General features: G+C 47.6%; 4 protein-coding genes and 1 non-coding gene across 8 annotated transcripts in view; 3 read left to right on the forward strand and 2 right to left on the reverse strand.

Moving 5' to 3' along the window:
- The window catches only part of LOC135822538 (adenylyl cyclase-associated protein 1-like), a 4793-nt gene extending 2765 nt beyond the window's left edge, over nucleotides 1-2028 (forward strand). Inside the window, exons 6-10 of the mRNA XM_065335329.1 lie at nucleotides 1-102; nucleotides 359-482; nucleotides 806-888; nucleotides 1155-1301; nucleotides 1634-2028. The exon at nucleotides 1-102 is cut by the window's left edge and continues 65 nt beyond it. Of these exons, the coding sequence (XP_065191401.1) occupies nucleotides 1-102; nucleotides 359-482; nucleotides 806-888; nucleotides 1155-1301; nucleotides 1634-1717 (540 nt within the window). The 3' untranslated portion in view covers nucleotides 1718-2028. The remainder of the gene's footprint in view (nucleotides 103-358; nucleotides 483-805; nucleotides 889-1154; nucleotides 1302-1633) is intronic.
- A 1286-nt stretch (nucleotides 2029-3314) lies between these two features.
- On the reverse strand, nucleotides 3315-21552 carry LOC135822539 (ankyrin repeat and SAM domain-containing protein 1A-like). 2 transcript variants are annotated; one of them, XM_065335331.1, is made up of 16 exons: nucleotides 21250-21552; nucleotides 17514-17632; nucleotides 17274-17328; nucleotides 16629-16735; nucleotides 14558-14622; nucleotides 13868-14042; nucleotides 13319-13441; nucleotides 12411-12608; nucleotides 12033-12144; nucleotides 10453-10544; nucleotides 9285-9356; nucleotides 8624-8710; nucleotides 6149-6289; nucleotides 5642-5686; nucleotides 4778-5270; nucleotides 3315-3692 (listed from the first exon to the last, which is right to left on the reverse strand). In XM_065335331.1, exons 2-15 carry the CDS (start codon nucleotides 17580-17582, stop codon nucleotides 4809-4811), a joined length of 1803 nt encoding a protein of 600 aa, XP_065191403.1. In that variant the 5' UTR covers nucleotides 17583-17632; nucleotides 21250-21552; the 3' UTR covers nucleotides 3315-3692; nucleotides 4778-4808. The 2 variants fall into 2 exon arrangements, with proteins under 2 accessions (XP_065191403.1, XP_065191402.1); XM_065335330.1 differs by having other exon boundaries at nucleotides 4766-5270; nucleotides 21250-21548.
- On the forward strand, nucleotides 7608-7689 carry Trnas-aga (transfer RNA serine (anticodon AGA)). Its single transcript has one exon. It is a non-coding gene; the product is annotated as a tRNA-Ser (tRNA).
- A 3097-nt stretch (nucleotides 21553-24649) lies between the features above and the next one.
- LOC135822540 (zinc finger C2HC domain-containing protein 1A-like) lies at nucleotides 24650-35376 on the reverse strand. 2 transcript variants are annotated; one of them, XM_065335332.1, is made up of 10 exons: nucleotides 34896-35374; nucleotides 33476-33561; nucleotides 32558-32710; nucleotides 32215-32265; nucleotides 29652-29933; nucleotides 29046-29138; nucleotides 28402-28713; nucleotides 27233-27368; nucleotides 25854-26139; nucleotides 24650-25247 (listed from the first exon to the last, which is right to left on the reverse strand). In XM_065335332.1, exons 1-10 carry the CDS (start codon nucleotides 34897-34899, stop codon nucleotides 25109-25111), a joined length of 1542 nt encoding a protein of 513 aa, XP_065191404.1. In that variant the 5' UTR covers nucleotides 34900-35374; the 3' UTR covers nucleotides 24650-25108. The 2 variants fall into 2 exon arrangements, with proteins under 2 accessions (XP_065191404.1, XP_065191405.1); XM_065335333.1 differs by lacking the exon at nucleotides 32215-32265 and having other exon boundaries at nucleotides 34896-35376.
- Nucleotides 35377-58450: 23074 nt separating this feature from the next.
- The window catches only part of LOC135822541 (uncharacterized), a 62367-nt gene continuing 60598 nt past the window's right edge, over nucleotides 58451-60219 (forward strand). For both annotated transcript variants that reach the window (XM_065335334.1, XM_065335335.1), the window contains exon 1: nucleotides 58451-58955. The gene's annotated coding sequence lies outside the window, so the exon portion shown is untranslated. The remainder of the gene's footprint in view (nucleotides 58956-60219) is intronic.

The following is a 60219-nucleotide window of genomic DNA, read 5'->3' on the forward strand; positions in this document are numbered from 1 at the left end:
GTCAAGGCCAAGGAGACCACTGCCTCATCCACCCCCAAGGCCACCACCGCCGCTGTCAAGAAGCCACCAGTGTTCGCCCTCCAGGGCAACAAGTGGTGTGTGGTACGTGGCTGCTTGTGCTCTTGTGCCTGTTCTACCACGCATTGATCGCTTTGAATTGATCAGCTGCTGAGGCCAAGTCCGCAGTGGGAAGTACTGTGCATTGAAACTGGGCATGTTGTGTGTGACTTTTCTTCTGTGAAATGTACGCCTGCTGAATACTGCATGCGTTTTAATATGCCAGCACGGACCTCCTGTTCTCCCTCAAACTAATGTTCTGCAATCTTCTTCTTGTTTGTGCACGCATCTCACTTGATAGGAGTTCCAGGACAACAACCGTGAGATCGTCATTGAGGAGACCAGCCCTCGCCAGGTGATCTACATCTACAAGTGCACCAACAGCACCATCCAGGTCAAGGGCAAGGTCAACAACATCACTCTTGGTAAGCTACCACACTGGGTCAACAATGCTATTTACTTACAACATGTTTAAAACCCCGGGAGTCAAGATACATGTAGGTGTTGGTGGGGTATTCGCATTATTCCATTGTCACCTCATTGACCCCATCACCACCCTCAAGATATTGAATGAGACATCTATGAAATTCCATTGGCAGAAAGTACTGCTGATTTTACTACTACGCTTGCATGTTCTGTGAATGACATTGAATGCTAAAGTGTCTTTCATTTGGCAGTGAGTTCACATTCACAACTTCATGTGTTTTGTGTGCTGGGCGATGTTCTCCTCTGGCTGTTCCATGAATAGATAGTTGCAAGAAGACCGCTGTCGTCTTCGGTGATGTGATTGCCGGCCTCGACATCATCAACTGCCAGTCTGTCCAGGCTCAGGTAAAGTGGTCGTGCTATATACTATGAAACAATATCTGCTCGCGACTGGCATGTGTACTAACCCACGCAGTTGTTTAACGCTTTTTAGCGTCCTGCGACTGTGTATGCACACGCATTGTCTTTAGTCCAATATCCGGACTTTTGTTTGAGAGTGCGGCTTCAAAAGCCCTTTCTAGATGGCAGGAATCAAACACAAATCAAAAAGTCGTTAGTGGACATGTGTGCTAACCCTGTCTTGCTCTCTTTGTTCATTTCTTTCTTGACAGGTTACTGGATCTTCTCCATTGGTGAACATTGACAAGACCGACGGTGCCCACGTCTACCTCAGCAAGGCCAGCATTGAATCCGAAATCGTCACAGCTAAGTGCAGCGAGATCAACATCTCTGTGCCCAAGGCAGAGGAGGGCGAATACGTAAGGGCATCATGACATTTTCACCTCATCTAAGGGTCAATGTGGTCGCCAATCAGGTTTTTTTTGTTTTCAACTGAAAAGCATTCGTTCGGGTTGGGTGCAAATCGTTCTACCTGCAGAAAGGGTGGGGCTGAAAAATACTAAAACTTTTTTCCTTTGCGCATCACCTGAATTTTCCTCTGTCAAAAAACCCAGAACCTAAGTGAACACGTAACATCAAACGCTCAGAGTGCAAGTTTCTTCCAATTTCTGTTGTGTACTTTCTTGCTTATGTTCTAGCGGATGATGATTAACCCACAGTTATGTTTGTGTATTTTGTCTTGCCTGTACAGACGGAATGTGCCCTTCCCGAGCAGTTCAAGAACAAGTGGAACGGCAAGTGCTTCGTCACGGAGCCCACCGAGATTGCTGCATAGATGTCCACTATGCTGCTGCGCATCCTCTCCCAATCATGCTGTTGTACAGAATTGCGTTGTCGCTGGCCCCGCTGTCTTATCGCTCAGAGTTCAATGCTTGTTTAGTAATATTCTAGAGATTTATTCATATCCATGCGCATTCGTTTTGCTTCCCCTTGTTGCTATCTGGCACGTATTGTCAGCATGCGTCCTCCTCACTCCCATTCTGTCGTTCACAGGCTGTGCCCTGAGCGGTAATTGAGGTGTTTTGCTGTTGTGTCTCTTTGTCTGTCGCAATAAGTCGTGTTGAGATATCTACTTTTTATCTGTAACGGGCTGCGTTCTCTTGTGTGCTTGGCTGTCTGTGGTTGCATATGTGCATGTAAGGATTGCTGTGTAATATTATTGATGATGGCTAGACTTGTAGGTTGTTACATGCAGCCACTGAACCTAGAAGCTTGGCTGTCTGTGGTTGCATATGTGCATGTAAGGATTGCTGTGTAATATTATTGATGATGGCTAGACTTGTAGGTTGTTACATGCAGCCACTGAACCTAGAAGCTTGGGGTGCTTCGAATAATGGTTCCATAAGAAACCTGTGCAAGGACTCTTAGGAGTTAGGAAGATGTGATTGTGTGACACCAAGAGTGCATAGATGTGATTGTGTGACACCAAGAGTGCATCAACTAGAGTGTGCAGCTCCACCGGGAAAATCATCCCACCGCAGAGAGTTTTTTCCCGGTATTCGTATCACTTCCAGGCTGTGCAAGTCCATACCAGGGACGTTTCCAAGAACAAGCCCTGCAATTGTAGAAACAATAGTCACTGTCCCCGGGGAAAATTGCGATTCCGCGGCCGCGTTTTTTGCGATTTTTTAAAAGACCGCGTTTTTTTAACTTTTCTGTTGCACTACACGTACACAAAGTGCACTGTTCGGTCGGCAACGTCTCATCCGGTGGCGGCTTTGTATTCAAATATGACGAGCGCTTACACCAGAGACTTGTAACCGATTGATTTCACTACATACTCACTGAAAATTGCCTCATATCAACTGCAAACTTGCCGCCGCGAGATGATATCAATAATATTCACCGCATATTTACCGCAAATTCACCGCATATTATGCCGCGTTTTTTGCGATTTTTTCCGCGATTTTCCCCGGGGACAGAATAGAGACCTTTTGCCTTCCGAATTTCGGTATGTGGAGGCAGGAGTCGAACTTTCGCAAGTACTAGAGAGGTTCCGCACTACGTAAAGTTGAGCAACTTTACGTTAGTGGGCGGGAAAAACCCGTGAATTCGCGAGTTTGCACTCCACTTACGGAAAGTTGTCTACGGAGAGTACGTAGATAGGGCTCTGATAACGTAGCTGGTCCGTAAGTGGATTGGGGTACAAATTTATGACTCTCTCCCCAAGCCGATCTGGTCGTACACGTTGCCAAGGGCAGCTACGTGATTTGAAAACTCCGTATGGCGGAACCCAGATGCGCATGCAGTTTCCGTAAGACTTTCCGTAGATCGACTACGTTTTTTACTAACGTAATTACGTTATGCGGAACCTCTCTATTATCATGACTGTATCACCCCAAATTGCAAGTCACAGATGCTGGACACATTGATTGTAGGTTCTGGGACGGGCCAGGAACATCAGATCAGAGCATGAACACATGGAACACAACACTGCAGCAGAAAAACAGCAACGGGTGACAGGAAGGAAACGTAAAAATTAAACAGCCTCCGTGCGTACTCAAGGGAATTGAAAATTTTAAAAAAATTGACGAAATCACAGGAAGATTGCAGAACAGCATGTATGTTATCAGTCGCATCTAGTGCTGTTGCGTACCTTCTAGCTGCATGGCAATCGCAAGTCAAAATGTTGTGTGGTATTGACTATTGAGTACCACTGTGAGCTGGTTGCCACGGTGGGTGGTGATAGACTAGTACCGGTGACCTTCAGCGTATTACTTCACGTTCAGCCAATTGCCGTTCCGTAGAATCTGCAGGGAATACAGAATCGTGGTGCACACAGGATACGGTGAGCATCCCACACACAGGACAGACTGCTAGGGACAACACTGATCTGTGGTGCATGCACATGTCCCATGCATTCGCTGTGCACGCCCGGCTGCTTGCACAAGCATGGCATGAACGCATCGTAATTCGGCTACATGTAGCACCATAGGCACACATCGGACATAGACGGCAGTGTAGACAGACATGGTCTTCCCGTGAACATACATGCCTAGCACCAAGAGTGTGCGACTCGACGATCCCCCAGCCCACGGCGGAATTTTCGTTATGACATCAGTCTTTGGCGGCTGTTTGGCTCACTGATGCCATTATGCGTAGCCAGAGATCAAAGTACAACTAATTTGTACATTACAGCTACGGTAGTCGAAGCAGAACAACGGACGATAGATCGATGTGTATTGAACCTGATGAACTCTCATGATATCTACAAAACAAGCGCGGGAAAGCATACGCACTTCATCATACTTCTGCCAAAGAATGACGTAAGGCCAAGTAAAAACAACTGATTGTTTATCGTCTGCGCCCGCCCCGATTTTCGCCCTCCCAGCCAAATTATTTTATTTTTTAATTCCGGTAAATGTACTGTATGTACTGCGATCTGTGCCTATACGGCCTCTAATGAGCGTGACTGAAGATCTTGGAAGGCGAAGTCCGCAGATTGAATCATACATGTAGGTGATATAGGCTTGAAAAGTGAAAGATATTATCAGCTGCCTGATTCTCTTTGTTGTCCTACGTTGGTTGTTTCACTTTTCCCTATTGGCATCCTCAAAATTATCTTGCAAGATGTTATTCGTGGCTGACGATTCATCTGCATCACATGGATTTATCTCACTCTGTGCAAAATGGCTTCAAAATAAGAAAATTGAAGAAAGAGGCATGTCTAGGGGTTGCAAACACCTACCATACAGCCATACATGTAAAATGAAGAAATAAAATATAATACCTCCCGTCCGCCCCGATTTCTCAGGAAAATCTGACGATAAACAATCAATATATTTTACATGGCCTAATAAAAAATTCTCTTGCCAGCACATACCTGGCTGCTTACACAGAGCGAGCGGAGGAGGTTCAACACTGCATCATGACCGTGGTCCATTGCTGGCAGTAGAGCCAGGGGTTACCCAGTGTGTCTCCTCTTCGCCTTCCTTCTCGGACTCCTTCAGTGATACCTCGTGTTTGATCGAAGACCTGGCTGGCACCATATGAGGGCTATCAATAAGTCTTACGGGCCCGTCAGTGCTACTGGTTTTTGCCTTGTCGGGGCTGACTTGCTTACGTAGTCGCTTCGGTATTACTTTGGAGTAGGCAGGCGATTCTTTTTCCGCCCCGCGTGATCCTACAGATGCTGCTGCTGGTGTTGCGGCTGCTGCATGTGGTGGCGGTGCGGGCGCTGTGTGTGATGCTGCTACCGGCTGTGCAGTGGAACCGGCGGCCAAGTCAAGCGAGTCGCCATGCTTGCTGCCTCGCCGTTGCTCTAGGTCCTCTTCGAAAGCGGCCATCTTCTGAATGGCTTTCGTCTTCTTGTGATGCTGGTATGCGATCTATTGTTACAGATGCAGGAGAGAGAGAGAGAGAGAGAGAGAGAGAGAGAGAGAGAGTGAGAGAGAGAGAGAGAGAGAGAGAGTGAGAGAGAGAGAGAAAGAGAGAGAGAGAGAGAGAGAGAGAGAGAGAGAGAGAGAGAGAGAGGTGATGATGAAAAAGAAGGGACATTTTCTGTAGAATGGTGATGGACCCAATTGCAATACCATCACTGGAAAGAAATTCAAAGCATACCCCCCTCCCCCAAACACACACACACACACTCCAAAGGCATTCCGTCCCCATAACACTCACTTTTACGAGCAAAGGCCGGGTATACTGAGGAACAAATAGAAACAAGGTCACATTGTGCAAGAAATGTGCAACACCCTACCTCGAATGCCTGTCCCAGCGTCATGACAATTTCATTGGCTATTTTCTAAAGGCAAAGAGCAGAAAATTCAGGATACAGACAAGAAATACTGGTGAACAAGCTACACGAACCCGTGGACAAAGTCAAGAGCAGCACATTTTCTGCAACACCGGGGATCAGGTCTGATGTGTGCGGAAGACTGCAGGGTCCCTGGCACCGTTTTGTGTAAACCTATACAATACCTGTAACAGATATCCTTGGTTGTAGTAGGACAGCTATCTCTCCAACCTATGACAGTATTTACATGTCCGGTTTTCACCCATCAATGTTGCGTGAAAAGGGCTTGCCACCGCAGTATCGAGCCTGCCTCCGGTACAAGTGCGGTGATTTCGAGCAACTACACACACAAAGAGTGAAATACCTGGCTATGCCAAATAAAAGGCTGATCCTGTGTTTCGCAGGCCAATATTGCACGGCATTCATGCACATGTACACATACGGCACATGCCATGGAAGTTAGAACCATACCTTCGTCTCAGCACGCAGCACGTGGCAGAAGCAGAGCTTCTTCTGCAACGGGTCGCGCGTCACGTAGCCGAAAACGGTGGGGTCTTTGACATCTTGGGCAATGTACAGCACCGTCTTTAGCTCATCTTTCTGAATGACGCTCTACAGCATGAAACACCACACCATGCACAACACTATACAGTGAAACAGCTGTCTAAGACAACCGCTCAAGGGACCTTCAAAACGTGGTCTCTGCTCCCAGGTGGTCTCCTCATCCAGGGTCATTTGACTGGAAAAAGCATCTCTTGGTCCTAGTTTCGGTGGTCTTTCAGGACAGGTGGTCGCCTTATCCGAGTCATCGGTCTCATTGACAGGTTTTACTGTATACACTGTACTAGGGCTTGAATATACCCTTTACACTACAGGCTATCTACTGAGCTTAGCAGGTTTTAGTAGTAGTAGTAGTAGAATTTATTATTTTACTAGGGAACTCCCAACAGGCGTTGCCTTTTTACTGGGAACCCTAGGAATGACTTGGTGCTTGTGACAAATGCAGAAAGGGGCTTAGCTTGACGACATCCAGGTGGAAGCATGTTCCATCTGTCTGCTGCCAAAAATGAAATAGCATTCAGGCCGTAACGAGACGTAGCTCTGGGTAGGTTCAGAGCAGCTGAAGCTTGACCGCGGGTAGCAGCATTTGTGCGGCATGATGCAGAGCGGGGGGTAAATATCGTGCTTAAAAGAGGACGGGTGCAACGAGATAGACACCTAAAAACAAACACAAACAGCTTCAAGTTTACACGGCGAGAGAAAGTATACAGGTTATATTTGGTGAGAATGAAATCGATAGAAGTATACTGATCATGGCCAAACACTCGCCTTAGGCACCTATTGCTGGTTGACTCAAGTTTGTCTCTGAGTTTAGCAGACAAGCAGTGAACATAACATGTGCTGGCATAGTCCAAGGTACTCTGGACAATTGTCAGGTAAAACATGCGGCGGCCGGTCATGGAGACATCGCGGCGCCCGTGGCGGAATGAGGCAACCTTGCACTGTGCCTTTGCGCACACACGCTCAACCTGCTGCTCGAAGCTGAGCGACGAGTCCAATAGGAGGCCAAGGTACAGAACATGGCTGGACTCGGGGATTACGGTGCCTTTGCAGGTGATGCTGGGGATCACGTCCAGTTGCGTGATCCCCAGCATCACCTGCAAAGGCAGGTTACACCAGCACCGGCTTTCTTCCACAAAAAATCAGGCCAAAACTGCCCCCGGGGCCCCATATCTTGAGCATTTATTTCCATACCAACAGCTGTAAACTGAATATGGCCTTTTATCACCAAGATGGGGAGGGGCTAACCAAGGCAAAGTACAACACACACACACAACTCACTGTCCCTCTCCATGGCATGGGCATGGGCATGGGCATGGGCATGGTTTCTTGTCGAAACATGTAATAAGGTGGGTTGCACCACATCTGAGCAGTGGTGGCCGAGTGGTTAAGGCGATTGACTAGAAATCAATTGGGCTCTGCCCGCACAGGTTCGAATCCTGTTCACTGCGGCATGGTTCTTTTTTTCTCTTACTCTCTCCTGATAGCAATGAAGCAGAGTTAGCAGACCCAGTTTTTCTCCAAAAATCCCATAAACTCTAGCTCAAATCCCCACTCCCACTGCATGATTGTACTGTAGCGGACATGGAAATCCAGTCGATTGACTGGGGCCGGCGCCCTCAGCGCGTACAGAACGCTGCGTGCATGCAGTGCACATTTTGATCCGATGGGAACAGCGCGCTGCAGCACATAAAATGCATGTGTGTAGATCTACCGCTTCAGCCACGGCTGCATGGCCAGCACCCTGGGGCCGCTAGACGTGCGACCGGATTTCCATGTCCACAACAGTAGGAGGGAGGTTGTACTGGTAAAGGACCATAATTCACCGTCTTACTGCATCAGTATACCGTATTTCCCGGATTGTAAGTCGCACCTTTTTCATGGGCGTAGGAACCGGTCCGGCAGGCCCGGCGGTCGCCGGACCAATAATTTTCGAATTTTTTTCTTTTTTCTTTTTTTACATTTCAACCTTGTTGATGGCTTGTCGACTCTTGTACCGGTACCATGTTTTACATCGACAATGCGGTGTATCATCAGCATTCATATTCTTAGTTCTCATATTATTCTGTAGCATTAAAATATGGCCTTTTAGGCCCAATTTTCAAAACAAATCCCGGGGGAGGACCCCGGACCCCCTCTCACAATTTTGCCGCACCAATATTAAACTGCTTCCTACGCCCCTGTTTTTTACACTAAACTTCAAGGGCAAAGAAGGGGGTGCGACTTACAATCGAGTGTGACTTCTTACTTATGTGAATGCATTGAGACGATTTGGTTCGGACGTGAGAATGGGCTGTGACTTATAAGCAAGTGCGACTTATATTCAGAGAAATACTGTAACACACACACAGAGTTGGAAGGTGAGAGGTGATCCCAGGCACTCACCTGGCTTTTGGAGTCCACAAATTTGATGATGGAACCATGTATCCACAGGGATATCTTCGGAATCTTCTGCATTTTCATTGCCATCATCTACAGGAGACCGTGACAGTGGAAGCATAAAAGAAAAAATACAAGGGGAAGAAGTCACACGAGCTCCGACAACGTAACCCTGTGACAGTGGCTACCACTGTGCCTGAGGCCATCCTCGTTATTACTTCAACAGTGGACCACTACCGTAATCAGTTAAACTGCATGTGGTATATACTAGTAGGGGGCAATTGGGAAGAAGCTAGAATTATTATTATTATTATCTTCACTAGTTTGAGGGAAAGATAATTATTATTATTACTTGCATGTACGCATTGAATGAAGCTAGAATGAAATAAGAAAATTGAAGATATCAATTCGGCGGAGCATACATATATGTGATTATCAACATGTCCACCGTCTAAGAAACAGCATGCACTCGCTTTCCAGGCCACCTGATAGGTGAATGATGTCCAAGGCACTTACACTGCATCACTCGGGTTCACACTTGTCATTTTTTTACTTATTCCAAAATCTCCCAACGCATACGAGTGAACAATGCAAAACCGTAGATAATAAAAATGGTAGCTCGACTGGCAGCAACAAGTCCCTTCTTTGCATATAGGCGAGTACTGACCTGCATTTTATGGCATGCCTCTTCCGTTGTCTTCGGTCCTTCAAACTTCTTGACTAATTCTGTGCCCAGATACTGCAAAGAACAATACCACAGCATCCACAACATCCAGCATCCTCAAAATAAAAGCATATCACAAATACACATCAGCCACCCAAAACCTTCAGCGCGCCCTACGCCTACATTTACTGAACCTAAAACGGCTTCAACAACATGTTCTTAAAGGGGAAGTTAAGGCAAAAATTAAAATTTCACCAGTTGTAGTCTTCGGGGTGCTGAGTCGAATGGTCTTGGTCCGAGAAAGCTGAGACGCTCCCTTCCTACTTGAATCCCAATCGAACTCGCGCACTTCCACCGAAACTGGGTGACTGCGCCCTACTAGATGGGGATTTGTATGCAAAATGTCACTAAAAGTGCCATTTCGTTCTTATAAAAGCACGGATGACCGCAATTGGCCCATATGTTGTAGTCTTTTGGACGCTGAGTCGATTGGTTTTGGTCCGAAAAGGCTGCGATGCAGCGTTCCTCCTTTATTCCCAATCGAACATGGTTGAACAAGCGGTCACGTGCTCCTGCGTACACCAGTCACCTGGTCACCGTGCCTGCAGGGTACAACTTACTAGCCTGTTTGACCTTTTTTGGGTGCAGTCCTGTCACTCGAGTTGAACTCGAGTTGAACCTTGGTGTGAAAGTTGTCGCCTGCTGGCGTGGTGACCAGGTGATTTTGGCACCCAGGAGCACGTGACCGCTTGTTCAACCATGTTCGATTGGGAATAAAGGAGGAACGCTGCATCGCAGCCTTTTCGGACCAAAACCAATCGACTCAGCGTCCAAAAGACTACAACATATGGGCCAATCGCGGTCATCCGTGCTTTTATAAGAACGAAATGGCGCTTTTAGTGACATTTTGCATACAAATCCCCATCTAGTAGGGCGCAGTCACCCAGTTTCGGTGGAAGTGCGCGAGTTCGATTGGGATTCAAGTAGTAAGGGAGCGTCTCAGCTTTCTCGGACCAAGACCATTCGACTCAGCACCCCGAAGACTACAACTGGTGAAATTTTAATTTTTGCCTTAACTTCCCCTTTAACAACTGCGAAGCCAAGAAAACTTTGAAAAGTACATGAAATGGCAAACTGGCAGTCTGTCCGCACGTCACCGACACTGACTTACCTGTACGTCATAGTGAAGATTGCCTTTCGCCACCTCGGTAACCTGATGTTTCCAACTATCTCCCATCTTCTTCAGGTGAGTGCTCTCGATACCTGCATCGGTGCATTCCACAGCGGAGTACATCCAAGACAGAAGAGTTGCCTGATGAATGATCTATTTCCACTGTACAGTCAACCTTGCGAATAATGAATAGCCGTCGATAGTGCATGAGATAAGTTTCGTTATTCGTGAGGTTAATAGTATGCAGTAGTATGCATGACCAATGAAAATGCCACGGTTCTCCGCATCCGTAGCAACACCACCACCCTCTAGGATCAAGGCGCAGATGCAGCTCCTAAAGTGGTGGGAGGTGAGGAGATCAGACCCACCAAAGTGGTCAAAGACTGAACATCCCATTCACTGTATCCATGCTTCCCTCGCATGGATGCATGGCCACTTGGTCCGAAAATTGTGTCATTATTCGCGAGTTGTTTTTGACTGTACTGACTCTAGTGTTTACTGTGGTGTTGTTGATGATTGATTTAGATAGTCTTACCCAACCAGGCTCCATACCCAACCAGCCCCCCTTACCCAACCAGGGGTCCTAAGGCCCCGGTCACACCGAAACAAGCCACTTTGGGCTTGTGATCGCTGGCGCTCAGCTGGCTTGCGTGGTCCCTGTGACGCGGTCACACCAGACCTTGAGTGCAAAGCTTGAATGGCTTGTTTTTCTTACCCGCCAAATTTTGAATATCTCGAAACACACCAATGTTTGCAAGAAACCGGAAAGCAGAACGTTCGCGATCTAAAACTGTACTTGTTCTAGTGTACAGTTTTGATGAAGAAGCAAAGGAAGCCCGGATTCTGAATTGCGAAGTCGTGCTCTTTTTATTTGTTCGGTGTGCATGGACGCGATGGTTCGGGTGGTGTTTCCCGATGTCGAGCTTTCTGCCCCGCCGGTTGCCGTTCTTCAACTCAGTTGCAATCCACTCTCTTCTTCGTACCCGGCTTTCTTCATGAATTCGGTCGTGAGTGTGGTGCCTTGTCTTGGCCTCAAACCACAGCTCCAACAATCTACGCAGCAGTCTAGAGGCACAGCGGCAGAAATCCATGGTCGTCGGACAAAATCCAAATCAAACTGAATACAGTGTAGTTGGATAGACAGACTCACGATCAAAACCAAAGGCACAGGGATAGCACGGTTCCACGGACACAAGAAAGAACATCAATATCAGTTCATCATGTCAAATAGCTACATGGTGTGCTCCAAGCGCACTCAAATTATTTTTTGAATTTCGGCTTGTTTCAGCCGCTTGTACAAGCTGTGGCTGAAACAAGCCGAAAAAACGGCTGAGAGTCAGCCACGGCTGAAAGTCGCTTGTAGGACATTTTTCAGCCATTTCCATGGTAATAGTGACGTAAACAAGCGCTTTTTTCGGCTGAACGGCTGAATCGAGCTCGGTGTGACCGCGGCCTTAGTAGACTCCATACCCAACCAGCCCCCCCCCCCCCCCCTTACCCAACCAGGGGTCCTTACCCAACCAGGCCCTTACCCAACCAGCCCCCCCCCCCCCTCCCCCTTACCCAACCAGGTTCCTTACCCATCTTCTGCAGTATCTTGATATTATGCTCCTGTGCATGACGTGGAGATCGAAGGTTCAGAGGGTCCAGGTCACGATCTGTCTGCGGCCGAGAGCTGTCAAAATTCGGATCCTGGTGTAGGAATTGAAACGTTTAAAAAAAAGTACACAGACAACAAGAAGTGCATTGCAGATCGTATTAATCACAGCACGATGCGGTATTATCGTCAACTCCAGGCTAAGATCTAGGATAGCACATCTATTGCAGAACACAGCCGGTGCGCATGGCTTACATATCGGCTCTCCAAAACGGGGCTGCAGATAAGCCTACCACATGCATGCATGCACGAACATTCACCCTCCCCCCCCCCCCCCCCCCCGTGCCACAAACACACTCACGTTTGGATTTGCACCACCCCTGGACTCGTTTGTGTCAACTTTGATATGAGGCACGTCCGCCTTCTCAATCGGCTTCCGTTTCATGCTTGCCTGCACGGTACTGAAGTCACGGCGAACGTTGGTCTCCGGCATTGTCGGGGCTGAGCTCTCCTTCGACAGCTGAATCAGCCGACTCATACTCAACCGCCGCATTCTCAACTGCGGCACATACACACACATACGTACGTACGTACGTGCATGTACACATACATGATACACACGTGCACACACACGCACACATGCATGCATGCACACACACATACACACATACATGTACACACACACACACACATCAACGCGTGCACGCAAGCACAAAGTTAACAATATGGTAGGCTACATATCTACAAGGACTGGTTATAGCAGGTTACCTATCCACATGGACTGGTTATGGCAGGATGCCTATCCACATGGACTGGTTACGGCAGGTTACCTATCCACATGGACTGGTTATGGCAGGCTCCACATGAACTGGTGACAGCAGCCTGCCTATCCACATGGACTGGTTATGGCAGGCTGCCTATCTATATGGGCTGATTATGGCAGGATGCCTATCTATATGGGCTGATTATGGCAGATTACCTTTCCAAATGGACTGGTTATGGCAGGTTTTCTATCCACATGGACTGGTTATGGAGGGCTACCTATCCTGATGGACTGGTTATGGCAGGTTTTCTATCCATATGGACTGGTTAAAGCAGGCTACCTATCCACATGGACTGGTTACGGCGGGCTACCTATTCACATGGACTGGTTATAGCAGGCTACCTATTCACATGGACTGGTTATTGAGTGCTTCCAACCCACATGGACTGGTTATGGCAGGCTCTAAGCCATAACCAAACCACTAGAATATCTCCCAGGCTACTTACAGCTAGCTCAATATCGGACATTTCAGGTAGCTTGACATCTCCATGCAGCATTGGATTTAGCATGTGTAGCTCACGTATAGCCGCTGTCAGCCGTCGACGATGCCCGAGCTTTGCCATGCCCATCTGCAGAACAGAGGACACCAGTAGACTAGCTGCATTAGTCACTGAGAGATTACACTACTGCCGAGTGCCGAAGAGCGACCAGGCTAGCATCATGCACAGCATACCAATGTGTACACGGTGACTCAACTACGCCGCATAGACTGTAATACATGAAAATAGGAACGGTCTAGGCTAGGAGGCTGGAACTGGTTGTCCCCGCTGAATGCACACTGCTCTGATTGAAGACATCCCTGGATAGCGACACACAAGTGTTTACTAGTATTTTGTCTCACTCTACAGACACATTGATGACGTTAACCATGCACTCCAATGGTCATGACCTGCTGGAGCACATGATCAGCATTCGGTTCATGCATAACATTCTTCAGTCGGCAAGCGGCCGTCTGGCAGGCCTGCAGAACAATCAGAACTAACACATTGACTTACGCCGAACAGCTCGTTGTCCCAGAGGGAGCAGACTTTCTTCACAGTCATATAGTCGTTCTGTGCAAACAGTTCCAGGTACTCCTCCAACCCTAGGTCCTGCAGTAGCTCTGGCACGGTGTCTGGCTCGCAGATGGCCGACCGGTCCGGCAGAAGACTGGCCACTGCTACCAATGTGCTGGAAAAGAGTAAACAGAAAGGTGTGGAGTATGCTTGCACTGCGTATAATCATAATGAATAAGGATAATGTAGCACAGGTGAATTACAGGGATACCTTCAGCTACCATAGGGGTTGAAGCAAAAGCTTTCTTTGGCATTCCTGAAACTCTCTGGTGGCCACCTTGCTCAGTTTGCCAGCGCAACCTATTGTGCCGCCATGTCATGTAATGTGAATCTCAGCTGTCACTAGAGGAGCAGAGTGCAGGCAGCTGCACACTCTTCATGAGTTTCGGATTTATGTACTCTTGGTATTTCTCATAACCACTCTGCCAGCAGGGGTGCCAGACGTGTCAGTAGACAGCAGACACATTCTATCTGCTCAAAGTTAAATGGTATACATGTGCACACACACACACACACACACACATACGTACGTACACACACACACACACACACACACACACACACACACACACACACACACACACACACACACACACACACACACACAAACACACACACACGCACACCAACCTGCAGTCGTCCTGGGAGCGAATCCCTGATCTCCTGAGATCTGTTTCGGTCATAATATCTTCACTCTGTTCCAGCACACATACACACAGTAGCCAGAGTAAGCATACAGGCAGGAATAATCTGACTACACTGCACACTCACAGTGAGTTGCTTACTAGTACACGTGCCATCAAGAGTCCACAATCCCCCAGAGTGCGCAACTGGGATGGGGTTGTGGGACGGCGTAATCCGTGATGTACGTCATTTTTTTGGGTCGGACTTGCGTCATTCCGTCGACGCGGCCCACCACGGAAACACTTCCCCTGCTCATGATGTCACACTATGACGTGCAGCACGGATTTCGCCGTCCCAGATCTGATCAGTGAAGTTGCGCAATCTGGGGGTTATGGACTCTTGGTGACACTCTGAGCAACAGCAATAGAGCTTCAGAGCCTTCAGTCTCCCTTCACTGTACCTGCACAGCCTTCAGTCTCCCTTCACTGTACCTGCACAGCCTTCAGTCTCCCTTCACTGTACCTGCACAGCCTTCAGTCTCCCTTCACTGTACCTGCACAGCCTTCAGTCTCCCTTCACTGTACCTGCACAGCCTTCAGTCTCCCTTCACTGTACCTGGACACAGCCTTCAGTCTCCCTTCACTGTACCTGCACAGCCTTCAGTCTCCCTTCACTGTACCTGCACAGCCTTCAGTCTCCCTTCACTGTACCTACACAGCCTTCAGTCTCCCTTCACTGTACCTGGACACAGCCTTCAGTCTCCCTTCACTGTACCTGCACAGCCTTCAGTCTCCCTTCACTGTACCTGCACAGCCTTCAGTCTCCCTTCACTGTACCTGCACAGCCTTCAGTCTCCCTTCACTGTACCTGCACAGCCTTCAGTCTCCCTTCACTGTACCTACACAGCCTTCAGTCTCCCTTCACTGTACCTGCACAGCCTTCAGTCTCCCTTCACTATACCTGCACAGCCTTCAGTCTCCTTTCACTGTACCTGCACAGCCTTCAGTCTCCTTTCACTGTACCTGCACAGCCTTCTGTCTCCCTTCACTGTACCGGCACAGCCTTCAGTCTCCCTTCACTGTACCTGGACACAGCCTTCAGTCTCCCTTCACTGTACCTGCACAGCCTTCAGTCTCCCTTCACTGTACCTGGACACAGCCTTCAGTCTCCCTTCACTGTACCTGCACAGCCTTCAGTCTCCCTTCACTGTACCTGCACAGCCTTCAGTCTCCCTTCACTGTACCTGCACAGCCTTCAGTCTCCCTTCACTGTACCTGCACAGCCTTCAGTCCCCCTTCACTGTACCCTGCACAGCCTTCAGTCTCCCTTCACTGTACCTGCACAGCCTTCAGTCTCCCTTCACTGTACCTGCACAGCCTTCAGTCTCCCTTCACTGTACCTGGACACAGCCTTCAGTCTCCCTTCACTGTACCTGCACAGCCTTCAGTCTCCCTTCACTGTACCTGCACAGCCTTCAGTCTCCCTTCACTGTACCTGCACACACTGCACAGTAAAACCTGCCCTGACCGGCGGACGCCCTTGGTGCAGCGGCAACTGTCCTGGCATCACAGGATTCCGCTTGATCCAGGTACCGTAGTAACGCACGTATAGGCGCATGCGCCTGTATTCGGATATACGCGCACTCTCACTTATAAGCGCATGCTCTTATAGGCGAAGCACTACCAAAATTATCGCTTTGACACAATCACGGATAAAAGTCTGCAAACAGCATACAGGAACCATGAAACTGACACTACAAGACCTAGTCAAACACAAAGACTCTGGCAAACGAACTCTGATCGCGCATGCACGTTTAGGTGAAATATTTCATTTTTGAAAATTGGATTCGTAGCATACTTCACTTATAAGCGCATGTGCTTATATGGGCGTTATTACGGTATGCCCCTTCAATCCACAGCACTTTGGTGCATGAAAATTAGTCCGGTCAATACAGGATTCCGCGTGGTACAGGCCATCAGGCGAACACGCAGTTGCTTCTGAACAATATACAAGACTCCTCCAGTATCCCGGCATAGCCTATGATTGCGATGATCCCTGTATGTATCTCAGTACCTACCAGGAACTTGAGATCATCAAAGCCACTCTTTATGAGCAGATCCTTGTAGCACTCCATCTGATACTGGGTCAGCCATGCGGTGTATGGGTCGGCGGCTTCAGCATCCCCTGGAAATGAACATGCAGCACATATGTACACATGATGTCAATTCAACATGGTGTCACTGCTACCACCACTATGATCCCAGATCAGGCAAATCAGGCAAATCAGGTTCCTATTGAACCCAGACAATATTACACTCGTGAAGCAGGATACTAAGACAGATAATTTATAATAAGCTGCAGTACGTGCCTTCCCGGTGACGAGCCCAGAAGAGAGAGAGAGAGAGAGAGAGAGAGAGAGAGAGAGAGAGAGAGAGAGAGAGAGAGAGAGAGAGAGAGAGAGAGAGAGAGAGAGAGAGAGAGAGAGAGAGAGAGAGAGAAGAGAGAGAGGGATAGCGATAGAGATAGATAGATCCTGAGATAGATGGAGAGAGAGAGAGAGAGCAGTGAAAGTGAAAGAAAGAGAGTGAGAGAGAGGGCCATGAACGCACACATGCACACACATACAAAGGCAACTGTCTGCCTGAAGTGCATACTATAATATTGGCATATGCATGGTACATTCAACATGCAACAAGAAACATGAAGAACCTTATCCGCTTACCTGTAGCCACATACTCCGGCACACCAGAAACTAAGTCCTGGAGAAGATTGTCAATCTGTCACAGCACACAAAGTCACAAAATACACACATACATGGGAACACATGAATATGCACCCACTCATGCAGTGTCATATGAAGTCCAGACGAAATCTCTCAAATGAGCAAGGCCAGTTCAACAGGTGTTCACATTCAGTGGAGATCACTAGCAATGAAGCTGTACACGTTTTAAACCGGCCATACCTCTCCCCATTCCTCACTAAGTTGAACCTCAGTTTGGGACCGTTCCCGTCCACCGTTCGGCGGATCCATTACCACCAACCGTTGACGCTAAGGTCTAACGGCCCAGCTGTTCCAACCACCTGCACAAGAATTGCAGAAATCAAACAGCTACATTAGGCACGTGTCCGAAAAAATAGTTTGAAGTAAAAATTTGTTGCACAGCAGAAATACAAGTTTAACACCATTTGGCACCACTCTCCAAACTTCCAAAGTTGCAAACACATGCCTGGATGCATACGGACGCACACGCACACACACACACCTTTGACCTTTGACGCCCATCGCCGGAGGCGATGATAGCAATGCTACGGCAGAAGCCATAGCAACTTGTGCTGGGATTACACCATTCAACAGCTTGCAAGGCTGAAGAATTGACCGTCACTATTCAGCCTGGTCTACACCATACAGCTATTTGGAGTGACATTTTCTGGCCAGTGAATCCCTATCTTTGGTCTTCTTTTTTTCTTTTTCTTTTTTTCCCGCACACACATCACACCACATACTCCGGCATGCACTGGCTGTTGGTAACCACCCAGGAGAATGAAAGAAAAGTCAGGAAGAGTCACACACACACACACACACACACACACACACACACACATTGTCTACGGCTCTTTCTCTCCTTCTCTGTCTGGGCCAAGCTTGCACTTCATCAACCACTAGTTTAACCTTCACCCTGCCGCGTGACTGCACATACAGTAAAACCTGTGTTTGCCGGACCCTGGATCAAGCGCATCCCTGGACCAAGCGCATCCCTGGATCAAGCGCATCCCTGGATCAAGCGCATCCCTGGATCAAGCGCATCCCTGGATCAAGCGCATCCCTGGATCAAGCGCATCCCTGGATCAAGCGCATCCCTGGATCAAGCGCATCCCTGGACCAAGCGCATCCCTGGACCAAGCGCATCCCTGGACCAAGCGCATCCCTGGACCAAGCGCATCCCTGGACCAAGCGCATCCCTGGACCAAGCGCATCCCTGGACCAAGCGCATCCCTGGATCAAGCGCATCCCTGGATCAAGCGCATCCCTGGATCAAGCGCATCCCTGGATCAAGCGCATCCCTGGATCAAGCGCATCCCTGGATCAAGCGCATCCCTGGATCAAGCGCATCCCTGGATCAAGCGCATCCCTGGATCAAGCGCATCCCTGGATCAAGCGCATCCCTGGATCAAGCGCATCCCTGGATCAAGCGCATCCCTGGATCAAGCGCATCCCTGGATCAAGCGCATCCCTGGATCAAGCGCATCCCTGGATCAAGCGCATCCCTGGATCAAGCGCATCCCTGGATCAAGCGCATCCCTGGATCAAGCGCATCCCTGGATCAAGCGCATCCCTGGATCAAGCGCATCCCTGGATCAAGCGCAATCCCTGGATCCAGCGCATCCCTGGATCCAGCGCATCCCTGGATCCAGCGCAATCCTGTCATGTCAGGATAGTTTCCGCTGCACCAAGGCCGTCCAGTTCGGGCAGGTTTTACTGTATACCCTTAAAGCCTAGTTCACATTCGACGGGGCAAGACGTCTGACGGCGTCCAATGTGAACACCAGGAACGGGAACGCAACCGTACTACCGTACAGATCGGGAAGCGACGGGCAGAGTTGGATCGATCCAACTCTTCATACCGTAGACGGGCGTAGACGGGGACGCAAGCGTACAAAACGGCTGCAATTCGAGTGTGAACAGGAGACGGCGTCGTGCGCCGACTACTCCCGATTCGTACTTGGAAATTTTTAGCATTTCGAACACTGCACTTCCCATGATAACTCACAGAATGGCTAGCACGACTTGAGTTGAATTTTAGCAACATAAGATCTCATGTCACTTATTGTATTTAGGGATAGTTCAGAAGCGTGACAGACGAACTATTCTATCATTTCCCGGGGCTAGTATTTGAATGCCACAACTTTCAGGGCTAATTTTTTGGTCTTCATGAAAAACTGATGTCGTGAACTTGATTCCGCTTCTTTCAAGGAGAAATAATTGAAAGAAGTCCCGAAAAACGAGAAATTAGGTCCGAAAGTCACCCCGTCACGGACCGTGCCTTATGACTCGGGCCGTTCGATGTTGAACGTCGCAACGACTGCTGCATGTCGTGTCGTACGAATCGTACAGGATTTTACAGCTCACCCCAGCGCTCCCGACAAGCCCTTACATCCCGTACCGTCGGCGTTGCGTCGAATGTGAACTACAGTCCATTTCAAAACTATAGACGCATACCTAGGCAAAAAACGTTATGCCAGCATCTATACCACATAAAATCTGTGATCGCTTTGTGCATAATTTTTTCCAAATTGGGCGTCTGTTATCCAATCGTTTAGAAACTATATGAGAGTAATTGTGGAGCGGTCCTGAGCAATTTTCCGAAAACTATTCTCAAAAAGTTCCAGCCAAATTTGAAATATTTCAAAAACCCTACGCGTCTATAGTTTTGAAATGGACTGTAGGCTTAAAAAAGCCACAAAGGCAGAACAACAGAGACCAAAAAACATTTTCACGTGTCCATACAGAATTGCGGCCTTCCGTTGAAATAATTCAGTAATCACTCTATGAACTTACGAACTTATTGAAAAAGGAAACGTGGGCTGGTGCTATCTTGATAAAATCCACAGTAAAATGATGTGAAGTTGGTCTTATTTCTCTGAGTTACGCCACATGCACAAGATTGGTGTCAGATACACACCAGCTCAAGCCGGGATCCACACTAGTTCAAGCCGGGGGGGGGGGGGGGGGGGGCAGCTAGCCGTATATGCCACAGTATGTTCATATTCGGGGTACTTTATACTGACGTCTTACTATAGACTGTTGTACTAGTAGTACTAGTACGGCATGTGGAGGTGTCCGATTTCAGATGGAGTTGACCACACCCATCCCGTGTTTTCTAAATATAATTTTTTAAATGTTGACAATGATTGTCACCGAAAGGCGAAATGCCCTGGGTACATACTATGTACATATCCCGTAGATAGCCCCAGTGACATGGAGTACTAGTAGTAGTACATTGTATCAACAAAATAATTGATTGAATTAAATTATTTCATCACAATAATTTTGATAAACACTCGACAGCTTGAACTAGCGCTATAGCACGGATCTGACAACAATCAGTACCTTGTGCATATAACAATTATTTGTTGAAATAAGGTCCTAGCCTTGGGCTGCGAAGAATCAAGGTGCCACGTACTAGAGGCTAGCAAGCAACGCAGCAGACGGATGAGTAAAAAAAGGCGAGAATGCTGCAAAAGCACCACCACGATCGACACATGCATACTGCCACCGCAGCGCAGGGCCTAGGGATCGATCTTCATTCCTGGCTGGCAGTGGCACCATCACAAAACAAGTCACTGCCACTGCCACTGCCACTGGGCCACGGGTCGCTCGCTGCACTTCCATCCTTCCTAGTCCTAGTCAGGCCAGAGCTAGTCCGAACGCACTGCCTGTGTGGCTCATCACGTCCACCATGGTCCACCTAGTACCTAAACGTTCTGCGTGTTTCACGTGCCGTCACACGTCGTGTACTAGTACCAAAAAATAAGCCATGCTCCCGAGGAAAAACAAACGACGGTAGGAACTAGTGGAAGCTAACTACAAGGTAGTACCTAGCCCTAGGCACCCACGAAATAGTCAATCAAGGCATACTGAACACATTTAGTACTACCCGGTTTTAGTTACCATACAAACTTCACAACACTTGGCTCACCGCTAACGATCCCAAGACACCCGTGTCCGGCACGATGACTCGAGAAAGAATTGCTCGACTCCCCCGCAAGCGAAAGCGTCGCACAAGAATTTCCTCTCAGCAGGTGCCGCGTAGCGAGTGGCACACACACAACCAATTCGCTGTTCGGCTTTCCTCTTCCAAAGTTTCAGCAAATCTCAACACGCCAGAAAAATAAGCACAACTTGGGCACACGGCCAAGTAAAATAAGTTTGTTTGGACTTGCAGTGGTGCGCAGAGCTAGTTTATACAGTCATGGAACGTGTCTCGACACTCGGTACTCACGCCAGTCACGGTGTTACTGCACTACTACTCTCTACACAGACTGCTACAAGTACAACAGTACAAGGAGTGACACTCGATCACACTTCCATTTCACTGCCAGTGCCACTCAGCAGCAAATCAACACACGTAGATCCTGTACACCGCATGCTATGCTACGTAGTTATGTGCCAGATGTGCAACACGCGCGATGTTACTGTACTTCACACCTAAAGTTTAACGGTTTGTAATCTTGACACAAGTGCTTCCATTTCTATTCATTTTTTTTCAAAGAATCGACATCAAATCGATAAACCCTACACCATTGTACACTCTACAGAACAATCGCAGCATTCAGTCATTGTGATCGATCGTGTGGGATGCAGTGGAACTGGCAATGAAATACATAATCCTACACAGTTGCGAGGGCATGACGCTCTGATCAGGCCCGAGGTCTGTGAGTGAAGACTGATCAGACAACGGCACAGCAATATTATTATTAATTTTTACATGCAGCATGAGCATCAGCTTCTGTGCTACTTCTTACTCTTACAGTCTTAGACTTAGGGCGCGTTCGAATTGTCTTTATCAACTGTTCTAACAAATTTTATAAAGAGATAATAGTTTAAGTGTCGGTTTCTATCATTTTTACTTTTTCAGTGGAATTGCCATGGCGCTGATGACGTCCGATCAGATCGACCATCTCCACGTACTACGTGACGTAGCTATTCCAAACTCTTCGAAACTAATCCACCTTCCCATCGGATGAGTTTCGAGGAGTTTCGAGGAGCTTCGTTTTTCTGAAGAGGTCAATAAGGCCACCTCTTCAGGAAAACGAAGCTCCTCGAAAAGTCAAAGAGTGACAATTCGAACGCGCCCTTACCTTACTCCTTAGTTCTACATGTCATGACTGAGTGAGTCTGTACTATGCCCTATTACTACATGTAGATCTCCCAGCCTACTTAGCCTGCACTTCGTCTTCACTAAACTATTACAGTATTAGACTAACTAATTACTTCAGTCCGCGGACTGCGGCTCGGTCTGACTGTCAGTGTCACTACTTTGACACCAGTACCCGTACCGTGTCAATGACCTGTCTAGTCCTGTGAAATCAAAACGCAAAGAATCAAATCGGACGGTGTGGCAGTTACAGTACTTACACAGGGCTTGCTGATTATTGTTGTGCCAGGCTACTCAGTACTACTAGAGTCATGCTCACACGTCTGGAGTACTGCCCGTGCTGGGTGCTGTAGATCTGTACTCGAGTTTGTGACAATGATTATGTAGCGGTCGGGATTTTTCTACTGACTTCATCACTGTCATGAGCCAGTGACTGTCTGTCTGCAATACTAGTAGTAGGGAGGGAGGTGCCTACGGTGGGTTTTCGAGACTCCATCGTCCATGTGACTGTCTGTACCGACTATAACTATCGTGGACAGCTGCACATGCAGAGGTGGAGGTGGCGCCTTGCTACCATGTCCATGTCCATGTCCATGATAAATTATAATACATGTGCACGGTCTTTCTGCGGTGTTTGTATGGACAGGAGGGGGGGGGGGGGGTATCGATGGGCAGTGGCTGATGGTCTGCGGATGGTGTGATGGTCTGCGGTCGACCAATACTCACAGATGAACATTTCCACTACCACTACCACCCATCCAGGATCTACATGTACAGCCGGGAGAACTAACGTGACGCATGAGCGATGACAATATTCAGTCTGTGAGTGTGAGTACACAAAGTGCAAGTGAAACAAACTGTTGCTATGGTCACTGGCAAGACTACACGGAACGGTGTATTCAGAAGAAACAAACACCTCTCTCGGACTCAGCAGATTATCAGGGAATGAAAAAAGGGAAAAGCAACACCGGCACCAGACCTGTCCAGATTTCGTGAAAATTGGTGTCTATTTACATGTACATGTGTTGACGTTTTGGTCCGAGCCCCAACTTGTACGGGAAGAAGTGCATGCCCATTTCATTCAGAAGAGGTTGTCCAGGAAATATTACAGCGTGGGAAGCGATCCGAAGGTTGCCAGGAGTGATTTGTCGTTGTTGAAAACACAAGTCTGATTATTTACTGAATGGACAGTCCAATCATGTACAACATGTATTGTAGTCTCATTCTGTCTAAAGTCCAGATACGAGCAGGCATGCAGGCTAGGCATGGGACATGATCATGTGTAATACTTGTGGGTGGCCGTGGCAGCTCCCACAGCCAAGGCTCTCACACAGTGACAAGTGTGCTGTATAGCTGCTTATCACTCCCTTAGTATTGACTGAGTTTTTGACTCCCATAGATTTTTGCCATACATGTACCTAAGCAGTCAAATATTCCTGCATACTATGATTTCACTCCTTAGAGCTATATTGACCGCTTATATTTGACTCCTTTTTAGCGATTGAACACAGGCTTTGGCTAGTCGTGATAAATCTAATATTGACTTCGTACTTGGTCAGTATAGGAAATAAAAGACCTCGTAAAAGACCTCGGCTTCGCCTCGGTCTTTTACTCGGCTTTTATTTCCTATTATTGACCTCGTACTCAGTCAATATTAGATACATATTATGTACTGCTAGTATGTACATGAATGATTGTACTGACGCACCACCGTTGAAAAATGGATCAAGGCTAATTTGCTCCAACTCCTGAGTTCTTGCACATGGAAAGCAAAACCGAGTCGAACAGGGTCGAAAACAATGCAGCCGTAACTCCGATTACGCAGAACACACTACACACAATGAGCCGGTTGAGCGGTCTGTTCCTCTTCAAGCTCCAACACGCTCTATTGGATCATCCCACCACACACCTTGAGCTTTCCTGGCCACAGATCTCCAGCAAAGCAAACTACACGCACGGCTGGGGAAACCGAGGGGATCTGATCACATGTCTCTCTCTCTCTCTCTCTCTCTCTCTCTCTCTCTCTCTCTCTCTCTCTCTCTCTCTCTCTCTCTCTCTCTCTCTCTCTCTCTCTCTCTCTCTCTCTCTCTCTCTCTCTCTCTCTCTCTCTTCTATTGGCGCGCCTGGTTGTGATGAAGCCGAGACCCAAGGTCGGCAGAGCATCCCAGACCACGCCACCACTCCCCTTATTCATGGCTCACACATGACGGGTTTACGTGGCTCTAGTAAAAAAAAAAAATGTCAACGTTCCTAGTGAAGTTATCATAAAATAGAAAGCACATCCAGACAGCAGTATTCAACGCATGTCTTGAGTATATCTGCCAACACGTTCTAGAGATCGCAGGATTTTTTTGCATGAGACATTTTAGTACAAAAACAATAAAATAGAAAGATCCGATTGGTCATTGTTACTAATAATTCTCATCTCTATTGAATAGTACCGTTGCCCAGCAAGGTGTAAATGAGCTGAGCTACACGAATTTCCACAGCCGCATCAAAATCAATGAGTTTCTCTGTTATGTCAAGATCGTGCAAAGTTTTCACGCACACACTAGCAAGAATCAACCGTGAGCAGCCAATCTCCTAACAAATCGCCTCAATGCCAGCGTTCAGCGCATCTGAGCAGTCTCGGATGCTGCACAGGAGTGTGCATTTCACCTGCACACGCAGTTTAGAACATTCAAGTACTGGGCATTGGTAATCTCTTCTTGCCGCACTCACAGCAGAACTTGGCGTTCGGCACCGGGAAACGAGTGCCGCAGTCATAGCAGAACCTGCTCATGGTGCCGGGGCCCTGCTGCATCTGCGCATGACTGCCACTGCAGAAGTAGCAAAGACATGACAAAACGGTGTCAGTCACGGCCCATTCCGGAACTTACAATGTAGTCAGACTCAGAATGGTAACGGTAATTCCAGACATAATACATGGCCAATCCGACGTTCACATACGCCGCATACTAACTTCTGTTAGCAGCTCAAAAGAATCTCTTGGACTCTGGTACAAGAATTCTATAAACACCAAGGCATCTCGGGGGCAGCAGGGACCATAACTATCCAACCTTCTTTTTGTTAATGAAGCCAAGCGAGTTTGTATTACACAGCCGGGAAGACCACCGAAGGCAGTGGTGAATTTTACAGAAAGTTCACAAAATTAATGTGATAGTCAACAGTCAACAGTAAGAAAACTAAACAGGGGAGAAGGTACGCAATGGACTTCAGAAGCACAGTAATAAGCTCGTATGGCAGGATTGGATCCAGAGATCTCTACAAAGGGTTCCGGTTTAGCCAAAAGTTGAATACTGGTGATATATGTACATGTCCATGCATACGATTTCCAGTAGTAAATTTGCGAAATTTAGGGGGTTCCGTGGACCCCCCCCCCCCCCCTGGATCCACCCCTGCACGGTTGTGCAGTGTTAACTCACTGTGACAGCTTGCGGCCCGTTCCAATCGGCGGTAGTGACACGTCGGACATGTCGGATACGCCCGACGTGGACGCCGACGAGCTTCTGCCCAGCGGAGCCTGCTCGGTGGCGTCGATGTACAGCTCAGACGTGTAGTGCTGCTGCTGGTGCTGGTTAAACTCAGCCGCCTCCTGTAGTTTTCGCCGTGCACTGCCTCGTCCAGAGTGCATTAGACCATTGCCACCGCCGCCGGGACTCTGTTCATATTGATCGGCAGGGGAGAGGTCAAGGGCCGGAGTGGGAGCACCTGAATGGGTGTAGGGTATGCAACAAGAGATGATGATCACAAGTTTGAATACAAGTAGAAAGTTCAAGCACGATGTCAGGGCTACTGAAATCATAAAAAATCTGTCATTTGTCTAGGGGTGAAAGTTGGCATTGAGATCCCGAGTTCGAGTACTCTGATTTTCTCCGATCGAATATTCGAGTGTTCGAGTATTCTTCATCTCCTATCAATTGCACACCGAGGGCCTTAAAATCACGTGATACAAACCCTGCTTGAACCGAGTGGCTGCCATTTTTTTCTCTGGTATATTGGTTGCTGGGTCATTTGGGCTCTCTCTACTCGTGAACAAATGTTCACCACTCAGTCTGCACATCAATATCTGCCGACTGCTGCTCTGAAACTGCAGATTTCTGTGGTAAATGCATGTTCCACGTATGAACGAGTACTCTGATTTATTCCGAGTACGATTATTTCAGAAAAAACCGAGCGAGTACTCGAGTATTCGGTATAATTGTTTCACCCCTACATTTGTCACATGATTTCAATACAATCATGTACATGGCTTGCTACAGTGAGAACATCTTGCAAATGCTGGTCATACAGTGCTTTGCGGCACCGCGGCGAGCATTTTCAACAGTCATGGGCGAAGCATACTGCTGTGCATCACCGTATGTGTACTTTACCCACAGCAACGCACTAAATGTTCCGATCTTATAGAGAGATGGCCGTACTTTGCCAGCCTCAAAGTTCCTGGGCCATGACTCTTGGCTAGGGACCCAGACCCAAATCTTGGGCATTAAAACCACACCACTCAAACATCTCTATGATATGGCTACAGTCATGGTTTGGACTTTGAAGACCATCATAGCAGTGACAGCTCTTAAGTTAAAAAAAAAAAAAGCAGATGCAATCGCTTACTAGTGCATGGATGCATTACAGAGCTGAGATATCCACATAGAGCATGGATACTAACGAGTGGGAACGTTTGTTTCCCCAAACGTTCCCACTATGAAAGTTGTGTGCACTGGCAGTGCTCCCTGGATGCAACTGAACATGCTTCGATCTATGCATACGCACACCGAAGACAGACAGCATCACAGCCGAGCGTTCTCACCAGAGCCGTTTTGCCGCAGCGTGTACGTCGAGTTCATGCCGTTGCGACTGCCGTTCCTGGCCACACTCCCGGGCACTTGGCGCCGGTGTTGTGGTGCCGGTCCCTTCGGTGGTGGTGGTGTGTCATCCGGTGCCCACTGTAATGAAGAAATTGCAGAAAAAATGCACAGCAATTAGTTTGAGCTGAAATTTTGTGGAACACTTGGGAAAATTATTCATAGTCTTATTTAGCCCTTAAAAGAGGCTGAAGTTGAAGCCACCACTGCAGTTGTACTTAGTAAAACTAAAAGAGGCTGTTGAGGTAACGAGTAGATGTGTCACCATGGAGATGGTATGAACACTGCACACAGCGGGACTGCCGGTAGTACTAGCACACTAATGGGCAGAGAAAGCCAACCTCATGAATAAAATAGTGCCGGGCGTTACACAGCCTTAGCACCACAAACAGTGTTCTGTGCTCTCGAACGCTGCGCTACTTTTTTCATCAGGACGAATTTCTCTTGCCAGAACTGTAGTTGTGTGTAACCATAGCAACTATAAACCAGTGAATGCATTGTAGATAGACGTCAATGGCTAGAATCATAGCGTATAGGTCATTGACTCAAACTTAGTCTCAGAGACTATCATATGCTGTATAGAAACCGTGACTGCTCCATCTATAGAGCGCTGTAGAAAGGCTTAGTCTGGGAGCAAGATAATCCAGCCCTTCATGGTCGGTGACACTGACAGGTCTCCTATTGCAATGGTTACGAAGGCAGGTTCCAATGTACATGTAGACTATCATGTTATGCATGCCGTGTACAGCAGTATAATCTCTAGATAATGTACGACAAAGGCACGAGAGAACAGTGACAACCGGCTAAATGTTTGCTGCAGCGCTGCGTTTCATGCACATAGCAAGGCTCCAAGGCCATCCTCAGACAACTGATGATCTGTGCATCATCTGGCTACAAACTGTAGACAATTACTACTAAATTGCAGTGAAACCTGTCTAAGACGACCACTCCAAGGACCTTCAAACCGTGGTCTCTGTTACCAGGTGGTCTCCTTATCCAGGGTCATTTGACTGGAAATAGCATTCCTTGGTGCTGGTTTCAGTGGTCTTCTAGGACAGGTGGTCGCCTTATCCGAGTGGTCGCCTTGACAGGTTTTACTATACTATCAAATTACCTGCTCTTGATCTCGGTTTGTTTGACGCTGGCCAGGCAAACTAGCTTGACGTGTTCCCGGCACCCCGACTCGCCTCTGTCCAGCCGCGGGCTGACGGCGACCCGGCTGCTCCTGCTCGCCGTGACCGTACGTTCCCGTAGTGGGCGGTCGGCCGCCCGCAGGCGGTGCGGTGGCGCCGTTCGTTCGAGCTGCAGCCACTGCTCGAGCGCCCGGCGGCCCGGCTGGCGGACGCTGCCGTGTCATTCCGCCTGCTGCTCGCCTCTCTGCATCGCGCTGCTGCTGCTGCTGCTGTCGCTGTGATGCAATGTCCGTCTGGGGGGGGGGGGGGGGATGCACGCATGACGGAAATGATTATAATGCTGTTATAACAGCTACACCACTACCCCTGTTGCTGGCTCGGCCAGTGCCAACAACACAATGATGATGACGACAACAAGAACAAGAACAAGAACACTGCCACCACCACCAGCAACAACAACAACAACAGCAATAACAACAACGACAACAACAACAACAACAACAACAACAACAACAACAACAACAACAACAACAACAGCAACAGCAGCAGCAGCAGCAGCAGTCACAAGTTGCATAAGCAGCAGCAGCAACGGCGGCAGCAGCAGCAACAGCAAGAAGACGCCTACCTGGCTTGGTGCTCGGTGGGATCCAGGTCCAGCTTGCTGTCCAGGTCCATCCATTGAGGTACGCTTCTTAGCTCCGGGCAAGGGAACTCGATACTGCCAAAGAGCAAGTAGACCACAGTGGCAGGAACAACAGCATATTGTTGACGTAAGGGCCATACACGTGGTGTCAATTTACATCACGTAGTCGTAGCATCCAGGGAGATGACATGGGCAAATGGAACGGGAAATCATGTGGGTTTAGCTCCCAGGCAGCCCGTTCCAGTTGTCCTTGGGGCCAGCGGGACAAGGACTTGATTCTGTACAAGCCTTTCCGTCGTGGAATTTGCTATAAAGAAGAAGTTATTTGAAGTTGGTTTTGTTGAGTTAGAGGCCAAAGTTTACATGTGAGATGTTGCAGTTCCTCATTCCAAGATACGCGACAATGGACAATGATTATCGAGCCTTTTAAAAGTTAGCCTGAATCAGGATTTCAAAGATCTGCGGCTCACTATTAAAAGTATTATTATTTTAGAATTGACTTCATGTAGTAAATAAAGGCCAGATATATAAAGTAAGTCATGCAATAATATTGATCACACAAATCCAGGCACTACGCCCATAACGTACTGTGTTACGCTTGTCCAGTTTTTCCTTGGCTGCCGCCGGTACAGTCTTGCCGCTCTTGTTGAGTCGCGACGCCTTATCCCGGCAGAATGGGATATGCCTCTCCGCCGCCTCCGGCTTGAACCGGCGAGTGCAGAAGTCGCACTTCACATAGTCGGGATTCTCGGCGGGCGGTGGCGGCGGTGGCAGAGGAGCGCCCGTCTTCATGGCCTTGGTGACCTCACGAGCACCGCGAATGGCTGCAATGAAATTCTCGTGCTGCGTTCGCCAGTTGTTCTTCTTGCCCTGAAAGTGAAAGAGCACGGAATCAGGCTACTCAGAATACTAGAATTGTGTTCCTTGTTTCTGGTCACTTCACGCGCCATATTTTCTGGAGTATAAGCGCACTTTAAAAAAAAAGAAAAAAAAGTAAATTATCGATCGTGTCCGTTCCCGAAGGGAACTCACGACGGCCGCTAACACCGGGTAAACCCTAGCCGCACTTTAAACACAAGTAATTCACCCAAAAAAGTCTTAGTGCGGCTTTTACTAAGATTGACAAATTGATGGTGGAGGATAGGGTAGGTGTCTGTCTTTCATGGCAAAAAAATCTGGGTACGGCTTATACTCCGGAAAATACGGCAGGTTTAGGGCTCATTGGTGGGATTGCTTTGTCTATAGTGCGACTGGCCATATCCAGGCATTTTCGTCAAAGTTCACACTTCACTGACCTGGATCTTGTTACGCATATGACCTGGATTATCAGCGCCCCACTGGTTGCAGATATCGGCACCGCAGGCAAAAAAGCTTCATGAGGTGTTATTGTTAACACCAATGCATATGTTGAGTTTCTCGATGATCTTGATAGTTCTTGTACTAAGATTGAAGTTGACTTGGTGTTTGATTACTGTACTGCTTGATGTCTGAATTCCAATTTTTTTTCTATTTTTTCTTTCTTTTCCTTTCCTTTCCACTTATCCCGTTATCGGCCCTCTTAAGAGTTGTGTGTATCACTGTTGAGGCATCCGATGGTAAATAAAATAAATACTACTACTAATGCATTGCCATCGAGTGATGAGGCGATAGAGCCATGATTCCACCCTCTCGGGCACTTGCATGGTGAATAGTATTTCTGCAGCCGTGTGGAAAATATACAGTCGACTGGGTGACCGGAACAAACAACTTTTTCTGGGTGGCTTTAGTACTGTAAATTCAATATACTTGTAAGAAGCACTTAGATGGCCAGCATGCCTTTCACAGCAGTCCCAGTGGACTGAATATGGGACGACCAAGACATAACTGACATGTACATGTACTAGTATATACTGCTAACAGTTATTGACACTACATTGTGCCTTATTTGTTATTGACACCACATTGTTCCTTATTTGTTATTGACACTACATTGTGCCTTATTTGTTATTGACACTACATTGTGCCTTATTTGTTATTGACACTACATTGTGCCTTATTTGTTATTGACACTACATTGTGCCTTATTTGTTATTGACACTACATTGTGCCTTATTCGCTACCAAAACGCGGCTGCCTGCCACGATTGAAAAGTGGTCTGGCCAAAGTCAGACCAGCCGGATCAGCAGCGACAACCCCGGGACTGCCACCTCAAAGTCACATGATCTGGCTGACAGAGTGAGCCTCTTTCAGTGTTTCAACTTTTAGATGAGAAAACTATGTTTGATGTGGAACTCATCCTGTCGGTCCGCTGTTCCAATACAGCCTACTCTACACTAGTTCTTAGAAACATTGCTTCCTTCATTCTATTATGCATCTCTCACCCATCTGCCCTATAGCCCTAGTGTACTACATGTGCAGTGCTGGACAATCAAATCCAACCCCTCGCGTACGTCTTCACTTCGATTATTCCGCTTAACCTGCGCGTAGCTATACTCTGCACTCCCCTTGGATGATGTGGCCAAAGCAACTAATTTTCTGCTAGGAGTTGGATTTCATTGGGTCATCATAACCATTCACTAGATCTACAGTACCCAGTGTGTTTAGCAACCAGCTAATGGTGCACAGAAAACTGCTCCTTGCACTAGCCAATAGGGACTCATTTATCACGTCAGATTCTATCACAGGTTCAAATGTACAGTGCAACCTGTCCGCGGCTAAGGCGACCGCTCAGGGGACCTTCAGAAAGTGGTCGCTGTGTACAGGTGGTCTCCTTATCCAGGGTCATGTGACTGAAAACTACACCCCTTGGTCCTGGTTGTAGTGGTCCTCTGGACAGGTGGTCGCATTATCAGAGTGGTCGCCTTGACAGGTTCCACTGTAGGTGGAAACAGGGCTAGGTTCACCGAGATGTAAAATAGAGAAAAGAAAATCCCCGTCTCTGTTCCTGAGAGTCCTCATGGCGGCCGCTAGCCCAGTAGCAGGTGGGACCCTAACAGTGGTGCCCAAGATGACCGGTCTCTTAAGACAGGTACAGGTAGGTGATCTGGTATTAGTGTTTGCTCGATTGGAAGGATTTACTGCACAATACGAGTGCCAGACTTCAGTTGAATTACAGCACACCGTGCCACACAATCATTTGAGTTACAGATCCTGGCTACGGATGTGCTAATACCTCAATAGCTCTATCCTCATGTCCTCCTCCCGGTCGTCTGCTCTTTCCACCCTGCACATGTGGAGTCGCAGCCGGGCCGCAAAACGGTACAGACAGCAGCATACATGGGGTCACGGTTACGACACTCTGCGGAAGGGGGGATTCCCCGCAGGTCTTCCCAACTTCGGGGGGGGGGGGGGGCACACTTGTTATGCATGTAGCCACTGCATTGGAAGCTGTACAACTGCCTTCACAGGGAAGACGTCATTGAAGGATATGAGTAATGAGCATCTCCCCACCCTGCCAAATACGGAGCACAGACCAACACAGCATATGTTAACTGAAAGAAGCGGCCACAACTTACCTTCGCTGAAGGCTCTTCGACAGTGGTCTTCTTTCTGAACTGTGCCTCCACCATAGCCTTCTCCATGTCAGTACCCTGGATCCTGGCCTTGCGTGAGTCGAAGACTTTGCGCTTCTTTGCTGCCGACTTCTGACATATTCCCTGATGCCGTGCCTGCAGAAAGGACCCCGAGAAAAGGAGCAAGCACCATTTGGAGAGATCGAGACACTGACCTATTCGTGATGAGCATGCTGCCAGTCAGTCTGTAGTTAGCTCTCGTCCATGAAGTTTAGAGCATGTGTCAGGTGACCACCGGTGCTAGCATTGTGCATATTTCGACATGCTCCATCCACACCAACTTGACTGTTAACCCCATGCTGCAAGCGCTTAGCTCAGCCAACGCGAAAGGAACTGCACCGAAATGTAACATACGAGTACACCTGATGATTCAGGGTTTTGTTCAGATGACTTCAATACACCAGTAGTACGTATCCAGCTCGGTGAGTCTTGCTGCTTCTGTGGGTTATTCTCTGCACAACAGGACTATGCTGGTAACACATCGGCTACAGCATCCAGGGTGCTCTGTGCCATTGTGACAACGTTCCGAAAAGACACGACCAACCATGGCTCTGTAATCGCTTCCAAATTTCGCATTCCACTGGTTAAAACAGTGTTTCAGCTCCTAGCAGCCATGGTGCATGAAGCTGTGCTTGCTAAGACAGCGAGCTAACTGAATCACAAAGGTACATAGTACTTAATCACACAGTTTTCTGATAATCGCTTAGTGCGTGAAACTCAGAGCTCAAACACTTTTTCCGTCCCCTTATTGTTTGAACTAGCTCTGCCTCTTGGTATTGAGCACTCTCTTGGAAAGCCTGGAACCTCTCTGTTTTACTTGATGAATTACATCCACAGCCATATCCTCTAATGAATCCTTACCAAAACTTCGGGATAAAACGTCCGTCCGCATATCCCACATGGGTACTGGGGGACACTGGTTGCAGCTTGGCTTTCGGGACGCTCATCTGAACACACACACACACACACACACACACACACACACACACACACACACACACACACATGTACATACACATGTGCACACACATAGGACAAGCCATATGCGCAAAGCACACTCAATTTATGAGCATGGGTTTTTGCAGGCGTATCTATCCAGCTGCCAGTGAGGCGAATGGCTAAGTGGTCCGCAAACTTGTACAGACTTGCCTGCAGACCATTGGGTCCCCGAATCAAGACGCGCGCTGTCAACACAGAGATGCTCAGTATAATCACATACGGATGCATGTGTGTAGCGTTTTGAAACGCACAAGCACGGAGCTGCGGCAAAACCAGCCGCCAAACAGGCACCCAGTTTTGCGTCCATTTTTTTGTTTTTCGAAAGACCATAAACCTCAAGAACAGATTCAGCATGGTGGAGGTCGCTGTCGCCACAGCTGAAATGGAACTGGAGTATCGCCACCGACCCGAGGTCTCGCTTACTTACTTGGTAAATCAACGAGGGCAAGATAGGAAAGATATGATGTATTATAGGGTGACTGGGCCATTGTATGACTGTACCAACGCATATGCCCGATTGGTTTGCAGGCCTGCCTGCGAATCATGAGGTCCTGAGTACAAGACCCGCGCTTGTAGCAGGGAGCGTGTAAAAAGACTTTTTACGTGTGTTGAACTGCGCCGACACCCACGGTCAACTGGGTACTCACAGTTCGGAGTGAGGATAACAAGAATGCAGCTGACAGGGTTATTATGCCGTTACACACCCGATTGGTTGAGAGACGAACCTCCTCTCCCCTAACTCACTTGTGAGGTCTGCATTCGCCACTAAGGTGAACAGGCATAGTGGTGGCCTGCGGATGCGAAGGCTAGTTTGTGTGTTTCTGAACATTCAAGCGATGCCGATGCGGATCCCGCGAATATTATTATTATATTTATCTAATACTAGGAATGGGAGATTTCCTCCAATTTACCAATCTGTTCTCTCCCTATTACCCGCCTGGGGTTCATGGTACCCTTGTGGCAGTGTCTCGACAGGACAGCGCAGGTGTGTGTGTGTGTGTGTGTGTGTGTGTGTATGTGTGTGTTTGTGCGAGCGCACGCACGCACGTGCGTGCATGTGTGTACTGAACTTTTATTGTATTTCAAGTACAGTAAAACCTGTGTTTACCGGACCCTTTACCAAGCGGAACCCTGTATTGACCGGACAAATTGTCATGCACAGACGTGTACTGTGGATCGTACGTGTATCCCTGGATCAAGCTGACTCCCGTCATATCAGGACAGTTTCCGCTGCACCAAGGGTGTCCGGTGAAGGCAGGTTTTACATGATTGTACGACTTACCCATGGCCACTGGATTAGCTGCTGTCAAGGCTACGATTCACACACCGCCACACACGCTGTACAGGCGTTGGTAGACTTGCGCTTCTCTCCACCGGCCACGTCGCCGCTGTACACGGCCAACACGGGGATCTCCTCTCGCGAATAGCTGCACCCAATGCCACCAACTACCGGGGCACAATGCACGTCAGCGCACCAGGGCCCTGGACTGACTGCTTGCAATTCTCAGAGTTTGGGTTCAGTCAGGAGAAACTACTCGCTGGCAAGCCAGGCCTCAAAGCAGGCATGCAGTCACCGCTGCGATGACCTCCTGCCGTATGTACTTCTACTGGCTAGGTTTTCCAAACAAAAACGCAAGTAACAGTTAGCTGTCTTCGACTTCGCTTCGCTCATTTCGATTAGAATGTTTAGATCGCAAGACAACCTGCCACTTGTCTTTGAGTAACGATTCGAAAAAGTACATGAACTGACTGATTTTGATTTTGTTACCGAGCCCCAGGCCAGGCTCTCACTCTCCGTCTCAGTCGGTCGCTTTGAATGGAACATGGTGGGTACAGACTCAGTACTAACGGGTTCTCGATGGATATGGATGTGCAGGGTGGGATAGATCGAAATGAGTAGGTGTGACCATGGGCATGGTGACTGCACGTAGATCGACGTAGATCTACGTCTAGCACTAACCATGCTAACTGTCTGTAGATCTACGACTCGTCCGTTTATTTTTGGCGTGGACAGGCCGCACTGCATGCAATACTAGTATAACTAGTAGTAGTACTACTACTACTACTAGTACTAGCGCACTGTCCACCATGCATACACTGCACCAGCCACGGCACAGCTATTTTGCGTTGGCATGGAATGCGCGCTGCTGGTTGCCCCGTCAACAAAATGTCAATGGCAACCAGCTCCGTGCACTGGTTCACCATGTTCACTGCCATAGAGAGTCCAGCCTAGCCTAGCCTGAAACTACCCTAATATTTAAAGGGGAAGTTAAGGCAAAAATTAAAATTTCACCAGTTGTAGTCTTCGGGGTGCTGAGTCGAATGGTCTTGGTCCGAGAAAGCTGAGACGCTCCCTTCCTACTTGAATCCCAATCGAACTCGCGCACTTCCACCGAAACTGGGTGCCTGCGCCCTACTAGATGGGGATTTGTATGCAAAATGTCACTAAAAGCGCCATTTCCGATGATGTCGTTCTTATAAAAGCACGGACGACCGCGATTGGCCCATATCTTGTAGTCTTTTGGACGCTGAGTCGACTGGTTTTGGTCCGAAAAGGCTGCGATGCAGCGTTCCTCCTTTATTCCCAATCGAACATGGTTGAACAAGCGGTCACGTGCTCCTGGGTGCCCAAATCACCTGGTCACCACGCCAGCAGGCGACAAATTTCACACCAAGGTTCAACTCGAGTTCAACTCGAGTGACAGGATCTAGGAGGGCACCCAAAAAAGGTCAAACAGGCTAGTAAGTTGTACCCTGCAGGCACGGCGACCAGGTACTGGTGTACGCAGGAGCACGTTACCGCTTGTTCAACCATGTTCGATTGGGAATAAAGGAGGAACGCTACATCGCAGCCTTTTCGGACCAAAACCAGTCGACTCAGCGTCCAAAAGACTACAACATATGGGCCAATCGCGGTCATCCGTGCTTTTATAAGAACGAAATGGCGCTTTTAGTGACATTTTGCATACAAATCCCCATCTCGTAGGGCGCAGTCACCCAGTTTCGGTGGAAGTGCGCGAGTTCGATTGGGATTCAAGTAGGAAGGGAGCGTCTCAGCTTCCTCGGACCACGACCATACGACTCAGCACCCCGAAGACTACAACTGGTGAAATTTTGATTTTTGCCTTAACTTCCCCTTTAATAGGTAACAAGAGTTAGTAATACTAATAGTTACTAACTACCGTATTCATGTATTACTAGTATCTCTAATAATAAGCACGGTCCTTTATTTTTTCAATGTACCTCCGCCCCGTGCTATTATTAATGGAGACGTTCCTTTATTGGAGACTGCTAACAAGTTCAAGCATTGTGACACCGTCCGTACTAGTTTGAGTTTTGGAGCTCCACCATCCAAGGCTTTTTTGTTGTTGTATTCGAGCTGGTTCTCGTAAGAAAAGCCATGTCTGGGAGAGGTACGTATAGCCAGTCTGTACGGACCCCGAAAGCCGGTGACTCTGGTAGGCGGAAAGCCGAAAGTCCTCCCGATGATTCAAGTGAGCTGCTGTGAGCACGGTGGCTCGGCAATGGCTTTATTATTGATATTATTATCTCAATCCTGATATTTAAACACACGGCGAGGAGACAATAATTTGATAACCGCAATCAATAAAACTAGCTGAACCGACATTTGTGTACTTTATTCATGCAATGTAAAAACGGTGGAGACGATGTGCAATAAAACGATGAAAATATGAAGAAATGGTGTAGGGAAAAAATATATGGATTCAAACAAGTTTTCGTACAACACTCATCAGGAATCGTCGTTGTACTAAAGGACACTGAAACAAAAATTGAACTATTATAGAAAATCTAAGTTAGAGAAATAACACTAAGAGCAACAACAGTGAAATTTACAAGTGTGAATTTTAACAATCAAAGCGAGAAATGAACAAAGGAGAAAGGAAGGAGAGAAAACGTGATAACACATAACAGCAGTACATTACACCTAGAACATTAACGGCCAAGCTTGGCCGCACTAAACACGACACGTTACTTGAACAATTTCAACCCAATTATACTATCTTTCTGTACACACAAATCAGGCTTGTACAGACGCTGATAGATAGCTTCCAACACTTTTAACTGTAGTCCATAACCATGACGACCACGGCACAATACAGTGAACGAAGAGTCGGAATACGAATTGCAACAATCAGGACTAGCTAGCAGATGATTGTACACTGAAGACTTGCTACCACGAAACCTACGCACAACACTAACACTCTCACCGGCATTCTCACCATCACTCCCATCACTGCTCCCCGACTCACTGCTCCTTCCGCCGTCCGCTCCATCCTCCGCTTCCTCCGTACTCTCTCTGTCTCGTCCATCCCGCCTGACCGGGTCCATTGAAGTCAACTCGGCCGTCACCCTGCTATCACATCCCTCCTTTCGCCCTTGTCCGCTGAGTGCGTAGCTTCTGTTGTAGTTGGCTGTTGATCGTCTTGGTCTTTCAATTGTGGGCTTGGATGGTGGATTAGTTGTGGTTGCTGTAGATTGCGTTGTTGGTGTTGGTGTGGGAGCTACTGATATGCAAGGTGGGTCTTTTTGAGTCGGCATTTGTAGTGTTAATGCAGCTGTCAGTGTTGCTCGCGGTCTCCCACTGGCAAGCTCCATCGCCGCAAGAACCGATGGTGGAGGATCAGGAGGAGGCAGTGGGACCGGTACCGCTAGCGGCACCACCTCAGCCAAAGCCGCCGGGGGCACTGACTAGGCCTCCGCGGAATATGCCGGCATAATTTCGGGAATTATCGGTGTGATTTTTAAAACGGGAATTATTGGCAATTTTTGTGGAATAATCGGTAAAATTTGAGCAATGCCCTCCTTTTTTCCATTTTTTTTTCCATTTTAACACCCTGATTTGTACCAAAAAGCTTGTGATCCTGAATGAGTTCATCGCCCGGTATTTCAAAAGAGAAAGAAAAAAAAGCTTCCAGCCGAGTTTCACGCGAACCGTGATTTTTTTGCCCGTACAAGTGGCAAAAAAACCCGTAAGCGGTACGGTATCTGCAAAAAAAGGAAGAAAAAAGCATTATTGTGAGAATTATTGGTGGAATTACGGGAATTATCGGACGTAATTTTGAGCAATGCTCAAAGGAATTATCGGTAAAAATACGAGCATATTCCGCGGAGGCCTAGCACTGACGAGGGAACCACCGACGGCCAGAGCAAAGGCGGCGACACAAGCCGACCCGATGAGCCACCACGCCCATTCTCCTCCCCCACCGCCACCAGCGACGGCGGAGCAAGCACAGTCCGTGAACCATTGTCCGCGGGTTGTGTAGGCAACGGTTGTGTGGTTATTGGTTGTTTTCTAGGTCGCCCTCGCTTCGGTCTTTGTTGTTGTGCGCAAGGTGGAAGTATGTGACGTGGTGTGTGTTGTTTGATGCGTGCGTTCAGGTGCTGAACAGTCCTACCAACATACCGACTAGCGCATTGTCGGCATTCAAAGTTGTAAATAAGATGACTTAGGTGATGGGCTGGTAGGACATCCTTCCGCACCGTAAACGCACGCATCGTCGTAAAGACTGGCACAAAGTGTACTGCGTAGTATGTTCGACGAACAACAGACTTGACTGCACTACAAACTTTAGTCGACTCCTGCCCTTTCCACGGCAAACATAAATAAACGGGACAACGAGCAGGACCAATCATAGGAGCCTTCGTAGTTTGTTCGACTTTCAACAACTTCTGCAACAAAAACTCAGGGTACCCGTTCTTGACAAAAACTGACCGGAGAAAATCAAGCTCTTCGTGCAGCTTACAGGACGAACAAATACGCTTCGCACGGTCTACAAGGTTACGCACTAAGTTTACTTTATATTGAGACGAACAATAAGAGTCATATACAATGTACTGACCAGTAAACGTCGGCTTTCGATAAACGGTGGTCAGAACGTCACTACTCGTTTTTTCCACAAGCACATCTAGAAATGACAATTTGTTGGACTGTTCATGCTCACATGTAAAACGAAGGGCAGGGTGAATACTATTTAACACGTCAAGAAACTCGTTACTACGCTCCTCATTATCAAAATATGTGAATGAGTCGTCCACGAAACGTACATAAAGGTCAGGCCACAATGAATCATCAATTTTCGACTCACAGTAACCGACACAGTAACAAAATACACAAGCCCACATGTCCAGTACGTCCCATCGTTTCCATGACGGCTTCACCCCAATATTCTATTTCCAAGTGGCTGTGTATTTACTTACAACCAGTGCAGGACCACTACTGCAAGCGCACTGTAAAAGACAGTTTTGATTTCGTCGAGAAGCTCCGCAACAAGCCTGTACCACCCAACGCACACATGTGTTCGTTTGACGTCGTCAGTTTATTTACTAATGTGCCGATTGAAGAAACTGTCGACATCTGCATGGATGTTTTGTACCGTAATGATGACGTTGACACTCCTTGGATATCTGAAAGTGCGTTTAGACGGTTGTTGTTGCTGGTCACAACTGGTGTTGAGTTTTCGTTCAACAATGTCATGTACAAACAAGTCGATGGTGTTGCGATGGGTTCGCCCCTTGGTCCGGTATTGGCAAACGTGTTTGTCGGTTACTGTGAGTCGAAAATTGATGATTCATTGTGGCCTGACCTTTATGTACGTTTCGTGGACGACTCATTCACATATTTTGATAATGAGGAGCGTAGTAACGAGTTTCTTGACGTGTTAAATAGTATTCACCCTGCCCTTCGTTTTACATGTGAGCATGAACAGTCCAACAAATTGTCATTTCTAGATGTGCTTGTGGAAAAAACGAGTAGTGACGTTCTGACCACCGTTTATCGAAAGCCGACGTTTACTGGTCAGTACATTGTATATGACTCTTATTGTTCGTCTCAATATAAAGTAAACTTAGTGCGTAACCTTGTAGACCGTGCGAAGCGTATTTGTTTGTCCTGTAAGCTGCACGAAGAGCTTGATTTTCTCCGGTCAGTTTTTGTCAAGAACGGGTACCCTGAGTTTTTGTTGCAGAAGTTGTTGAAAGTCGAACAAACTACGAAGGCTCCTATGATTGGTCCTGCTCGTTGTCCCGTTTATTTATGTTTGCCGTGGAAAGGGCAGGAGTCGACTAAAGTTTGTAGTGCAGTCAAGTCTGTTGTTCGTCGAACATACTACGCAGTACACTTTGTGCCAGTCTTTACGACGATGCGTGCGTTTACGGTGCGGAAGGATGTCCTACCAGCCCATCACCTAAGTCATCTTATTTACAACTTTGAATGCCGACAATGCGCTAGTCGGTATGTTGGTAGGACTGTTCAGCACCTGAACGCACGCATCAAACAACACACACCACGTCACATACTTCCACCTTGCGCACAACAACAAAGACCGAAGCGAGGGCGACCTAGAAAACAACCAATAACCACACAACCGTTGCCTACACAACCCGCGGACAATGGTTCACGGACTGTGCTTGCTCCGCCGTCGCTGGTGGCGGTGGGGGAGGAGAATGGGCGTGGTGGCTCATCGGGTCGGCTTGTGTCGCCGCCTTTGCTCTGGCCGTCGGTGGTTCCCTCGTCAGTGCCCCCGGCGGCTTTGGCTGAGGTGGTGCCGCTTGCGGTACCGGTCCCACTGCCTCCTCCTGATCCTCCACCATCGGTTCTTGCGGCGGTGGAGCTTGCCAGTGGGAGACCGCGAGCAACACTGACAGCTGCATTAACACTACAAATGCCGACTCAAAAAGACCCACCTTGCATATCAGTAGCTCCCACACCAACACCAACAACGCAATCTACAGCAACCACAACTAATCCACCATCCAAGCCCACAATTGAAAGACCAAGACGATCAACAGCCAACTACAACAGAAGCTACGCACTCAGCGGACAAGGGCGAAAGGAGGGATGTGATAGCAGGGTGACGGCCGAGTTGACTTCAATGGACCCGGTCAGGCGGGATGGACGAGACAGAGAGAGTACGGAGGAAGCGGAGGATGGAGCGGACGGCGGAAGGAGCAGTGAGTCGGGGAGCAGTGATGGGAGTGATGGTGAGAATGCCGGTGAGAGTGTTAGTGTTGTGCGTAGGTTTCGTGGTAGCAAGTCTTCAGTGTACAATCATCTGCTAGCTAGTCCTGATTGTTGCAATTCGTATTCCGACTCTTCGTTCACTGTATTGTGCCGTGGTCGTCATGGTTATGGACTACAGTTAAAAGTGTTGGAAGCTATCTATCAGCGTCTGTACAAGCCTAATTTGTGTGTACAGAAAGATAGTATAATTGGGTTGAAATTGTTCAAGTAACGTGTCGTGTTTAGTGCGGCCAAGCTTGGCCGTTAATGTTCTAGGTGTAATGTACTGCTGTTATGTGTTATCACGTTTTCTCTCCTTCCTTTCTCCTTTGTTCATTTCTCGCTTTGATTGTTAAAATTCACACTTGTAAATTTCACTGTTGTTGCTCTTAGTGTTATTTCTCTAACTTAGATTTTCTATAATAGTTCAATTTTTGTTTCAGTGTCCTTTAGTACAACGACGATTCCTGATGAGTGTTGTACGAAAACTTGTTTGAATCCATATATTTTTTCCCTACACCATTTCTTCATATTTTCATCGTTTTATTGCACATCGTCTCCACCGTTTTTACATTGCATGAATAAAGTACACAAATGTCGGTTCAGCTAGTTTTATTGATTGCGGTTATCAATCCTGATATTTTTTCTTTTTTTTTCTTTTTGAATAATTGTACGCATAGGGCCTGATATCATAAGAAAAATTAGCACAAGACACTGCTGCTACTATAGTCGCACAGCAAAACACACAGAAAACGACAAAATGTTACAATGAATGTAACAACACTCGTCCAAGCTAAAGGACCGACATCCCTGCCCCAGGACGGCATCTCGAACCCCCCACACACTCACCACACGGTCATCATCCAGCTTCAGTTCAATCACGGTATTCTTCCCCTGCAGACTCAACCCCCTGTCACTAGCCATACAATCTGAAGCTGTATGTAACCATACAATGGCCCACGACGCACACACCACCCCTACGTTTTTTAACTAAAAAAGAAAAGCAGTCGTAACTGCAACAGCCACATGGCCAATAAGAAAAACCGATATAATAATACGATAATATATTATATCGATAAACACACACCCAGAAGTCAGGGGTGGGATACAAACTGCACCAACGAAAAGCCACTGCGAAGTGACAGGAATGCGGTCCAGCACAACATTTTGCGGACGCAAAAAGTTGTGGGGAAATCCCAAAATCGGTGCGATTTTGCATGAGCCCAAATGTTCAGGTTACTCACAAAGACACAAGCTTTCCAACTCTCTTTGGCCGTTGGAAAGCGTACCGTCCCATGACATCGTGTCCACCGTACGCCAAGTGGTCGAGGAAGAGTGCATGCAACTGCAGATACGGGACAATGTCATTACTATTTTCAGGCATAGAGGAGGACACTGAGGACTCCGGGATACCAGACCAAGGCTGATTCACTCGCATCTTCTGCTACATGTACTGTACCAGTGTGAGAAGGAACTTTGAAGACGAGTTCGAGCATACAATAATGTATTGCCATGATTTCTACCCTGCTTTTCATTGAAACACGATCTGCATGACCTCGGAACCCTTTACCATGCAGACCACCAGCACTAATCATGTGCATTGTACCCAATTGTGCAGCCTACATAGAACTGTAGTACACTCCGATGTAGTTATGCTCCTACCTCCGAAAGGATGCCAAATTATGCTCCAAATTTTCAACCACCAAATTATGCCAATAATTATGCCGGCATAATCCGCCGGTGCCTACTGAGGAGACGCTAGTGTATGTGCTGGCATCACTTGTTCCGGACATAGAGACATCAACCTTCACTGCAGCAGACCGCCTCGGACGACCAGGAGGTGATCGACCAAGGCTGATCCGCACCAAGATGACAGCCACCACCAAGGCCAAACTGATGGATGCGCGCTTTGGCTTGAAGCATGGTACGAACCCAGTTTACGTAAACCACAATCTAACTATGCAACAGAGAGAGGCCCGTCGAAGTCTCCTGCCGAAGTACAAGCAGCTCCGTTCACACGGTGTGAAGTGTTTCCTTCCGCGTGATAAAATCCTAGTGGATGGCAAGCCCATTACAGAAGAGAAGATCACGCAACTCTTGATGGCCCCAGGTCAGAGCAGTATGCAAGGATAGGATCCTCTGGGAGCTCCCAATCAAGTAAGAAGTAAAACCCCAAGTAATATCCACTCTGCATGTCTCCTTAAATACTCTGCCCATGACCCACTTGTAGTAGCACACATAAACATATGCAGCCTCAGAAACAAAACTCATGAAATTCAACAACTATTGTCAGACCATAAAGTTCACGTCCTATGCATTACCGAGTCTCACCTGGACTCCACTGTTAGCGATGCTCGCCTTAACATACCTAACTTTAACGTTTAACGGTTTTCCGCTGTGATCGCACTATACATGGTGGCGGTGTCTGCATTTATGTTCATTCTCACTTTGCTGGAACCGTAATCCAACGATCTACAGGATCTACTGTAGAGATATTAACTGTCCGTATCCGTCTTGCTACCAAGCCACGTGCAACAGACATTAGTGTGTCCACCTTGTATCGCCCGCCGTCTGCCACAGTGGATTTCTGGGACCAGTTCAGCTCTGAACTTGATTTAGCCCTTCAAACTCCGAATGCATTAATCCTAGGCGACTTCAATACTGATGTCCTCCAGCCAACGACTCCAGGATATCGCCATCTACAGCGTGTCTGTGCGGAGCATCACCTCAGAAATGTTATCACTGAACCCATTCGTTTAGCACGCACTTGCCTAGATCTTGCTCTGGTTACTGACGGCTCCCCTGTAGTCAAGGCGGAAGTAGTCTCAATGAACGGTGTTACTGTTAGTGATCACGATCTCATCATTGTCCAATGTGCCTATCAAGACCTTGAGCCCATTCCTGCGCACACTCACTGACTGATTCGGAAGCCTGCACCCTATTCTATGGATTTCGACCAATGTGGCCAGGAAATTAGTGAAAGTTTCAGAACGTGGGAGTAGCCCACCAGCCTGGACGGTCAAGTGAAGCACTTTTCAAAGTGTTTGAGACATGTTCTGGACAGAAATGCCCCGATCACTCAGCTCAAAGGTGTCTGGATTTGGCAGGCCTCGTCGGCAACCATGGGTTACGCCACACTTGAAAAAGCTTCTTCAGCTTCGAATAAACTTGCACAGGAAATTACGAAGGAACCCAACCGACGGCCCCCTCCTCCAGCAGTATCGGGCAGCACGGCGCGAGGGAACCCTCTTGAATAAGAAACTCAAAACAGAATACTGCGTGAAGGCCTTCAACACCCACAAACGCAACCCCAGAGCCCAGTGACAAATCCTGAACAAGCTTGCAAGACGAGAAAAAGTCAAATCCTTACCTAAGGCGACTATATCCGACCTGACAGCCACATTTGCAACCGTAGTTTGTGATCCTGCCAGACCGTCTGAACTTGTTCTACCCAGCCCACCAGTCGACATTCCCACTCTCGACGAGTTTACGCCAGTCACAGTAGAGTATGTTGAAGATGTCTTGAAGTCATTGAACAGCCACAAAGCACAAGGTTCCGATGAATACCACCATGTCTCCTCAAAGGATGCCGCACAGACATCGCTGGCCCACTCACCGCTATCATCAATAAGTCTCTGCATACAGGCCAAGTTCCAAGTAGTTTTAAGCATGCACACGTGTGCCCACTCTACAAAGCTGGCGACGCAACTATGGAGTATTGGCTCCAACTACCGACCAGTGTCACTTTTGCCAGTGATATCCAAAGTGCTTGAGAAGGTAGTACACCGACAACTTGTAGCATTTTTCGACAATCATCCGGAACTCGGTGCACTACCGGAGGAGCAGTTTGCTTACAGATGCAATCACAGCTGTGAAGATCTTTTGGCGTATGCAATAAACGACTGGCAGTTGGCCTTGGACAAGAAGCAGCTGTGTGGAGCCATGTTTGTGGACATGAGCAAGGCCTTTGACCGCGTTCAGCATAGCAAGCTCGTGCAGGAACTGGCTTCAGTTGGCGTCGGAGGTGTGGCATTGCGTTGGTTCGCAGACTACCTTACTGGGAGAACCCAGCAGGTCGTTGTCGGCGATGCCCGAGGCAGTACAGAGCCCTGCTCACGTGGTGTACCACAAGGCTCCGTGTTAGGCCCCTTACTTTTCTGCATTTATATCCGCCGTACCCCTCAGACATTTCAACATTGCCGTGCTCTCCTGTTTTTTTTTTTAAAGTTTCGGCCAGTCGGCTTCTATCAATTTCGTCTTGGGGGTTAGACAAGGGGAAGTAGCCATGTAGGGGCGTTAGCCCACCTTTCGGCACCGGGAGTTGCAGCTTGCTCGACTTGACTCTGTACTGAGTGCAGAGGACCCACACCTTGATCTGGTGAGCTGCGTCGTGGGATTTTGCAGTCAGATGTGCGACTGCGGGGCTCGAACCCGCGACCTCTCGGGTCGCAGGCAAGTGCAGTACCCAATGTACTACCGGGGAAGGTGTCACGAGACTTTACCTCCTGCGGAAGCCGAGACCAATGAGAATAGGACTTGAACAGAGGGGATTTTAAAAGGATCGATGATCTAGCAAGTGGGAAATGGAGAGAACATCTAGTACGCGAGCTAGTAGCGAGCTATTATTGAACCAGCTTAAATGCGCAAGTGCATGAGGAGGAGCAAGTTGAAGCTTAATACGGTGAATGAATTTGCATACCGAGTGGGAAAAGCGTTCTGAGAGAGGGGAAGAGGAATCCAAAATGTATAGCGTCTGAGAGGAGGTCAGAGGGGCATGCGAAATATTAATCGAAGTAATTTACGGTGGGTGACTTCTAACCGATGCATAAGAGCGGAGGATAGACCGGAGGACCAAACGAGAGAGCAGTAGTCAAACAAAGGAAGAACATAAGAGTGATAAATTTGTATTCGACAACCATGGTATAGATGGGAGATGTGAGGAGAAATGCAGCCTATCGCGGGGCAAACTCGCTTTTCAATATAGGTTACGTGCGAATCCCAAGACAAGTGTTCATCAAGAACTATACCAAGGTGTTTGTGATTTTTAACAATGTTGATAGCAATGGGATCATCAGGGAAAGTAAAAAGCCGAGTCGTAAAGAGGGTGAGGTCACTGGAGGATCGTGGGGGGATACAAAGGATTGCTGTTTTCGACACATTGGGGCGGAGTTTCCACTTCGACATCCAGCGCACAACGTGATTAATGTGATACTGTAGCGAGTCGCAGGCTTGTAATACGCCTGGCTCGGTTATATGGAGCGCTGTATCGTCCGCGTAGAGTGAGGTATGATCCAAACCTGCCAAATCATTAACGTATACGATGAACAATAGAGGCCCCAAGATAGAGCCCTGGGGCACTCCAGAGTGGACTGTTAGAGGGGCGGACAGGGCATGTCCAATTCGGACACTCTGTCGACGCTCAGTGAGATAGCTGGTGAGCTACTGCAGAGTCTGGCGGTCGCGAGTGAAGTTTTGCAGCATTGTGCCCTTTGATAATCGACGCTAATAATAATATCCGGTATATCATTACATCCGATAATATTGGTTATAGTGATACCGTATTATCTCTAATATAAGCACAGTCTCCAACAATAGCACGTCTCCAACAATAGAACACCTTGGGGCGGCATTCAAAAAATAAAGTGCTCAGTCTCCATTATAAGCACACTGTCTATCGGTACCTGGTAAATTGCATGTACCATATTATCTCTAAAATGCAGTACCGGCGAAAAACCCTGAAATGTGTGTGTCTGACATGAATTTGGCATGGCAACATGCCTCTGAAATGAGGTTGAAATAATAATGGAACAGTCTCCAATAAAGGAACGTTTCCATTAATAGCACGGGGTGGAGGTACATTGAAAAAATAGAGGACCGTGCTTATATTAGAGATAATACGGTATTTGTACTGGATAAAATACGTTTTGCTTTTGATATTTCGTACCAATATCACTGTATTAGAAGCGGTGAGGCCTCCTGCAGTTTCATACAGAATTACAGATGGAGCGGACTCGCTCCCTTCTATTTACACTGCAACGTTCGAACACATTTTCGTAGTTAAAACAACGTTTCGGCATATAGCCCTCATCAGGTTTGCAATGATGTGCACTCTACAAAGGAGCAGCAAATATACTGTGCCGTGCTGTGTTTGCGCTAAATGTGTCAGCTACAAAGGTGGCGAAAGGGATTGGTGATATATTAATATCCAGATACGATATATTCACAGTAGTGCCCAGCCAGCATTAGTGTTTACTTGCGGCCGCAAGTTGCGGATTTCAACAGCTTCTCGCAGTTTTCTGCTTGCTCTGTCGCCTGCCCTTGCCAGGACTGACACAGCCGAGAACACACTATCCGCAGCAGCTATACTCTCGCCAGAATGTTTGTCGCGCACGTGGTCACCCCATGGCTTATCGAGAGTGCGACGGCGTGCCTCGCCATTGTGCTCCCGAATTCTTGTTTCCAAGGAGCGTTCCGTCTCCCCTACATACGTTTCCCGGCACCATTTGCATTGCAATTCGTAGACTACATTCTTTGTCATACATACTCGTTCGCCTCCAGACTGACAGGTAATGCAAGGCCCTAGTGGACGTCCTCTTCGTCTTTTTTCAGTAATGTTGGGCTCGTTTACGCACTTGGGTGGTAACAGCGCCGAACGGCACAGTTGACGCCTGAGGCTGCCCGAGTGCTCGTATACGACACGTACCGGCAACTTGTATTTCCGTATTGCTTTGTTCACATGGTGGTGTACTTCATCGGACTTGAACGGTAGTTTAAGGAAGGCAGAGCGGGGATTACCGCGTCGTCTACGCCGAGGTTTCCTGGCAGCTTCCCTTGCTTCCGATATGATACTGTCTGGGTAGTTATTTATGCGCAGTTGTTTGTGTATTTTTTGTTCGCTCTCGGCTTGCATCATGGGGTTAGACGAAAGACGGAACGCTCCTTGGAAACAAGAATTCGGGAGCACAATGGCGAGGCACGCCGTCGCACTCTCGATAAGCCATGGGGTGACCACGTGCGCGACAAACATTCTGGCGAGAGTATAGCTGCTGCGGATAGTGTGTTCTCGGCTGTGTCAGTCCTGGCAAGGGCAGGCGACAGAGCAAGCAGAAAACTGCGAGAAGCTGTTGAAATCCGCAACTTGCGGCCGCAAGTAAACACTAATGCTGGCTGGGCACTACTGTGAATATATCGTATCTGGATATTAATATATCACCAATCCCTTTCGCCACCTTTGTAGCTGACACATTTAGCGCAAACACAGCACGGCACAGTATATTTGCTGCTCCTTTGTAGAGTGCACATCATTGCAAACCTGATGAGGGCTATATGCCGAAACGTTGTTTTAACTACGAAAATGTGTTCGAACGTTGCAGTGTAAATAGAAGGGAGCGAGTCCGCTCCATCTGTAATTCAATATCACTGTAGCCGATATATTCTTATATCCGGTCACTCTATAGCCGATACAGACTGTAATTATAAAAAGAAGAAGAAGAAGAGATTTAGTTGATGTTCGGTCATGATGTCACTCTAATTTTGCCCTACAAAGGCTCTCTATCGGAGTCCTGGAATCCAAGCAGACATTCATGCATGCCAAAACTGGGCCAGGGAAAGAGGCGGAGAGTTTTCGCCCTCAAAAACTTCTGTTTTAAGCTTCCGTTACTTATAAGCCAGCGGCAGCATCGTCACCAGCACCAACATCTGCCACCTACACTATCGAGGGTCTACCTCTTCCCAGTATTGACATCCTCAAACATCTGGGAGTTCGCTTCAGTGCAGACCTAAACTTCCGTCAACACTACCTTGACATTAGGCTCCGGCGGATTATGCTCGCGAAATCATGGAATTATTCTTTCATGGATTCTCGCATTATGCTCGCAAAATCCTCGTATTATGCTTTGGCACGCGGGGATACATATCCACTTTGTTGTACTTATGGAGCCTCAAAGTTCGGAAAATTGTGCCTTTTTCGTACTTGCAAGAGGCCATAAGTACAACAAAATGCATAAGTATCCCCATACCAAGGTGTCCATGCATGCTAGAGATCAACATGGAAAAGAGAAAACATTACTTCTTCTATTCAATAGTTGACTTCTTTTGTAAAAAGATTTTTTCATTTGCCAAATTAGTTTGAGTTACATGTACCTTTGAAAATTATCATCGCGGTTCAAGTGTCTTCGCAATCGTCATACTCGTCCAACCGATGTCAACTTCACCCTGCGGCTCATCTCTCCCGCAAGCCCGCGCTGGGCACAAGCCGCACAACAGTACGAAGTAGTGGTTGCGACCTCGGCGATGATTTGTAAGAAAAGGGTTTGCTCCCCACACTAGTTGGTTTGGAGGTGACAGCGTTGCGAATGACCGAGGGTCCTCGACGTCTGTCTCACCGTCCAGGAGCGACACTGACTCACGCTGCTATCTGGTGCTCACGAGGTGTTTGTCGCGCTGAAAACGGAGCGTCTCTGTAAGTTTGTATCCCTGGTGATGGTTGTGCCTGGAGAGCACTATATAAGTGGTGCTCTTCAGGCACAATCTTCCTCAGCCTACTCAAGCTCAACTGATGAGGGGTGAATTCCCCGAAACACTGTGTATTGAGCAGGGAGTGGTGCTTTCTTGCAGGTTTGCCGAGTCGAAGGTTCGATGGACTTCTCGTGTGCTCTGGATGGCAGTCGTGAGTCAGTCAAGTGTCAAGTAAAGTCGGCGGAATAGCGCGAGCTCCGGTGTGGGGAGCAAACCCTTTTCTTACAAATCATCGCCGAGGTCGCAACCACTACTTCGTACTGTTGTGCCCAGCGCGGGCTTGCGACTAGTTGGTTTGGAGGTGACAGCGTTGCGAATGACCGAGGGTCCTCGACGTCTGTCTCACCGTCCAGGAGCGACACTGACTCACGCTGCTATCTGGTGCTCACGAGGTGTTTGTCGCGCTGAAAACGGAGCGTCTCTGTAAGTTTGTATCCCTGGTGATGGTTGTGCCTGGAGAGCACTATATAAGTGGTGCTCTTCAGGCACAATCTTCCTCAGCCTACTCGAGCTCAACTGATGAGGGGTGAATTCCCCGAAACACTGTGTATTGAGCAGGGAGTGGTGCTTTCTTGCAGGTTTGCCGAGTCGAAGGTTCGATGGACTTCTCGTGTGCTCTGGATGGCAGTCGTGAGTCAGTCAAGTGTCAAGTAAAGTCGGCGGAATAGCGCGAGCTCCGGTGTGGGGAGTAAACCCTTTTCTTAATAATAATAATAATAATAATGTAAAAAGGCGACGTGGAGACAAGAATCTTAATAATGCAATGAATATAAATAAAGGCGCACGCATATCACAACCATGGGGACGAATCATGTACATGTATTCCAGAACGTTTTCTTGTCACAATTATCAATGGAATTCGTGACTAAAGAGAATGATGAAACTACAATAGGATTTATACACTTGGAGTGGAACAGCGAGGATACAAGCATAGTAAGAAAAATAGCACAAACCTAGGAACAATGTGCACAGGTAATAAACTATAGGTGAGGTGAGAAATGATAGGAAATTCAGCAAGTGCAGTGTGACAATGGACATGCATGTGCAAGTGTGTGTGAGTGCGAATTTACTGGAATAGCGTAAGTGCGGTGACATTTTCTTTTTGTTTACAAAGATTTGGATCACGAATGCGAATGTAGACTGCTTCTAGAACTTTCAACTGCTTGAAACTACTTGCAGAACGAACAACACTGAACCAAGAATCATCATAACTTTCACGACACACGGGGTTAGACAACAAATGCAATTTAATTGCCGATGTATTCTTCTTCTTCTCACCGCCTCTGCCTTCACTTGGTTTCTGACCACCACCGTCCTTCACACCATCTGCACCATCATCGTCATCGTCCTCTTCATCATCGCTGCCACCTTCACCTGTCGTCAGCTCTCCCAGCAACTGACCACCGGGTTCATCATCGTCACTGCACATGTCGCTTCCACACTCCTCCTCCAGCTGCCGTCGCGTTCTCTTCCTGACCGGTCTTCCCTTGCCAACGCCAAACACCTCACAGTCGTCAACCCTTCCGCTGGCATCATCCATATCCAGAGAGTTTCGTTGCATCTTTCCAGTCACCTCTGCAAACCGAGCTGCCAGCCGTTTGCTCCTTCTCAGCTTTGGTGAGTTGCGGTTGTCTGCGTCCGGCGTACCGGTACTCGCTGATAATGAAGATAAGACACAGTGTTCGTCTTTGTTTACATTTTAAAATGTTTGTTCCCGATTTCTGCGTGCTGTGTTGGTTTTTCCGAGACACCGTTTGTGGAGCAGAAGCCTCTGCCGGAACGGACAGTGGAGTCGGGTGCTTACGTGGTCGGCCACGCTTTGGTCGGGAGGACCTAGCCGCCTGTGACAATAGTGAGAGCGGCACATGTTGTTTGATACGTTCGGACAGATGTTGAAGGGTCCTACCAACATACCGACTACCACATTGTCGGCATTCAAAGTAGTAAATGAGGTGACTTAATTGTAGGGTTGGTAGGACATCCTTCAACATCGTGAACGAACGGATCGTAGTGAACACGGTAACCACATTGGTGGCAAAGTAGGTTTTCTCCACTAGGGATTTCACCACACGGGCCGTGTCCTTCGATTCTTTCCCTTTCCAGGGCAAGCAAAGAAATACGCGGCACGGCAACGGTCCGATAGCTCGTTCCTTAACAACAGGTGTAGTTGTTAGAAGTTTGTCGAGGAGCTGCTGCGGGTAGCCATTCTTCACAAATACGGAGCGTAGAAAATCAAGTTCCTGTTGTAGCTTTGTGGGTGAACATATGCGTTGTGCCCTATTTACAAGGTTACGAACTAAGTTTGACTTGTACTGGGAAGAGCAGAACGAGTCAAACATCATGTACTGCCCGGTGAAAGTGGGTTTACGGTATACTGTAGTCAGTCTGGGTCTTTTCGACTAACACATCCAGAAACGATAGCTTATTGGACTCTTCATGTTCACACGTAAATTTAGTTATATTCATTGCAATAATAATAATAATATTCTTTGTTAGCTGATGAAGAACACACGTCATGGCTATGTCCGAGCAAGCAGCCAGAGACATTGTTGATCTAGCAAGCAGGAGCGATGATCACTTTGATTCCGAGTTTGACGATGAAGACGCCTCAGAATCAGAGTCCGAAGAGGACGAGGTCAGGACAGCGTGTGAACGTCTTCCCGAACTAGCCAGAGCAGCGGTATCTAGGGTCCAGCGGATAATGCTCCGAAAATGTTCGTATAATGTTAGCCATAATTCTCCAAAAACTGCCTTATAATGCTGATTATAATGCTTCAGCAAGGGATATAATGCTCTTGGTTTGGGACAAAAATGGAAGAAAGTCTGCACATTGTCAAACTTCCAGGAAATTATGCATCTGAAGTTGCCACCTTATCTCTCAGGAGCTCCACCACTTCTTGGCACTATAAGACATGATCGCTTCTCCATTGATTGCTCTCCATTCCACTTTGATGCAGGGTTGTGGCAGAATAGTCGGTGTATCAAATCTTTCCCCTAGTTATCCATGTAGTGAGAGATGAAACCATTATTGCAGGTAGCCATTCATTGTTGGGATGAAGTTAACTTAATCTTGGCAAATAGTATTCCTGCCTGCAGACAAGCTGTCACTGCGTCCACTCTGTGAATAATGTCTTCATCTGAAACACCAGACGTGAGGCCAGCTTCTGAGATCCGGTCTCAGATGGAGAGCCCTCCCATTTGCGGAACTCCTGAAAACACGTGGTCAGAAGTTATTTTGCCACTCTACATCCTTTGCTTGTGCTCTCATCTTCTCCTTGAGATGGTGTGTAGACGTATGGCTTGCCACAATACTCTTCCTTTCTGATAGCATTTGACTGTAGGCCTGGCATTACAACCGTCCACGACTAACTGTACGTGCTTCATCAGGAAAGTAGGACAGGCGCTGCTGAGCAATCGACTTGGTACTGAATCCATGAGAAATTCTAGTTCTTTTCGAGCCCCCTGAGCTGGACTCGGCAAAGGCAGTTCTTTTGGAACGAGCTCTTTCTGTTTATAGCCGCTCCTTCATCCTGGTCCAAACTTAGCAATGCATCAGTGTCTACTTCAGTATCGATAGAGCCTCTGGCACAACTAGAAAACTCTTCTTCGTCTGTTTGATATTCACTTCGCGTATGTCTCCTCCATAGCTCTCCATTATTCTAAAAGTAAAAGAAACCTCGTAAAATTTTCTGCGGATTTGTGTCACTTGAACTGTCTCGGCCTCGGTTGGGCATGCTTCACAAATGGCTTGTAAGTTGTATACATTTACCTGACCACATCGCTACAATCATAACGTTTTTATGTAGCAATAGTTATGTAGCGTTAGTGCTAAAGGTGTAACGTGTCTACAAAGTCATGCGCCGGTACAATGCATAGTGCTCAAACGCCCGGAATGGGCGGGGCGTAGTACGCAAGAGGTACACAAAAGGAGTAAAATAGGGCTGTTTCGTTGTTGCTCAGAGTTTCATGGCAAAACCAATCATCAGACAACATCTCATGATCATGATTGTAGCCGATTATTGCCAAAAAACTGGGATTTCCCGATAATATCCACTATGAAACTCGTTATGCCGCTCAAACCTCACATAATGCTCGTTTTGTTCCTTTCTAATGCTCCATAATGCTCTGATGCTCGGATAGTCGTATAATGCCGAATATAATGCCGGCAGTATCCGCTGGACCCTAGCGGTATCCCAAAAACGATCTTTCCAGAGAAGTGGGAAGGAGTCCGTCGCTAAGCGTGGGCGATTTGCCGGTGGAACTTAGTTCCACATTGACACCTCGTGTCAGTCAGTGTCCACCATCGCGTGCACTAGGTGCAGCAATTTCCAGGGGAATATTTGACCGTGTCCAGTGGGAAGATTCACTGCAGTGCTTGCAGCCCGACAGTTCAACCGAAGAACAGCAATGTGAAATCACACATTTCGAACCAAAAGCACAAGACGGCCAAAGACTTGAAAGAGCGAAAGTAACGAGTCCAACTACACCAGCAAGCGCTAACAGCTTCGTGGGAGAAGTACACTACAGATCAGAAGGAGGTGGCAGGAACAGGGCTATCTGGTGCTGTAGCCAATGATGTCCTCATTCGAACAGCCAATGTTGTCGAGTCTTTCCTCAAAGCAGGTGTGCCTCTGAGTAAGATAGACCACCATCGTCCGTTGCTTGAAAGCAACTACTGTCGCATGACGTACAGCACTCACATGGCACAGTTGGTGCCATTCCTGTTGCAGAATGAGCAGTCTACCATCAAGAAAGAGATTGCATCTGCAGCTCATCTCACTGTTTTTATATCGATGGTACTTCACGCCTTGGTGAGGCACTTGCTGTTGTCCTCCGCTACGTCGATGGCGATTTCAACATACACCAATGCCTCGTACGTTTCTCTGCACTGTCCAAAAGCCTAGCTGGTACCGAACTAGCTCGAGAGCTCATCACAGTTTTGTCAACACAGCTGCAAGTTCCAAGCCACAAGGTTCTTGCCTTGGTGCGAGACTGTGCAGCTGTTAATGGTGTTCCCGTTAGTTGTGAAGTCCTTCATTGGCACTTTTTTGACCCCATATAAAGTGGCATTAAATTGAGCATAACGAGCATTAAAACTAGCATAATGTGCCACTTTTACTAGCAGTGCTAGCATAATTCCCGAAAATAACTAGCATTATCCGCCGGGGCCTATCCATAAGTACAACAAAGTGATATGTATCACCGCGTGCCAAAGCATAATATGAGGATTTCGCGAGCATAATGAGAGAATCCATGAAAGCATAATTCCATGATTTCGCGAGCATAATCCGCCGGAGCCTACTTGACATCAGTCGCAAATTCAAGCAAAGAGTAAGCCTACTTTGTCACATGGCACATCGTCTTACACCGCAGGCCATGATACTCCTCTACAAGTGCTATGTTAGACCTGTGAACTGCCAAGGCCCATCGAGCACTCCGAAACTGTGATCGCATGCATGAGCAAACAGATTTTAGCACTTTTTCAGCTAAAAAAGCTCAAAAAGGGCGATATTCACCAAAAACGCAATAAAGGGCGAAAGAAACGGGCTTTTCCAAAAAGGGCCAAAAAGGGCGAAAAAAGGGCGAGCACCTTTGGGAAAGGGCTACCGGCGGATTCTGCTCGAAAAGGTGGCAGATTCTGCTCGAAAAGCAGTGAAATTGGCAGAACCATACAAACCTTATGGCGGGCAATTCCTCGAATTCTGCTCCATTTCTTTATCCACATACATGTACCAAACATGCATGAAACTTACCTGAAAAAGTACCGAATTCTGCCAATTTTTCAGCCGGCAGAATCCGCTGGACCCTAATTCACGCTGCACAACTTTTCACTACTTTCACTTTAGCTCATACATGTACATTGTACATGTATGATGGAAGGAGAGGTGGAGCCACGGGAGAGATGAGCTGATTATTCTCAGGTTGAGGGTGACGTCCATTGGACGAGTATGACGATTACGAACACAGTTGAACATGATAATTTTCAAAGGCAACTCAAACTATTTCGGCAATGAAAAAATCTTTTTACAAAAGCAATCAACGAATGAACAGAAGAAGTATGTTTTCTCTTTTTCATGTTGATCTCTAGCATGCACGGATACCTTGGTATGGAGATACTCATGTTGAGTCATGTAACATTTCGTTGTACTTATGGCAACTTGCAAGTACGAAAAAGGCACAATTTTCTCAACTTTGAGGCTCCATAAGTAGGCCCCGGCGGATAATGCTAGCATTATATCTAGCATATTTAGCACTTTCTGGAAACTAGCATTGCACTAGCATAATCAACAAGTTTTGCAGAAAACTAGCATATTCTTGCAAAACATGGGATTTTCGTGAGAATTCACAATTCCCTAGCCATCGTGCGAGGCGGGCGCGCACTTGCCAACTCCGCGGACTGATCGCTGTCTCCATTCTCCCCTGTACAAAGCCCTGCATTACTTTAATTGCTTGCCCGCCCAGCTTCGTGAAATTCCTTCTCGTACTCTCTTCAATTCTTCCTCACTCTTTCTCCTCTCTCACACTATTATCTCTTATTGGCCACTGGCTATCGTGAGAATAAAGATTTGAAACAACAACAACAGCAGCAGCAGCAGCAGCAACAGCAGCAGTAGCAGTAGCAGCAGCAGCAGCAATAACAACAAAACCAGCAACAGCGCCAGGCGCGTAGCGCCGTATCGCAAAACTCGCAAACAAAGCAGCTAGAGTTTGTCGTACTATGTCCGCAAAACGCCCAAACAGGATAAAAAGTACATGTATAGAAGTGCCCGCGTTCAACGACGTTCATCCACATGTCGATGCGTGGACTGGACCTGTATACGTGGAGGGTAGGTCAATGTTTTGTACATGGTATACTGTATCTCAGTCTTGAACATGATTGTACATGCAGCCATACAGCCATTGTCAGTACCTCGTCCTTTGCAAACCGTAAAACAGCAGCGTGCTCGGAGCGAGGGAAGCTGAGTGTGGAACAAGGGGTAGTAAATACCGGTCGCGGGTGTTTTACTGCTCCTTGGTGTGAAGTGGCTGCACTGTGCTGCTTTCGTCCCAACTAACTAGCTGCTCCCTGTCATTCAAGAAGCATGTTTTCTTGCAAGTCCAAATGTCGGAGCTTCCAGCAAAACGTTTGTAAGAAGCAGCCGATAGTACATATACAATGTAGTTCCAGATCAAAGGAGAATGATGTATAGTCGGCTGAATCAGACTCGTTTCTGAGTGCAGTTTACCGCAAAGCTTCCAAATAAAAGGAGTTGGCTGAGCCAGTATCCTTGGCTGCAAAAAAGAACATAGTGTGAATTGTATACCACAGTCAACTTCGCTAATAACGACTGCGGATATAACGACAATTCGGGAATAACGACAGAATTTCCATGCCCAGAGCAGAGTCCCATCCAACTGTAGTACATAATTATAATGAGACTTCGGGTATAACGACACTTCGCTAATAAGGACACTTTTCTGATGCCCCGCCGAGTGTTGTTATACGCGAAGTTGACTGTATGTCGCATCACATGACCATCAGCAGACTGAAAAGGGCTACACTACGCCCCTGAGCACTCCAACACATAGTCTACATAGTCATTGCATTAGACCTGTCCTGTTGATCCACGATCACCCAAATGTACAGTCTGTTGCTGAGTTGTACACCAGACCACACACAAGCAGCTACTACAGCGTCTACATTGTCAAGTTGCTCAGAGACGTCATGTCATTATGGAATATGGTGACATGTGTTTGGCAACAACCAGTAAATAGAATTTTACGGCAGATTGACACCCCGATCTGTATGGGACTGTACCCTAAGACATGACGTCATCACACGACATCAGCTCTTTGTCCATATTTGATGAGAAGAGCATAGCATTAGATCGTGATTGGTTACAGGTAGTGTTGTTATGTGGTAGTGGGGTAGGTCCCCTATCATGCGAGTAGTCTACATGTGTGACTGTGATTCTTGTCACCAATGACTATGTAAACAACACATAATCATTAATTTTATGGTCTCGGTCTGTGCAGAGCGGGACATCGTGCAGCATGCAGACGTCTAGCATATCACGTGACAACACGCTGACACACACGCAGTGCTGCGAACACCTGAACACGAGATGCCTGAGTTCTCGCATTGGCACACAGCCACAAAGCTAAACCACTATCACTCATATCATCAGTATCAGTAATGTACGAGTAGATGGCCGTCCGTGGTCTGCCAGCCAGTGAGCATCTCTTGCCACTTACCACATGCATGTAAGGCACGATTCGTTCAAACATTAGATCACATCGCTATTCGTTCGGCACAGCTCAGTCTTCCATTTCTCACGACACAGTCCGGTTGTCCGTTTTCGTCTCCCTCCCTTTCTCATTAATTTGTTTCAAACGTCTTCTAGTGTTGTTGAACAGTCCCTACCTACCTTTGGTAGTCGTGCATTATCCTTTCCAGTCATTGTTACTCTTTCTCTCAACTACTACCGGTAATCAGTCTGTAGTGGCTGCTACAACGCTCTCTCAGTGAATAACAAGTAACTTTAGTTCAGCACAACGCTCTCCCAGTGAGTATCTAGTTCAGCCCAACGCTCTCAGTGAGTAACAAGTATTAGTTCAGCACAACGCTCTCTCAGTGAACAACTAGTTTAGCATAACGCTCTCTCAGTGAGTAACTACATGATTGTAGTTCAGCATAACGCTCTCTCAGTGAGTAACAAGTTCAGCATAACGCTCTCCTTCTAATTCTCTAAACGACGTACTTACTCCAGTCAGCCTACACCGCCAACGTTTGAAGAAGATTTCACGTAACGGACAACTCACTCAGTAAGTAAAAATACAATCATGTGCTAGCGTAGACTAGTACAATCATGTATTAGTCTACTTGAAGTATTTGAAATCCCCCTACAGCATTAGTATCACTGCACACTGTGACTATGCCTACTCCAGAGCTAGCGTGTGTGCACATCATGCTTGGTAGAAACCAGCCAGGTACTGCACGGACTGACCTGGTTGACAGTCATGTATTTGCTCACGTTAGCGACTGGATCATTGGATTCACTCCCCTAACCCTGCTCTGGCACTGGGTGCTACATGTATCGGTCTACACTGTAGTTACAACTACAGTCCATTCAGAAAAAGATGGACTTCAAGCTTTTGGCCATAAATGGGTCAAACGTTGAGTTTTGTAGAATTTGTTTCTGCAATCCCCAATGGAATCCTCTTCCAATTATGTTTCGGAAGTCTATTTCTCCGAAAAGTAAGCCCTAGCAAAAATAGGATTTCCGCCAGGTTTTGCCCCAAGAGCACTGAATTGGGAAAACCCATCAAAATCCAGGCCGTTCGACCCTGCCTGCAACAGTGCATTGTACGTTTCGAACCCCAGTTCAGGTATCCTTTTTGGACCCTTTTTCACATTTCAAATTTCACAGCACTGCACTGTGTACGATAAAATCTTGAAAAATCGCCTAATACGGGAGCTCGCCAGAGACAGGGCCCATCTTTTTGTGAATGGACTGTAGTTAGGGGAAGTTAAGCCTAAATCAAAATTTTACCAGTTGTAGTCTTCGGGGTGCTGAGTCGAATGGTCGTGGTCCGAGGAAGCTGAGACGCTCCCTTCCTACTTTAATCCCAATTGAACTCGCGCACTTCCACCGAAACTGGGTGACTGCGCCCTACTATATGGGGATTTGTATGCAAAATGTCACTAAAAGCGCCTTGTCGTTCTTATAAAAGCACGGATGACCGCGATCGGCCCATATGTTGTAGTCTTTTGGACGCTGAGTCGACTGGTTTTGGTCCGAGAAAGCTGCGATGCAGCGTTCCTCCTTTATTCCCAATCGAACATGGTTGAACAAGCGGTCACGTGCTCCTGCGTGCCAAAGTCACCTGGTCACAGCGCCAGCAGGCGACAACTTTCACACCAAGGTTCAACTCAAGTTCAACTCGAGTGACAGGACTGCACCCAAAAAAGGTCAAACAGGCTGGAAGTTGTACCCTGCAGGAACGGTGACCAGGTGACTGGTGTACGCAGGAGCACGTGACCGCTTGTTCAACCATGTTCGATTGGGAATAAGGGCCGAACGCTGCA

Source organism: Sycon ciliatum, chromosome 8 (genome assembly GCF_964019385.1).
Source record: "Sycon ciliatum chromosome 8, ocSycCili1.1, whole genome shotgun sequence".
Classification (NCBI taxonomy): Eukaryota; Metazoa; Porifera; class Calcarea; order Leucosolenida; family Sycettidae; genus Sycon; species Sycon ciliatum.

Coding starts and splice junctions, on each gene's coding strand:
- LOC135822540 (XM_065335332.1), bottom strand. Junction 28,714..29,045: donor CCCACCGAGCACCAAGCCAG/GTAGGCGTCTTC, acceptor CCCCCCCCCCAG/ACGGACATTGCATCACAGCG. Junction 27,369..28,401: donor CAAACCGAGATCAAGAGCAG/GTAATTTGATAG, acceptor TCTTCATTACAG/TGGGCACCGGATGACACACC.
- LOC135822539 (XM_065335331.1), bottom strand. CDS start 17,582: ATGGATCCGCCGAACGGTGGACGGGAACGGTCCCAAACTGAGGTTCAA. Junction 8,711..9,284: donor AGGCATGCCATAAAATGCAG/GTCAGTACTCGC, acceptor GGTCTCCTGTAG/ATGATGGCAATGAAAATGCA. Junction 5,271..5,641: donor CGCTGGGACAGGCATTCGAG/GTAGGGTGTTGC, acceptor CTGTAACAATAG/ATCGCATACCAGCATCACAA.